This window comes from Nestor notabilis, unplaced genomic scaffold (assembly GCF_000696875.1).
Source record: "Nestor notabilis isolate BGI_N333 unplaced genomic scaffold, ASM69687v1 scaffold21889, whole genome shotgun sequence".
NCBI lineage: Eukaryota > Metazoa > Chordata > Aves > Psittaciformes > Psittacidae > Nestor > Nestor notabilis.
The window spans coordinates 1-58980 of NW_009944371.1; the positions used below are offsets into that span (position 1 = coordinate 1).

The window sequence follows — 58980 nt, forward strand, 5'->3', positions numbered from 1 at the left end:
GGCCTAAGCGGGGTGGTAGGGGGTCGCGTTCGTGGCCGCTGCACGGAGCCTGGTGAGGCGCCGGGGTGGTGCTCCCGAGTGTGCTGCTCCTGGAGGCTCTGTCGCCAGTTTGTAGTTCCCGCCCGCGGAGTGCAGCCGCAATTTGCCTGGTGGGGGAAGAAGGGTGGCGTAAAAAAATTTCGAGTCAGTGATGAGTTCCGCTAGATCAGGATGTGATGGACAAGTGCAGAACTGACAGGAACTGTGGTCCAGAGGAGCTGCCCTTAGTTTACTTCTTTTCCCCGTGTTTCTGTCGTGTGGGGTAATTTTGGTAACCTAAACTGAATAGCCTTCTTAGAAGCTTCTTATTTATTTAAGGCATTCTCTTTAACTGCTTATTTCTTACTTGCCAGCTGTGCTAGCACACCTACGCATAGGGTCCCGCTGTAAACTGAAGCGCTGAAGTCATTCTTTCTCTTGTTGTACTGCTTCTGCTGCACAGCCAGATGCACCACAGGAGCGTGAATGAGTGGGGAGAAGTAAGAGAGAAACTTTACCCCCCCCCGCACTGAGCTTATTTTTCAGTCTAGCCTCTCTAATACAGACGTCCAGACACGGTGTAAACTGGTTTCTGCGAGAGCAGCATCAAAACCTGCCAGGTTAATTTAGCGTTTTAATTATATTGTAAAATTATGTGGCACCTGTTGCCTAATTCTGCTCTTTCATTATGTTGTTTAAAATATTAATTGGCTAATGTTAAGTATATGGTTAACGTCTTCCTTTGGACATGATCTTCCTTCTCCTTTACTTTTGGGTTTTGTTTTCTGTTTTGGTTTGGGTTTGTTTTTTTTGGGGGGGGTTGGGTTTTTTTGGGGGGGGTTTTTTTTCAGATTTCCTGGGAAATCAGACTTTTCTAATAGAAAAATAGAAACTTCCAATTTTAGCTATGTCAGAATCAGCCATATTTTCTGAGCTTTAAAATTTCAGCATTTCAGGGTTCCATAATGATAACATGAGATGTATTTACTGCTTCTTTCCTTCTCTCAAGCTACTCAAGCTGTAATATTGTCTCAAAGGTATGAACAACTTCCAGCCTGTAACGTATGATGTATTTTCATGGCATAGATAGTCTGGTTGCAAAATGAACTGTTGCTGAAAGTACCTCTCCCATGCCTTGTGATGCATTCTTGGCTCTTATGTTACCCTAGTGCTGGTCTAATGTCACGAATATTTAATTTAGAGAGTTAAACCAGAAGAAAATGAACCTATTTTGAGTTTTTTGTAGTCATTGATGTGTCTCCTTGATGGAGGAAGCTAAAATTGCACGAAGTGGTAGGGCATGAGACCCTGTTTGCCTTTCTTGGTGGTATCTCTTCTGTTTGTTAGTTTGATGTTACAGCTAGTCAGATCTCTGTCCTCACTTGAGCTGAAGAATTATTCGAAAAAACATTATGAGTGGTTTTAAATTTACCATTTATTTTCCTGATCAGGTGGAAGCAATGGACGATGACTTCGCAGCTTCCTCTACACCCCCATTTCTCACTGAAAGCTTGGAGATGGCAATGGAAATGGAGAATGAGAACTCAAAGCCGCCTTGTTTTTCTTGTGCTTTTGACAACCAATCTGGAGGGAGAAGCTTTTTTGCAGAGTCTTATTTAGCAAGTGGGTCTCTTAAGAGGTATGGGTTGTTTTTTTTTTAGTTACAAATACAATACCCTTCTAAGACATTCTTTCCACTGCTGTTTGGTGCCTTTAGATGCTGACAGGGTTTCCAAATCAGTTTGTTCTTCAGCTCTTATGGTGATCATGAGATGAACGTGTTGGTATACCAAAGTGAGAAGGGCAATAGTGTTGATAACGCTGCTTTGAATAGTGTTCTACATTCTGGTGTCTAGGTTCTAGACTTCTATTCACTTCTCTCTTTTTTTTCCCACGTGATGGAAACAAACCTCCTCTGTCCACTTTCCCCAGATGCTGGTACTGTCCTTTGTAGCTTTAAGACCATCTTTCTCAAAGCATTCTACTTTTGCATGCATTCTGGATTTAAGGTTCAGAACCCAGATGAAAAGAAAGTAAGTATTTTCTGTGAGATTCTAAAATGTTACTTCGGTTTAGTTAATACCTTCTTTACTGTCTGTGATCTAGTTTAGTTTTCTGTGCCATTTGCTGATCCAGCAGGCATTGTCTTGTTTCTCCTACAAAAGCATAGTCATTCTGTCTGTCTGTCCTCCTGCCAAGCCTCATATTCTGTGTTGTTACTTTGGGTTTCTTTAACCTTAATTTCACAGCCTTTTCTATAAAGCCTTAAAGGGGATTCTGTGTTCTGCTGCAGCTCCCCCCTTCCCCACCTTTTTGTTGTTGTTGGTTTTCATTATTACTGTGTTGGGGGGGGGCGGTTGTTTTTTTTTTTGTTGTTGTTGTATTAGAGCACATTCATTCAAATTGATGCCAGGCAGAGGACTGAGAGAGCCTGTGTCTGGATGAACATACCAGTACCACGTGGATTCCACACTGACAAAAAAGCATTTCATAACAGAAATAATTCTAGTACTGAGTGAGTAGTCAGGAGCTGGTACGTAAACAGGTTTCCCAGGTCACTGCAGTCATGATAATACTGTTGTTTATTCACCTTGTCTGCTTGGATTGCAATTTGGATAAGCCTGCACATGAGGGACTCCTCTATCTTCATTATCTAGAACAGGAGTAACTGGATGTAATTGCTAAGAGCTTCAAAATAGACCAATGTTTAGGCAGTTACCAAGTGAGCTACAGGTGTTAAGGGAGATTGAGCCAATTATTCAGCAGATGCTCTTTTTGCCTTCGAGAACTGAATTGGTAATAGTGTATAGTTCAGGAAGAATATGAATTTGGTGTGTAATGTAATGAAAACCAAGTGCTTGCCCAGTACATTTTTTTTATTGTTATTATTTTTTAAAATTGAAATATTTCTTCCGTATTAGTGAATTCATCTTCAGACATGCTGAAGTACTTAAAGGTAATGGGAAAATTCTGAAATCATTTGCTTTGATGCCTTTGTTTATCTTACTATGCAGCTTGCTGTGTTTTTTTTTTTATTTTGTTTTCTGAAAGCACATTAATGAAACATTTTTATATTTACACAATTATGTTTTAACAGTCTATACAGATGTCTGAATTTCTCCACTTTGAGTAAAGTGGTAATTCTTCTTTTCTTTCTTTCCCTTCGCCAGAGCAAAAGGTAGTCATGGCCTAGTGTTAGTGTGTTATAATAAGGAAGTCACATTTTGTGCCTCTCCTCAGTTCACCTGCTTAGAAGTGTGCTTTTATTAATATGTTTCTATCAATGTGATCTGTATACATATTATTAAATGTATATAAAGGAGTAAGTGTGTGTTCTAGCATTAGTTATTAGGCATATAGTGTACACAAAGACAGATTCCAAACATAAACGCAGAGTGGAGTGTATTATCTAATGTAGCAGCCTCTTCTGTTAAGGACAAACCTGTATGTTAGGTCTCAGCCCCCTTGTAAGGATGAAGATGCTTCAAGGTGGTAGCTTGTTAATTTTTATTTGTTTCTAAAATATATTGTGCCCTGTGACTATATCATGTTTTTATGCTCTTGAAGCTAGGTGTTGCCATATTTTATGTGCTGTGTAACATATTGCTGTAAAAGGTATAATAGTCTGTCTTTTGAGAGCACTACTATTCCTTCCTATCTAAAGTATAGGTGCTGCTGATGTATTGTTAAAACATCGGTGGTATGTAAGACAGCTGTAGATGTTGTATTCTGTAGCCTTATTACTGGGGAATATATGAGTATTGTTTGCTCTGTTTTACAGGGTTTTGCTGAGGCTAGATCCTTCTCCAAATGACTATGAAGACGATGTAGTGGAATTGTTTGGCTTTCAGTGGGTTACTGAAATGGCATTAGTTGAATCCTGTGGATTTCTCTTTGGATTACTTAGGTATGATAATATTAATGTATTTTATAATTAATCCACTTTTGTAATTATAGTCACCATAAAGATGTAACAAACTCTTCAAGGTTTTGATAGTAAAATTGTAAAAGACTGTGGGCTATGTAATGCATCCAGAAAGGTTATGCTGTCTGTCTAATGCTCCGGTAAGTGATGGCTAAGACACAGACAGAATTATAGAAAGAAGTAAATTTTTCCACAGATTTTTAATCAGTGTGGTGTGTATCTTAGCCATCGCTAGATAAAAATTGGTAAATATAGTTATTACAACAGAGTGTTGTGATTAATTTAGAAGGTTCTAGCTTCAGAGTATGTGAATACACATTCCTTGAATGAGATTGTGCTACCCATATAACTGAGGTTGTCTTTTGAAGATTTTAAGTCTTTTTTTTTTTTTTTGTGTGTGTGTGTAAAGAAAAATGGAGGTTAAAAATCAAATACTGTAAATGCTAGATGCAGCACTTCCTTCAATTGTTTGGATTAGGATAGCTTCAGCAATCTCTTCAGATACAGTTACTCAGTGTTTGGCTAATTCAATGTAGATGTTTAATCTGGTCAGTGCAAATACACAGATCACTGATAATCCTCTTTGCTGCTGATAATCCTCAGCATGTACAGCACATACAGAGAGTGGATGGGAGCAGAGCTTTTATATGATTCCACAAATACATGATATATTCCATCATTCCTTTGATTGTAGTGGATTTTTCTGTCTCTTTAGGGTATGACCAAGGGCATGACATGAAACATCATTAATAGGGTCTGACTTACTGAAACACCATGGCATAGATGGCAGGAAGTATATCAAATCCAGTTTTATTTAGCTTTGCTTGTTTGATGCAAGCTTTGACTTCACTGTGATTTAAAAAAAATAAAAATCTGATAATAAAGGAGATAGGAGGATAAGTTAATTAAAAGAAGCACTGTATCTCTTTCAGCATTTAGTCTGATGTTTATTAACATAAAATCACTAGGCAGTTACAGAGCAATGTGGTTGATCTGTTGAATTAAATTGATTTATTTTTTTTCCCTGTAATATAAACTGCTCTGTAATTGTAGTAGAGATGAACATAAGGCATAATATTTTTTATTGTGGTATTTAAGTTGTTCAAGCTATACGTGTTTTAAAACCCACTGAACTGGTAGCAGTAATGGATTTCAGCTAACTCTTGGCTATGAGAGTTTGCTTGCTAAACTGTCTTTTGGTGTGACAAGTCCCTCTGCAAAGATATTCTCTCTTTCAGTTCATTTGTTCAGTCATGAAATGGAACACTTTCATTTAAAGACCAGTTGACAACTAAAAGTAGGAAAACTCCTTTTTCCATTATATAAATTCATATGTGAGAAATAAAAGTTCTTGAGGACAAGGTGGTTGAAAATAGTTCAGTTTATGAAGTACAGATGATATATATGTTTAAATACATGCTTACAGAAACCTAGTCTTTTTTTATGTGTCTGTAAATAATAAATATGGCTATTTAATATTTTAAAATATTGTAATTAATAACAATAATCGTGTTATACAGCAGAATGGCAAGTTAAAAACATGGATTGCACAATAAAAAAATTCTTACCTGTGGATTTTGTATGGAATTGATGATGTGTGAGTCAAAATTAGTAAGACCTATATAGCTATTTAAGTAGGTATTTTAAGACAATGTATCTTTCATTAATAAATATCTTTGATTAATAAACTGTCAGAATATTTATTTGCAAACCAAATGATTTAATGTTTACAGCCATGAAGATCAATCTTTGAGGAACAGATGCAAATTGAAATTAAAATTACTTATCTAACTGATATCTTTATGCTTGTCTTTCCCAGTTTGTGCTTTTATTTTATCAGCCCACTGTATTCTGTCTTTTGTTAGTTCAGTGGAGAGGTTTTTGTTGTTTTTTTGTTTGGTTTTTTGTTTGTTTTTTTTTTTTTGTGCTTGTGGCTCCTTTGTCCTCTTTCTAACCTTCAGCCTCAACAGCCCTCCTGCTTTAGACTTCCTTCCTTTCTACATGGTTGAAATACTTGAAATTCAGCTTTGATTTCAAAACAAAACAAGCAAATAAAACCCCACAACCCAACTAAATGGCTGAAAGTAATCTTGGGTAGCTGACATGATTTTATCCCAGGAAGGAAGAGCTAAAAGAGTTAATTCTAATGTGTGCCTGCCCTTTAATATGCAGGTTACAACCCAGGGCTTGGGATCCTTGTGGGAACTTTCTAGTTTTTTGGTTTGTTTTGGGGATTTTTTTTAGGTTTTGTTTTGGGATTATTTTTTTTTTTTGTGCTTGGAAATTTTTTTTTTTTCAGTAGGAACATTTGATCTGGGTTGGATCCAAGTATCTTGTTTTTGAATCCTTCAGTAGTTGCTGCTTTGACTGCATAAGAAATGAGTCAGAGAGCTTCTTCCTCAATTTATGCAGCATTTTCTCTCAAAAGTCTGTCCTACACAGTTGCGCTTTTCATGTATTCAGTTTAGTACCATGTTATCTCTGTGGAGACTATACTTGAAGACCACTTGAAAATAACTGTTGCAGAACATGGCTGAGTTACCTATATTACAGCTATTTTTAATTTTCGTTTGCAGTGTCAGCAGATTCTTTGAAAAGGCTTTCCTTCTCCTTCAAAACTCAACTGAGATTTAATTTTTCTAGAGACACTTTCCTTTTCTGTAATTTGCTGTTTTATCTTTTGTGCTCAAGTTAAGCAGCAGAGCACCCTAAGCAGGAAGCAGGAAAAGCTGCTGACAGAATTTACTAGTGTTCATTCACAGTGAACTAATTTAGTGTATATGGAGTGTATACCATGAGGGCTAACTCAGGTTTGTTCTGTGGTCAAATATGAAGTTGAGTTACATTTGTGGAAAGATCACTTATTGGCACTGGCTTTCAGGGATTTTGTATGTGGTTGGTTTTTTCCTCCCTCAATATTTAACTAGTTTTGTATTAGTTACTGTAATAAATGTTTTAAAAACAAGCAAAAATTCTATTGTCATCCCTACACACTTGGATGTGTCTGTTGCCTTCTACTAATACTCTTTCCTAAGCTACATTTCTGTAAGATTATACAGAAATATAAAGCAAGAAACACATCTTGCCTCTCTCTGTTCTATTTGGACCTTACTAGAATGTTGTTAAATAACTTTTCTTTATATAAATACGATAAACTTTTGTATTCCTTTAATTAGGCAACAGATACACGCACTGGAAGACTTAGTACAAACGAGTTCTTCTGATTTTGGTAAGTTTAACACATTTAATTTGACATTGAGATGGGTATCTGTTCCAGGGATTGAAGGATTCCGGGTGGAGAAGGAACGTAAGCCACACATATACACCCCAAACTACTAGAAAGTTTATTACAAGATCTAAAACAAATGTAAAATCCAGAGATTTCCCAAGCCAGAAAGAGAGAGAACTAAAGGCTCCCAAACAGATTAGGCACAGATTCTTACCAGCCTACACATTTGTTCAATGACCAGGAGGCCAGCTCCTAGGTGATTGAGAGCAAACAGGGTGGCAGGCACATACTTTGTGGGTGTCCCTGTGGAGGTAATGTCAACCATAAAAGGTAGTTCTTCTCTCCCTCTTCTCTCCTTTCTCTCTCTCTTCTCTTCTCTTGAACTTTCTCAAATCCCAGGCCTTTTATCCCAAAAAGTGCCAACTCATCTCAACACAGGGGGCCAGCCTGCGTCCGGAGGAGTGGCCCTGCTGGCTTCCTTTTTCCCGTGCACATTTGTCCTGATGCAGGGGGCCAGCCTGTGCCAGGAGGAGTGGCCTTGCGGACTACCCGCCATGCACACCCACTCAGGGCATTGAGATGGGTATCTGTTCCAGGGATTGAAGGATTCCGGGTGGAGAAGGAACGTAAGCCACACATATACACCCCAAACTACTAGAAAGTTTATTACAAGATCTAAAACAAATGTAAAATCCAGAGATTTCCCAAGCCAGAAAGAGAGAGAACTAAAGGCTCCCAAACAGATTAGGCACAGATTCTTACCAGCCTACACATTTGTTCAATGACCAGGAGGCCAGCTCCTAGGTGATTGAGAGCAAACAGGGTGGCAGGCACATACTTTGTGGGTGTCCCTGTGGAGGTAATGTCAACCATAAAAGGTAGTTCTTCTCTCCCTCTTCTCTCCTTTCTCTCTCTCTTCTCTTCTCTTGAACTTTCTCAAATCCCAGGCCTTTTATCCCAAAAAGTGCCAACTCATCTCAACACAGGGGGCCAGCCTGCGTCCGGAGGAGTGGCCCTGCTGGCTTCCTTTTTCCCGTGCACATTTGTCCTGATGCAGGGGGCCAGCCTGTGCCAGGAGGAGTGGCCTTGCCGACTCCCCGCCATGCACACCCACTCCGGGGAATCGGGGATGGTCCACCATGGACCAATTTTTACAGTGTTAGATCCATCTAGCACAATATCTATTTATCTTTTCATTACTGAAATATATTATTACAGATCACACTTGTGCTTTCACTCTTGGCCAAGGGCTCATAGACTGTGCCACAGAACAGCATATAACCAGCATAAACTTACAGTAAAGGTACAAATACAGGCAACCAGGTGATGTAAGGTAGTGTGAAAATAGATAGTGAAAATGTTGAGAGTCAGTTTGGAACCAGGTCTGCCTGTATAGTAGGTGCACAGGGCAATCCTGACCCTTCTGACCTCAGTGGTGAATTTTGCATTAATTTGACTTGAGCTGAGATGTCATCCCTAAGGTAGCATTTGGCAAAACTATTAACTTGTTCATAAAAATGGAAAGTTACATCAAAATTCCCAATAACTATTTCATTTACAAAGAAAGTGGGTTGGGACTTTTTTCGGTGTTTCCTTGGCTTACATTTAACAAGTTAGTAATACTTCTTTAGTTTAGAGTTAGTTACAAACTTAATTTATCTTTGCAGCAGGATTGATAAAATGGGATTGCTACAAAATGCTTTATTTCAATTAAATACTAAGGCATGAGAAGTAGTGTGTTTCTGCAGGATTATTGCAGCCTTGGGCTTATTTTAAGTTTGAAGGCTGAATTACTTAGCAAGTTGAGAAGTTCAGTAATTACTCAGAAATAAACTGAGTATGGTATCTTCTCATTGCTTCAGAGACGTTGCTAGTATTCGAATAGGAGTGAATAGTTTTACACATTATTATTATTTTGGTTTGATATTGGCATGCTCTGCCATGTAAATCATCGGTATGAATTTATCATCCAGCTTCCATCATATGCTTTTGTTGACTGTATCTTGAAAGTGTGATTTTGTTGATGTTTAATATGTAAGTGGAAATAACCTTATTTTAAAATACATTTGAACTTGGTTTTGGTAGCTGGACACCAAGAAACTGTTCTGTAGTCCTTTTCCCCTTCAGTTTAAGCATCTGCTTGGTTCTCTTGTTTGTATCATGTTCTTCCTCTTGTCACATAACCTGGTAAAATAAATGTTGGATTTTATGTTCTGTACCAGGCTTTTTTGTGACTTAGAGCAGGTCACTGGTACTTCTGTGACTCAGTTTCCCCTTTATACAAGCAAGCAGTGTGATGTTAGGTATTACTGGTATTGTAGATAAACGCGCTATTGCCACTGTTTAAGCCCCCAGTTTACCCCTCAGTAAATCTTTGTTGCGCATATATATTTATACAGGTATCGATATTGTACACTTAATTTCATTCCCTATCAGTCTTAATGAGCTTTGGAGTCTTGGTAATGAGAATAGTGTAATGTGGAAACCGTATAAAATCTTTTCTTATGCTCTGTGCTGTTTTGTCTGGTTTCGAAAATGCCTGATCTGTTCTTAATGCTCTGCTATTACTGGTTTGTTCCACTTATTTCATTGTTCAATGATTTATGAAAAGATAGACTTTCTATCTTATACATTGACTTTAGAAAAGATTTTGCAGTAAATACCGTAATATAAAATTTTGCTTAAACAGATCTTCTGAGAACTTAAGAGAAAATATTATTTTACTGCTACAAAGCAGCAATAATATCTATAAATAATTCATTTAGAACAGTGATTTGAGCCTCTAAACCTATGGTTCATTACCATGGCAGATCCTATGGCTTCTGCGGAGTTAGGTTGTATGCTGGAATGTTATGGTACTTGTACCAGTTGATTTGCTTCGGTCAGTGAGAGTTGTTTCTCGGAAGATGTTGAGATAGGCTTATGTGCACAAAACTACGCAAGTGGCATAGGTGAGCTTCAAGGTTACCTGGAGGGCATGAGGGGGAATAAAGGGGGCAGAGAGACCAAAAAAGAAAGAGAGACTCCCCAGTGGTGAGCTGGGGAGAGGAGCAAAGGCAGCTGTCTTTCCCTGGACATGCAGTCTAGTGCACCAGGTGGCAAGGAGTTTTTGCCACCCATCTCCTGTAGTGTAATACACTTTCACTGGGGCCTGCTCAAACTCTTTATTTCCTGTTCTCATTTATGATGCTCGTAACAATGATTGGCATCAGAAGTGTTTCAGGCTGACTGGTTGCTAAGCATTTGCATATATATATTATTGGGAAGTAGTTATTGGGCATTTAAATGACTCTATCTGCTTTGTTATGCACCAAGTTTCACCTTTCTCTAGTGTAATCTGAAAGCTACATGGCAAGGTGTGGGAATTATGAGTGATTCTCACACCAGTGGCAATAGCTTCCAATGAATCTGCTGTAATAATGGTGGTTGAGCTTGCACGTGCAGGATAAGGAAGATAACATCATGAGAACAGCAACTTCAGAGCTGCAATAACTAGCTGAAAGGATACAGAGCTTCAGGTGAAAGTCAGGCTACAGGACTCTGGATGGATGGCTCTTAGCATTATACCTCTTAAGGGACTGTGCAACAATGTGATGCTTCCTAGGAAGAGAAATTACAAAGCTTGTTTCCAAATAAGTCCACCTGCTTAAGTCCCCAAAGAGAAAAGGGTGCTGAGAAGCTGTTTCACACGTATCTTTTCTGAAGGTGTCTTGGAAGCGGACAGGCAGCAGGGTAGTAGGGCTGAATGATTTCTTCAGCCACCTACTGCTTGCCTCTGCCTCCTTTCCCGAGGGACTGGATGCCTTCTATTCTCTGTCTATCTGGATATGCACCTGAGATGACAAGATGAAGTATGGATCCCTCTGACGAGATGACATTGAGAAGTGGGTGTTTGCTACCAGCTGCCTCCCAAGTTGTCCTCAGTAAAGGGTGGCTTTCCAGTGGTTTGGTTTGCTTAATGTGGAGAATGCATATGTTATGTGAGTCATAGTATGTGCACATCTGCTTTAAGCTATTGATCTCTTTTACTTCAGGTCAGGCTGCAAACTTGCACTCTGAAGCAGAGAGCATCAGGCATCAATGTACTGAGTTTTTGAATTATGTGAAAGTTTTCGTCTTCAGGTGAGGTTTACACACTATTTACTAACTTATGTACTGAACTTGGTGTAGCTGCTGCTTATCCGTTTTCTGATTGTATGTCTGTGTATGTGTGTTCAGGTATCTGGAACCCCCTAAAGAGGAAAATGATGGAATGCTCCATCCATATGAAGAACTAGAAGCACAGTTACCATCAACACTGGTGGAAGAGCTTCATGCTTTGACTACGCACATTGGTCACCTTTGTGAACTCCCTAGTAGTGTCTTGGCAGCATTTACTATACAACATCAGGCAAAGGTTAATGTCTTTTATAATTTAAAATTATTTTTTGTGTAACAGTACATACTCAATTTGGTAAATTTTGGCTGAATAAGATTTCATGTTTCTTCAGGTTGAAATTGAAGTTACACTTTATATTGCATGTTGAAAAAATTCCTCTGGCTTGTCCTTACTAATGGTTAAAATTTCTGAGTTTCCCAGGAGGAAGGGCACTTTTTGAAAACTACATTCTGAGATCTTGACTCAAAATAGGAAAAGATCAGGTATATAAAGAAGAAAAGTGCAGACATGGAAGTAGGCACTGCAACATTAAACACTAATGAAGTATACATTATAAAGATTTGTGCATATGTATAATAAGTAATGCTTTCATATCTTTTAGAAAGAAAAAAGGGGCTTCAGTCTTAGGTTATATAAACTAATATCTGGAGGGGAATGATCTACTTAGAACCAACATTTTGAATGTACCTGTTTGTTTAGCTTGTCAGTAGGGCCACTGTTGAACTGATGAAGAAAACAGTAATTTCAAGTAAACTGTAAGGAAGAGAATATTGAAATTTAGAATTCAGCATTTCGTGTGCTACCTAATACTTTTCTGAAAAGGAAAGGATGACTAAGGGTGCTTTAATCTGTCAAGCTTGTATCAAGACATTGTGTTTAAATTATAGTTTAGATCAGATTCAAGACTTCACAAATATCCTCTACAGATAGAATTAGTTGTCATGAAGGTTTTGTGATTTTGTTTGTTTGTTTTGGTGGTGGGTTTTTGGTTTGTTTTTGTTGGGTTTTTTTTTTCCATTAACTGAATGGCATATTTGTATGTTACAGTGAATTTGATCATAGATATCGATAATGTTCACTGAAGGCATAATGTATGCCCATCTTCATGTGTCTTACTGCAGTATCCAGAATTTGCTAAAGAAATGTGAAAAATAAATAAATGCATGTATTTATAATCACAGGTTTTTCCTCCATCGTGGCATTTACTACACCTCTACTTGGATATTTATTGGCTACTACTGGAAATTCTTCATGTACTAGATGAAAAAATGATGAGTAAGTATGCAGATTTTTTTTTCTTGAACTACTTCTTGTACATACAACTTACCTAGAATTCTCATCTTAATTTGTCCAGAATCATTTACTACTTCTGGTAGTTTTTAAGCATGGCTATATTTTATGGGGTACACTTAAATACAATGAGGGCAGGTTCTTTGTGAATCTTTATGTACCTCAAATTAAATGAAATATTATTAGGAATTTGTTCTTAACCAAGATTACGAAGTTTGTTCTCAACTGATGCTTACAATATACTCAATATTTAATAGCAGTACATTTTTGACATCACATAAAAAAATGCCTTTGCCACGGTCCAGAATGCATAACAGTGAACAACAGTTTGATGAAAACAATGTAGGAAAAGTGTCCAAGGATGGACCAGAACAAAGAATCTCAGAAGAGAGAATTTGTATTAACTATATGAGACTCTAAGGAAATACTGAGCAAAAGAAGAATGTTGCCTTAGTCAGAGAAGCTTGTAAAAATACAGCAAGAAAAAGAGCCAAGGCGATTCCTTGTTCTTTTTTCTTTCTTTTTTCCTTTTTTTTTTTCTTTTTCTATAAAGGCTTTAAAAGACCAAAAAATTGATTGATAAGAGTAAGCTGTTCATAGAAGCTAGATAAAAAAGGTCATAGAATGCAATACAACTGAAGAACCCAACTTCAAAGTAGTTCAGTTTGGTGAAGAATTGCTAAAATACAGAAGAGAACTTGGCTTGGTGAAAAATGCCCATGTTAGCAATATAAATCACAAAAATGTACTTTCTTTTATAATTATTGTGTCACCAGAAACAGTCCCCCTTCGCCTTATTATAAATTATCAACATAAGTTCCATATGGGAATTGCAGCAGTTGGAGTAATGTTGAGGTCTAGAAAGAATGCACTGTATGTTTAGCTCAGGTAACTGGTACTGGATCTGAACTCTTGGATTAGCTTTTGCCTGCTTTGAGTGCTGTCACAACACAGCCTTGCTCAGATTAAAGTATCTTCTCTGTTTATGCATGTCTGTGCTAATGGATGATGTGTGGGTTGGCTGTTGTTCTATAATTCTAAGTTTCTTTTATGATCTGCTGTGGGATAACTTGGTTTTTTTTTTAGGAGGGCCTTTTGGAGAAGGGATAGGAAAACTGTTGGAGGCATTCTGTTGTTCAGAATTCTATATTGATTTCTAGATAAAGTTCTGAGTAATAATGCAGTAATCTCATCTTGTTGTGTAAAGTATACTGAGTAGAAACTTCACGCTACTAAGACCTATGGCAGAATAGTGGGTTCAGGGCTTCATTCACTCTGCATTTCCAAGAATAAAATACAGGCTTGTTCTACATCTTCTGTTCCACTGATGTGAAAGGAGTTGCACTGTTGAAAAGCTTGTGGGATAAGATCTTGCAGCCTTTTAACTTTACCATTTTATCTGTGATAATGTCTACAAATGCTCAAGTTGGAATATGTTCATGCCAGCTTTTTACATCAACACATCCATAGGAAAGTGTTAGACCTCTCCAGAATTGTTTGTCATCAACTTGCATATCTGCAAAACATGTCATGATTTCAGAACATGCGCACTGGCATGTGAGAAGGAGGAACTTGCAGATAAATAAATCTTTATTCCACTGCAAAAACTGTGCCAATAAAAGGCTGTGAAGTGCCAAACTATTTTACTGTCAACCAGAATAATACCAGACTTCAGTGTAATAACGAAGGGACTAGACTGAATTTAGGTTGGAGGAACTTTCCCAAATGAGTTTGTAAATTACAGTTACATGCAGCTCAACAAACCAATTCTAAAATATATAGAATAGAAAAAAAAATAATCCTTTCTTTCCTGTATTCATACAGCCACACCCCGGACTAAATAGGTCTAATTTTCTTTTGTGTTTTAGGACAAGTTGTATATGCTAACAATTTCATAAATCTAACGGGAGAGAATTTAACCAGTGTCAGTTTATTTGAAACACACTGTGGAAATCTCATATCTGATCTAATAAGCTTGTCCATCAACAAGTATATAAAGGTAAATTTTTTTGTTTATATAGGACACGGGCAGTTAGGTGTTTGTATTAAGAACAATATGAATTAGATACTGCACCAATGCATAGGAAACTTCTTGCTGCTAGCTTTTAAATGTTATGTATGGCTTTATATCTCAATGTTTTAAAGAGTGTTATTTGTTAGGAGCTCAAATTGTGTTATATTTATTCATGACCATCTGGCAGTTGAATGAGAGAGTAATATTGAAATGCACTGTGTACAGAGCAGAAGTGAGTGCCACATTTCCTGAGTTCAGTGTTCCAGGTTCAATGCCAAACATGGCACAGTCTAAAAGGTTTAGAGCTATAGATGTAAAAAAAAAAAAAAAAATTTTTTTTCAAACTCTCTCGACAGGAACAGAAAGAGAATAACTATAATCCTGGCAGTAAGCTAACTGGACACTTACAGAATGTCATATTACAGTTTATTGTTGCACTGCTCCTATTTCTGCAACCTTGTCTTTCTGATACAGTGCTTTTACATTTGTCAAGGGAAAACTTGTCCTTCTCTTTTTTTTTTTCATTCTTTCTATAGCTGCAGTGTTTTTCTCACTTGTTTTGAGCACTCCAAAGCTAGAAAGTCATAATAGCTCTATATAGCAGCGAGCAAAAGAGCTGCGTAATCCTCTTTGTATCATTATGAAAACAGCTTTAGATGGGCACAGGACTGAACTTTGAGAGTAAGTAGCAGTGACCACTGTATAATTTATGTTTTTCTAGTACAAAGACATGGAAAACGGAATCCCCCTTCTTTCATATTACTATTTGGGGGTGGTGCAGGAATAGCTGTGTTAGCTTTTGATCACTGTTCTTTTAAACTATCTGTAGAGAACTGTTACCTTTTATTTAAATCAGTTTTGATCTATTAAATTATTAGATAATGCTGCAGCCTTTTCCCCTATCAAAAGGTAAATAGATGAGAGTAATTTTTTAAAAAGAAGATTCAAATAGCATCTTTTGACCATTATGTTTGATGGTAGACTTTGAAATGTCAGATGTTAAAATGGCAGATTCATCCTACTTCCAGAGAGACACGTTACAGAGAGAGATTGTTTTGCCACCGCTTTTACTTCAGCTCTCCCTGGGTTTAGGCCAAGGTAGTTCTGTTTGAGATTAATTTCTGAAGTAGAGCTTGTGCTTGAGCTAGATAACATCTCTTCAGCTGGTGCCTCCTTTAGTAAGCATTCATTGTTAATGAAATAATGTCTCAAAATTTTTGAGAATACAACTGGTACCCATAATAGATGATACTGTCAGCTCATCACTAAAACATGTTATTAAGCTTTTGGCTGAGAATATTTAGAAGTGCAGTTCTTAACATATGTGGGTATCCTTGAAAGGAGGGACATAAACGCTAATCCTCCAGACTCATATTATCAGATCTGTTTCTTGGGCAGCTCTGTATCAAGATGCATTACTTGGATCATGTACTGGGGCCGTTGTGCTCTGAGATATGTTTGACATAGAAATACATATTCTTGCATATCTGCTTTTCGTTTTCAGCAGCCATATCTCTGGCATCAGACCTCTATTATCCCAACAGTACCACAAATTGAAGTTACAACCATTCTTACCAAAATACTGAACTTGGGGCATTGCAAAAGGGAATTGGGAATCCAGACTATCTCAGAAGAAGACAATGTCTCAGTGATCCTTAATCTAGCCAGTATCTGTATGGTGTCTTGCTTTGATACTACTAGCCAATCTCTATCCTGGATGGATACTGTGTATCTCCTGCAGAAGAGGTCCTGCTGTCTTGTAGAGAAACACAGTAGTAGACGCAAGTATTAGATAAAGAAAACTAGTTGCTGCAACAACTGCTACTCCAGTAGCCTGAAACTCTCACTTGCGAGTAGTCTATGTACCTAATATTTCCATAAAACGCTCCAGTGTTACAGTGCATCTGTAATAAGTAGACGTCTTTCTGAGGAATCTGTTTTGCTCTTTGGTGATGAGTCATAACCAAAGTATTTTTGAGGCGCTTTAGTTTTGGAAAGTTAGTAGTTAAATAATGAATTTTTCAGTAGACTTTAGTGGTCACACTGATGTTTATTCTCAAGATAATATTTACATAAGATTAATTCAGATTTTTGAGAGATTCTCACAACTCTTTAACTAAAAACATGAGGAGGTGTAGGCACATGAAAAACTCTTAAAAGCTTATGTGGAATGTGAATAATTATTTTAAATATTTCAGTCTTCACTTCATGATGTTCTTAAATCAATTGACAGGGTCCATCCTGGCAATTTCATAGGGTAAGAAGGGTTCTTTACAGAGAGGGGAAAACGAGTTATATGTCACTTATAAATACACTTAATATTTATGATTGTTTGATATTTAAACCTGATTTGGAGCTGTATGAAAACAGTAGTTGTGGATGATAAATAAAAAGTCTGTATACTTATAGAATATTATACAGATTTGAAACTATTGTTGATATGCTTGTTTTTCTCATTGTGAGAGTGTAGTTTTTAGTCATTTACTTGCACTTTAATGTCTCTTTCACACACTACTGCTGTCACTGGCATTGTGTATTTTGATATAGTTTTTAATTTGCACCATTAGGTTTCCAAATTCAGAAATTTTTGTAAGTAACTGTGATTTGAGAACAGCTGTGCATGAATGGATCAGGAAGAGCATGAAGATGTAAAAATGCAGGATTCACCTCATCGGATCTGGGTGTCTAGGAGTCAGTTGTCTAAACTAGTCACCCTAGGTTCTTCTTCTTGTCAGGGAAGGATAGGAACAGTTCTTTCTCCTGCAGTGAATTAGATGAATTGGGCCCTCTAGGTGCCTATTCCCCTCTATTTGCTTTAGAAGGGTATAGGCTGATTATTCAGACTTGGACTACTCATTCTTTAGGGATAAACTGCGTATGAGCTGCTTTCTCTTGTCTCTTTTTTTTTTTTTTTCTTTTCTACATTTCTGCCATTGTGTCCCTGCTGAAGGTAAAATGTGCTTAATTATGCTGTTTAAGCAAAGCTTTTCTCACTGTTTTTGCCACCTCTGAGTACAATTCAGTGGATTCATAGGTCTGAAGGCAGCGCAAGTAAAGTTTTGTGTGTACTATGATTATTTCAAATACAGTGCTGGTAGGTCTTAAAAACATTAAAGCATACAGAGAACTTTTATGTATTTAGCAATTCCTTTTGCTGTTTTGCTTATTTTGTTTCACAATTCAGGGAATGTAAAACTGAAGGATGAATCACAAGACGACTGCTTTGCATTTGAAATGCATCAGCCTGAGTGAATTTTGTTAAATATGGAATAGTAATCAAATAACGTACACGACTTGAAATATGCTGTTTTCTGCATATTAAAAGAATGCCTTGCAGTAAATTTACCGAAAAGCAGATTCTGTGAAATGTTGTGGGAACATTAACATCCTCATGCCAACAAAAACATATTCTACTAGCATTACGCCTAGTCATTAAGGATTTTTCAGTTAAAAATAACAACAATAATAGCTATTAAATCATTTGAAATCTTTCTTATCTTCCGAGAACATCAAGAAAATCTAATCAATTATTTTCTCTTTTCCCTACTGTCAGACAATGAATCAGTATTTTTTGCAATTCCTTTTCATTTAGGTCTCAGAATTCCATTTTCATTCGATTAAATAATTTTTGAAAGTGGCTTAGAAGAATCTAAGAAATAGCACACCTGTAACTTATGTAGCATTAGGAAACAGTCTTTGTTGTATGAGATACTGTTTGGATGTTAATGAAATAATGCACCTTCCAGTATGTAATTGTAGCTATGTTATGTAACTGCAGAAAACCCCAACCAACCAAAATATTTGTACATAAAATGCAATTTAAAAAACAACACTTCTCTGAATAATTGTATTGCATGTTCTCTTTCAGGTGAGACCTTCTGAGGCTCTTATTAGTCACCATTATCCATGTACCTGCATTAAAGAATTATGGGTTCTACTTATTCAGCTGCTGGACCATAGAAATAAAGGGTCTCACACAGAGGTAGTGGATGAATACTGTTACATATGCATGCCATATGTAACATTATACATGTTACATATGTGGTACAGTTATCAAATGTTCCCAGATTGCCATGAATGCACAAGTTCACATATCTGATGATGGAACTGAACTTTGTGTTTGCTTTAGGAGGAGTGCTTGCTAACTATGATGCTTTAGGTTGCCATGTTAAATGTGCGTCAAGTCCTGATTCTAGGTTTGCAGTTATGATGTAGGGTACTGATAGTGTGCTCCTTGTAGTACGGAAAGTAAAGCAAAGGAACAGACTCTGAAAGCAGTATGGTAGAACAAAAGAAAAGAAACCATTTTTCCCCATTAAAAAAAAATATATTTTCAATTTCTATGTTATGTCATGCAATGATTCATCTCTAGGCATTAGAAACATGGGTACAGTCAGACCAATGATACATATAGGCCATGTTTCAGTCTTTGATACCCATACCTTAACTGCTTAGACAAGAACAACCTGGGATTTGTTTTTTGATCTTGTAGTTGCTGACTTCTGTTAATACCCTTTATACTTTTATTGAAAGAGCCAGTCACTACCTCTTCTCCTTCCTTTCACCAATATGACTTTGGATGAATTCCCCCCCTTCCCCCCCGATATCTCCTACTTTCTGCCTTTTGTAGGCTGAAAAGTCTTACTGTATTCAGTCATTCTTTGTACAAACACCATTCTCTACCTGTGGTCATCTTTGTCACCCTTCTCTGAACCTTTTTCCATACTACTACATCCTATCTCAAATGGCAGGCTACCAGGATTGCATGTAGTATTCCAAGTTAGGTGGCCATATGATTTTATACATTGTATAATGATGTTTTCTATTTTGTTCTTTTCTAATATTTTCTAGTATTTTGATTTTTCCTTCCTGACTGCTGGTTAGAGTTGGTCTGATGTTTCTCTGAATGAATATTAAAAAGTGTCAAAATCCTTTGAAACTTTTCTGAAATAATCTTTACAAAAACCAAACCTGCCTTCTGTGCAATAGGTACTGTTCACTTAGTATAGAATGAAGTACTTCACAGAGTGCTTGTACTGATAGCTGTTGGCTCATCAATGACAACAAATGTAAAAGGTGGACAGCACAAGTGAAACTTTGTTAGTGTTAGCACATTGAAGCATAAATTGAGATCAGGACCCAGCTAAGGTGGGTGAAATATAGGTGCAAAGAAGTCCTGAAGAATTTCTGTATAATTAGGGATGATAGGTGCAGGCTGTAAGAAGCAGTATGTGGTATAGACAGGGATCTGAGCCAAAGAGAATTAATCAGTTTGTCAGTGCTAGAAGGAGACTTGGAATGAAACAGGGAATTTGAACCTCAATTTGCTGTCTTTCAGACTGATTCTCTACTATCTGCTTCTGTATTTCTCTTGGTTAGGTTAGTCTGGCACTAAAAGTTTTTCAAATATCTGTTATGAAAAGTCTTCATTAATGAACTCTAATTTCTGTCATCTAAGTAGTGGTGCATCATTCCATCTGCACATCAGCATTCCAAAAGCTTGTAATTTTGTCTGTGAAGTATCACACCATCTTCATGTGACCAAAGCTTATCTTTTCATGTTGCTTTCTACTGGCATTTGAGAGAGGACATTCAAGAGTAGCTCCAGGTTTTCTCTAGGAATACTGAACACTGTTTTTCATTATTTTCTTTAAATGACTGTCATCTTGCTTGTTCTCTGTAAAAGCAAATTAATCGATAGGACAGTCCTGTAGACAAAATTATTACCATAGGTTTTGTTATTCAACACAGTTTAAATTTACTTTTGCATTTTCCACAGTGTTTCTGGAGCTTGGTGAACAAAACTCTAAAGAATATCTTTGAAAGGCCAAGTAGTTCTGAAAGGATGTCTGGTTTTGAAACAGTTCAGTGTAAAGACCCACTGAGTTTTAGCTGGTGGATTATTAGTCATCTGGCCTCACTCTACCAGTTTGACCGTAATGGAAACCTAGATGAAAAGGTAGGTATGCTTTTTTCCCTAAATACCTGAAAGTTGTTATAATTTATTTAGTTTTCTAACTTTGATTATGTTTGTTGATAGAAAAAAATTCATGTTGTAATACAGGAATTTTCACACGCCTTAAAAAAAGTCTTTTGAAGTTGGTGGTGTTAAGGTCTGCTTTGTACAAGTCAGTAAATATTCCAAGAGCCCCCGATATATTCATGTTATGTACCAGATATTCAGTATTAAGAAAACTTGAAATATCCCAGCTAGTTAGCAGCACATATACTTAATGGTGTAGCATATGTTTTAAAACTGCCTGCCTGCAGAATAAATGCTTAACTGGTTTTGTGTTGTTTTGGAACTGACCACATTAGATTATACCCCATGAAGTATAAACCTCAAACATCAACTGTGTAATTGTAATTGTTAATATTACTTTTTTTTTTTTTTTTCTTAAAACTGATAGCTCTGCTCTGGATAAACTCTGGTCCAATAGCATTCCCTTTGCATCACAGCAATGGCATGATGATGCGTATATATATTTGTGTATATAGGTTAATTTTCTGCGTTGGTACCAATAGACACTGTCTAGTAACTGTTGAATTCAAGCTTCAGTTTAGGAAGTTCTGGAAGTAAGTTGCAAGATACTTGGTTTTAGAAGATGGCCTTATATATTCCAACTAGATGGAGCAGGCTAGTCCTAGTCCCTGATTAATCTGTTCTTGTCTGTGAATCTGTAAGTGACTTGACGTCACCATGAATTCTCTTAAGGGGCCTAGATGAGACCTGCACATCACATTCCTATACCTATAAGATGTATGAGGGCCACGCTTGCTACTGATGCATTAAATTCCTTCATGGACCTAACTATAGTTTTCTGCAGTTCTGTGGTCCTGTAAACCTTTACCTTTCTTTCAGTCTCTTACTCTGAGATTTATTCTTCCTAGTTTTAAGTTTGATTCATTGGGAAGGAAATAGGCACTTAGTGAGGTAATTCATCCATTTTGAGAGATGTGAAAGCTGTCAACTTTTCTTAACTGACTATAGAGGGAGCTGACTAAAAGCCAGAGAGATAGCTGCAGACCCAGAAATGTACTGTTTTGGTTTGTTGGGATTTTTTTTCTCATAGTGGTTTTGGCACTAGGGAGAATTAGGTCATGCCATCTTCTGTCATCTGTCCTTCTGTGCTTTTATCTGTGGCCTCACTAGTGTTTGGGTTTTTTTGTTTGTTTGGGGTTTTGGGTTTTTGTTTTTGGGGGTTTGGGTTTCGGGGTGGTTTGGTTTTTTTTGTTTTTGTTTCTCCCTTCCCCCCCATTTCAGCTGGATTGCTTGTATTCCCTAGTTTGCCAGGCACCAGCTATATATTGCTGCTTCCATGAATTTGGCTTAATTGCAGTTTCTTGTAAGGTGTCTTTTGTTATTTGCAATTTAATATTTTTAATTTAAAGCCGGAAAGGTCATACCCTTTTTCTGTTAAGATCTTTACCATGCTGGGGAGGGACTCTTCGTTAGGGACTGTAGTGGTAGGACAAGGGGTAATGGCTTTAAACTTAAACAGGGGAAGTTTAGATTAGATATAAGGAAGAAAGTTCTTCACAGTGAGGGTGGTGAGGCACTGGAATAGGTTGCCCGAGGAAGTTGTGAATGCTCCAACCCTGGCGGTGTTCAAGGCCAGATTGGACAGAGCCTTGGGCGACATAGTTTAGTGTGTGGTGTCCCTGCTCATGGCATGGGGGTTGGAACTAGATGATCATAAGGTCCTTTCCAACCCTGACTATTCTATGATTCTGTGATTTCCTAAACTGACAGGACAACATTGGAACACTTTTGTAAACTGCAGATCTGTGAAAAGGTAAGAGTCTGATCACATCAGTTGATCAATTTGTTTTGATAACTTAAAATCCTCCCCGTCATCTTTGGATCTTTAAAAGAGAAAGAATGAAAAATGCTGAACAACTGTGAATACTTTTAATCATAGGTAAAATTAGACTTTATTAGACAGTTAAGGATTACTTTGACTTATTTTTATCTTGCAAATTCCCTGATTTGTCAAAAAACTAAAATAGACAGAAGGTGTAACTCAGTGCTTGAATACTAAGTTGTAAAACTCACGACCATTCTGGGTGACTAGAGGACTTGATGAGTGTGGGATACTTATGATTCTGCTGCTTGCGGGTTGACAGATCATTTAGGATCCCATGGCAGGCTGCTTATTACCATGTGATTCAGTGTTTTCTGGTAATACCATGGCAAAATGAAGCAACTTCTTACATATTCATATAGTGGAAAATTGCAGGCCACATCTGACTGTTACTCTGAAGGTTGTCCCAAGCCTCCTTTGCTTTTGCCCCATTACTATGGTAGTGAGAGAGGACCACAGTCCATAGTGTGTTTCAGAGGAACTTTAGAAAGATAGAATTACTGCACTCCCTGCTTATAGAGGAACTTAAATGGAAAGAAAGGTTATTCCCAGGTTGAATATAGAAACCAGAGTGAAGCAGATATTTATCCTGGGTTTCTTATATTTATGCCCTAATGGAAATGCAGTGATACTGTTTACTTTGATCATAGGAATTTTTTCCTGTCTCTCATACTGATACATGCTATGTATTTAGCCTCATGAGAGATTATTTTTTGCCCCAGGCACTATATTATTTAAATAAGCTAAACAGATGTAAAATGGAAAGAAAGAATTCCTATTGTTCTTATTTTAAAGTAGGAATCTTGAGAAACAGTGACAGGAAGTGTCTTGCCCAAGATTAAATAATAACTTTTCTTTAGAGCCCACCTGGGAAAAGATAATTTCCAAGTCTCAATTTGTAAATCATGAGACCATGCTGTGCATGCTCCTCTTGATGATTCCAGTAGTCTTTATGTTCAACATGTTAGCAGTGCTTTGCATGAGTCTGAGAGTGGTTGTGAATCTGTCCAGGGATCCCTGTTCTCTTCAGTGCCATGGGTGCTTACAAAAAATTCTATCAGTAATAACAGTGCCTTTTCACACACCACAAGAATATTATCTGTCACAGATAGTTGATCATAAGCATTTCTTTAGGTGTTCTCCCTCCCTCAAATTACAGCCTCAAACATTCTTTGAACATTTTAAGATAAAATAGTCTGTGATTATAAATTTGTGAAGTCAGTGGAATTACATCAGGGCTTAGCGTAGTCCTGTTTTGTTGGTTAAACATCTGATGTGATAGCTTCGTGACACATGCTTTCTTTTAATTAACTGTGATCAGAGGTGGGAGGGTGATGTGTCATAATGATGGTTATTCATGTGCTCTGTAGCAAAAATTGCCTCTAAGCCTATGTCATCTGTGGAAGATTTTCAATTTTTTAATGTGGTCTGCATGGCCTTGAGGTTATTATGAAAGCTTTTAAAATTCTAAATAGGTTTCAGACTTGCTCCTTTTTATTTCTTCCCCTTTAGCTCATATAACGTAATTTCAAATATGCAATGATTCATATATACTGAATATATATTTCATACGCATGAAACCATTTTTCTTAAAACTGGAAAATTTTGGCCAGGTTTCTTCGAGACTCTGTTCTAAGGGATGTACAGTACATGTCTCTTTCCATAACCCCTCACTCAGGTCTCACTTCACTCTTCTGAAAAGGAGGATTTGTACATTTGAAAACCAAATGGGACCTGATGAGAAAATTTGCTACCTCTGAACATTGCAGGGGTCAATTTCAATATACTGGGGGCTAGGAAAGTATAGGCAAAATTACCTGGGGCTAGGAATTCTTGCCTTGCATACAATGATGTGAAATGACTACATGGCAAGATATGCAAACATGGACTTCCAACTGAGAAGCCTAGTATGGCTCTTCCAGGTAGTCAGCTGTTAGTCCTTGAAAAAGTTCCTTCCTGGAAACCCAGAGGGTCTCAGCTCAAGTTTTTGATTTTAGCAGCACTTTTATGCACTGTAAGGTCTCTAGGTTTAGTTGGTTTCAGGACACACTGGAGGAGGAAGGAGGTTGTTAATAAACCAGCAGGTTTGGAGTAAGAGATGTAGATTCTATGTATTCTCTGACAAGAATGGATTGTACACCATTGCCATGCCATATTGACAGTGTAGCAGGGAATACTGTTAGGATGTAAATCTAGTGGGATTTGAATGACACAAGTCTGTTAAAATATCAAAGATGATTGAGGCTAATAAAAAAAAAAAAAAAAAGAGTGCAGCAGGTGCTTGGTGTCATTCTTTCCTGAGTTCAGGTTGAACTTGGGTGCACTCATGTAATTAATTCCTGCTGGTGCCAAGAGTTTGCCCTAGATTACTCCAGGATCTTGTAAAGTGATCTGCATACTGCACATGAGCTGGAACTTTGGCAATAAACATCTTTTGTATAAATCGTGTGTCCTTGGACTATGTGAATGCTAAAAAAAATGTTCTGAGCAAGCTGATCCAGACATTCAGAGGTCTCATAGCCCTTTAGCGTGATCTATTCATCTCTGATAAATCTGGCTTTTGAGCAGTTGATTAGATTTACTTACAGTCTGCAGTATGACCATGACAGCGTATAGGTGTGTCCTGGGTTTGGCTATAGCAGTCATTTTTTTCTCCTTCTTAGTAGCTGGTGCAGTGCTGTGGTTTTGACTTTTAGCCTGGGAGCAATGCTGATAACACCGATGTTTTTAGTTGTTGCTAAGTAATGTTTACTCCAATCAAGGACTTCCAGTCTCATGCTCTGTCAGTGACAAGGGGCACAAGCAGCCGGGAGGAAGCAGACAGGACACCTGACCCAAACTGGCCAAAGGGGTATTCCATACCACAGCATGTCATGCCCAGTATAGAAACTGGGGGGAGTTACCTGGAAGGCCCAGATCACTGCTCGGGTCGGGCTGGGTATCGGTTGGCGGGTGGTGAGCAATTGTATGTTCTTCCCTTGTTATTTCCCTTATCATTATTATTATTGGTGGTAGCAGTAGTGGTTTGTATTATACCTTAGTTACTGGACTGCTCTAATCTCAACCTGTGGGAGTTGCATTCTTTTGATTCTCCTCCCCATCCCTCCAGGAGCAGGTGGAGAAACCAGGTGGGGAGTGACCGAGCGGCTGTGTGGTTCTGAGTTACCTGCTGGGTTTAAACCACAGCAAGGTGTTCACATAACGTCAAGCTCTAAAATACAGTAGACAAAAATCTGATGGAAGTACTAGCTAGAATTGTCTGGGAATGCTGACTCTGGACTTCCTGGCTTTTACTCATTATTGAAGTGTAGCCTTTACTCCTTGGCTACTTCTTGATGCAGTGGCCTCTCCTGACAGGATGCTAGCTCTGGTTTCATAATACAAAGGCTTTGGCATCAGTCACGGCTTAAGAAGTCCTGTTTGCCACCCTAGGCATGATAAGCCCTCTACTGTTCTGGCACAATTATTTGTGTCCCTATTCTATGACGTAGGTCAGGCTCTCCTCCCTTTTTCATTCTTTCTCTGCTAAAGCTCTGGCTTGGTTCACTGATCTGGTTCACGCTGTGTCCCACAAACAGAAGTGCTAGAACAACTGAGAAGTGGCAGGCTACAGCTGTGAGGGCAGGAAGAGCAGCTGGCAGGATGAGGAGGAAACAGTGGAGACTCCTTAATTGATACAGCTCAAGTTCCCGAATCGTGAAATCACAGGTTTAGTGTAATTTTCTGTAGATTTGTCCATTCATTTTTGTTCCATGAATGGTCCACAGACTGCACTTGCTTCCATCAGCAATCTCTCAGAACTCTTGTTGTGCAAAAATGTAAAGCCACCAATAGTCAAATTATCTCACGTAAATGTTAGTGCATCTTTTTAAAGAGTTCATCTTTAAAATTCTCTTGGTATTCTCAAGTTTTGTGTGGAATTGTCACGAAGTCACAGCATTAAGTAGTGCAATCAATAGCAGAGGAGGATAGGGCATGATGGTGTTGCTGCTGGAAAGTAGTTATATTTCAATTACCAAAGCATAATATGCTCTTTTTGCAAACTCTATACATTTAGAGCATAGATATTTCAGAATAATTTATAAGGCTTAACAGTTGTGATAATGGAGGGAATGTGTATAAGGCAGGACAATGATGAAAGAACTGTATTCACACATTCAGTTATCTACACAAGCTACATGCATAGCTGGGTATAAAAGGTTTTGGGTTTGGGTTTTTTTCTTTTTTTTTTTTTTTTTTTTTTGGACCTCTTAGAATTGTAAGTATATTGGCTTGGTTGCCTTTTATATTTTTCCCTGGCAAATAGTCTTAGTTGCAAAATCTTCTACCCTTTTCTTTCCTACTTTGCCTAAATATATTTTTTTCCCTTCCTTTTTAATATACTTTGCCATGCAACTCTCTCTTACTTCAATAGGTTGGTCTAGTTGATTCAAATGGATAGATCTCTGTCTTCCCAAGGTGAAGAATATGAATTATGGGCCATATTTGACCTATCCTGTATTTTCTTTATAAGGCCATTACTATATGTCTAACTTCTTACTGAACTGGCTAAAAGAATTCTTAGTGTTTGGCCTAGGGAAATATGAGTTAGAAGTGGTTTTTTTCATTGAAAAGGGAAAAACAAGAAAAGGTGAGATTGTACCTCTTCCTCCTTCTTACCCCTTATATCTTCCTTTTTACAGAATGTTAAAGAAAGAAATTGTAAGACATACTGCTCATACAAATAAAAAATGCCTGAATGTTTTGCTTCTTTACTTGAAGTGAAGGTTGGGATTGCAAATGAGTCACTTAAAGCAGTTTAAATTGTGAACTCTTTATTTTTTTTTGCTCTTCATTTGGTTTTGAGGCCTAATTTTTAGAATAGATATCAATTACGTTCATAAAACAGAAAAGTTATTTTCAGTGACATCTGCAGTAAGTGGTCATGAAATGAAATATTTCTGGAAATCTCTCACCTCCCTATCTTCATGTTATTGTATAATGATTCCTGTGAGGAATACAAATGCTATTTCTTGCTGATAATCATTATTTTTCAGAAACAGAAGGAATCCAACTGGAAATTTGTGGAAGAACTCCTTAAAAAATCCACTGATGCTCAAGTAAGTGTGTAAAGGAAGAAATAATGAACAAGAAAGGTGTCAGGAATGCTTCCAGGAAAAGACAGTGCATGAAACAAAGTCTACCTGATAAGAATATTTTGGGAATTCTAGTGTTTTTATCAAGGTAAATTAGCGTCCTTGATGTAGCTGAACTATGGCAGCCTACAGTTCCCTCCTTGTTAGCAGTTACACTTGCTTTAAAGTGGTTGTGCTTGATGCTAAATTGTCAGATAAAGGAAGAAGATAATTATCCTGGAAGGGTAGGTATATGACTACTCAGACAAGATGTATTCAGAATAAGAACTGGATGCTTAGAAAATGTAAACCAGATACCGAATGTGAGGATATCAAGTTGAGGAGACATGATGAAGGAGATAGTCAGTTGCATTGAAAATTCAGCTATATCCTCATCACAGCAGGAAGGTGACTTGCCTTGCTGTGCAATTTGTCTTACAGGCTTGAATCAAACTCTTACTGATAAGGTTCTAGTTTCTGAGCACTCATTTCATACCTTATCATTTTTCTTTCTGCAGAACTGTTAATGCAGTGCTTCATGGCCCAGAGGTCAGAATTGACCTCCTTTTAAAATGCTTTTAAATATGCTGTTCATCATGCTTTTAAATATGTTACTTTGCAGCTCTGTACATTTGTTCTGAAGTTGCATGGTACAAATTGCAAATGTTGTATCAGCAACACCTATAAAAATAATTTCTTTAATTTTTGTATGCTTAAGAGGAGAATAAACATCTTTCTCAGATGAAATAAAAAAAATCTGCAAAGTTCTGTCATTGAAAGCAGAGGAGGAAACAGTTCTGTCTTTTTATTATTACTGCCTTGCTCATGCAATAGCAACAACTGTGCTTAAAGCTGGAGTATGGAACAATACTTGTTACAACTACAGTTTTTACAAAAAGATATTTTGTAGTCATTTCAATAGTTGAAACAGACTATCAAAAAGCTGAAAAATCGTGCTGTACATAAAGTCACATTTGTTTATGTAGCCTTTCAGCTTAAAAGGTTACCTCTTTGAATGATTTCACAGTATGCAACTGAATACACACTGTGCATATACATTAAAACTACAGTGATGACATCACTGGATGTTTACTATTTGAGAGAGAAACTGCAGAGATTTAGGTAAGAGGCATAAGCTACTAAGTAGCTTATTAGCCATCTTCCTGTGTTGCATCTTCTGTATGTCACCAACCTCAGAAACAGTAAGAAGACACTTGTAGTTAATGTTCTTCAAAATATTTGTCTTTTCTAGTGAATGTTTGTTGGTTTGGTTTTGTTTTTTTTTTGTGGGTAAAGATTACTCTGAAGTTGAGTATATGTAAAAGATACAGTGGTTGGATGCTTCTGTTAAACAAGTATTGAATTTTAGACAGTTTAGCAAGGCAGCTAGATGGCCAAGTTCAGAAGATTGAGTCAGTCAATCTTCAGATGAGTCAATCATGAGACAGTAATATGAGGCAAATACCTGTTTTAATTTCCAAAGACAGTTGCTGTTGGAGTTAAAACAAGCCCTCATTTGCTGAGGATATGTTTGCATCTCTTACCAGTTTTTTTTTAGAAGCCATCTATTTATTTTCCTTGCTTGTAGGAAATGCTCCTTGAAGAGCATTAGTCCCTATATGTACATGCACAAGTGCATGTAGATACTTCTGTTAAAAAATGCATTCTGTTTCCTGTCTCTGCACACCAGCTGTCTTAGCCATGTCTAGGAAGATTTTCTTTTACTGGTAGACAATGTCCATCTCCTCTGCTGATCTGTCAACTTCATGGGGCCACTCTTACCTTTTATCTTATCCTTTTGTACCTGTGAGTGAGTATGTTTGAGACCAGAAAATGTAGGAATGAGAAGCACAATGGGATATCAAGAAATCAATAATGAAATGGAAGATAGAGAAGCAGGAAAAAGCAAAAGGGATAATAGTGCTCTTTTGAATGAAAAACAGGAAGGTATTGATGATACTACCTACTAACACTTGGCTTGTTTGTTAGTAAAACCTACCTGAGCCATCCTTTTCAGCATATACTCTCTGTTATCTATACTATGCACAGTGATAACTGTGCAAAATAAGTTAGAAGAAATGATAGTGCCGAGTCACTCATTTGCGAGAGGTCAGGAACTGGTAGTTAAAGTATATATGGGAGCTTAAAACCTGGTCATGTTTAGTACATACTATGTCCATCATCCTTGTAAGGCACTTGTGCTTGTTGCTCCGTATTTTTGAAAGCTTGTACACTATCCATGTTCAGGAAAATAAGAATATGGAAAGGATAGGGAGGAAATGGGGATGAAATCAAGTATGCATAGTTTTATGTGTTTAAAAGCATCTGAAAAAGGTGCAGATCATACATTTGTAATATAAATTGGTAATCTCCTACCAATAACTGTTAGTTTCTCTCCATGTAAGCTTCAGTCTCCATGCTGTGAAAGATGTTAGGCATTGTTGCAGACCTGGGTTTTGAGGGTAAGGCAGCATTGTAACAATGAAAAGAATGATAATGCTGAATCAGCAGAAGCTGGAGTTAGCTTTAACGTTCTTAGGTCAACTAAGTACTGGGATGACTAACGAGTGTTAAATCTGCAGCATTTTGGTAGTTTCAGTAAAGCTGTTTAGTGATCCTTACCAGTTTGAGCCACCTTCATCCAGTATATGCCTAAATCTGTGGGCAATAAAGACTTCCTGAGGAAGGTGTCCCATGTCCAGGTGAAGGTGACAGAGGGGTGCTGCAGTTCCCTGTCTTCAGGTAGGAACTTTATAAGGTTATAGTCAGCCTGGTTCTGAGCAAGGATAAGATGTGAAGATGCTGTTCAGGTTAGGGGACTAATGGGGATGTGAAGCAAAAATATTCTATTTGTGAGCTGTAAATAAAGATGGGAACAATAATGGATACCTGGGCAAATGCAGAGTACTGCTTCCTTGGATACAAACAGTTGATAGAGTAGTGAGTTTCTCAGACAGACACTGCTCTCTCTTTTTATAATTCTTGATGGATAGAGTTGAAGACAATTGCTTGTTTGAAAGATCTCCCATCTGTATCACTAAAAAAGGGCATTTCTGGGGAAACTAGTTACATGAGGTATTCCCTACCTCTGTTGTAATTCGGATTTCTGTTTCTGGGCTAATGACAAATGTATGCCTGGTTTACAATGCTATTTGTACTACAAAATGAAAATTATACTAGGAATATTAACAGCTGTATTTGTATACAAGGCAACATCAAACTGACTAAATTCATGGGTTGTCAGTGTAAGAATTCATGTTTACAAAGTTGTTTTGTGAGAATCAAAAGCTTTTTTGTTTGTAAGAACTAATAGCAGTCTGTCTTATTAGCCTTCTCTCATTTTAGAAAATAAATGCTTTGTGTTGTTTCATTTCTGCCTCAATTTTGTTATACCTTCACTATATTTTTTTTCTTTAATTCTACTCTAAAAGAGATACAGAAGTATTTGTTGGAGTTCTAGGAAACCAATTTTGTTACTACAGTAGGAGGTCATAAGAGAAAAATGTTGTGTTTAGATAGTACTATCATTTTGATGGTATCTGGTGTTCCTCCCCTCTGCGATAAATTAAAAGCTGACTACCTCAAGAGTTCTGATAGTATATCCAGCAGTGCAAGAGACCATTTTAAGCAAAAGAGCAATGAGAGAATCTATTAATCCCAGGGATATTTGAAGTCTGGAGAACTCTTTCATACTAAATTTGAGATAAAGCCTTCAGTACTATCTCTGTTTTGGAAACTTCTGAAACTATTGTTGGTTAGATAAACAATTGAAGCTGCTCACAATACCATGTTTATTGTTGAATGAATTAAACTGAAGCAGTCATTGTTGAATTAGATCCTAAACATAACCCTATGCACAAATTACAGCTTTAAGACTAAGCATTCCTTTCTAAAGGGTGTATGTTTTGGTTTGTTTTTTTTGTTTTCTGGGTTTGGTGGTTTTTTTTACATCTTTCATAACTAGGTAGCTCTCTAGAGAAATAGACATGTTCAGCTGCAATTTTTTGTTTTATGTCATAACTCTTATTCATTAAAAAATAGCTGTTGAAAATGGCTGCAGTTTTGACTTTTGGGTTTTTTTGTATAATGTTATTTTGGGAAGACTACCAATGATTTAATAGTTACAGTTATGTTGAAGATCACCTTTCTTTTGTAGGCATTTTTATTATATTTGCACTCTTATTCTGTATGTCTTTTTAAAAGTCTCTCTTGAAGAGTTTCTTTTCTATTTCACTGGGTTTTGTATGTAAATGTAATGCCTTGAATATATGATTTTTCTACAACAACTGAAAATGCCATTTCAGTTTTCAAGTTGTAGAAATATACCACTTTAGAAGCTATATACCACTTTAGAAGCTATATGCCCTACATTAATTGTTCATGAGAAGAGAAGGCAGGCATGTTTAGAAGTTATTGTAGATGATTGGTGTAATTGTTTACAGAGTTCTGATAAAGTGTAGCAAATAATGTTTTCCAAGTGAATGTATAGCCAGGTAGAGATAAGTTAATAACTCCTTTGTGTAGCATGTGTAGCACCGAAAAAAAGAAAAAAAACCATCTCAAAGCTGTAAAAAGTAGCATTTTGGGTAAGAGCCAAGTCCTGCTTTTCCAGTGACAGGTACTTAATGATAGACTATTTAAAACAACAGCAACAAACAAACAACCCCCGAACAAACAAACAAGAAGACCCAACAGAACCCAATGATACCTAATGGTACCTTTTCCCATCACCTTGCATCCGTGATTTTTTTTTTATTATTATTACTATTTTTTGATTTAACTTCAGCATTTTCTGAGCTGGGTGAGCTTGGAACATAATTCAGGACCCAGCACTGTACTGAAGGGGAAAACTTTCCAATATTTATCTGAGGCATGGTTTCCTTCATTCCTCTTCCTGGGGCTATGAGTTTGAGTCATAAAACTCATCCTGTATATTTATTTTTTTTTTAATTAATCCTTTTATTCCTCTAGCTTATTTTATGCTGTTAAAAATTCCAGGCCTATGTAGTGTTTAGATGTATTTGAAAGCTAGAAGTAGGTCACAGGTTTCTCTTGTCATGGAGCAAGGTTGCTACTATCCTGGAGATTTTAGACTTACATGTGTAAAAGTCTTAAGACAACTACACACAAGCTGGTCCACTAAACCACTTTTATAGCCAGTGGAGACAATAAAGCCCTTCCAGAGCTTATCATCCCATATTTATCCCAACGTCTAAAACAGGCTAATTAAACATGTAATTTCAGGCTACGGCTGGAGCTTCTAATATCCTAGCTCCCATGCAAGTCCACATTTACTGACGTCAGAAGCTGTATGAGATGAATCCCACTCTCAGTATCCCACAATTACAACCTGAACACCTTCACTGTGTTCAAATTGTTTGAAATTTCCTGTTTTCTTTCCTATGAGCCTTCTTCCTTTTGTGTGCAAACCTCCCTCCTCCCCCTCCCCCCCCCCGCCCCCAAGTGTTTCAGAGACTTACATGCCCTTGATTTAGAGTTGTCTGGGTTGTTAGCAGTATAGCCATGTTGCAGGGGGTTGAGAAGAGACATGATTCAGAAAGAACAGATCCTCCTGTTTGGAACATTTACTGTAAAGAGAAACATGAGCTCTCAGACAGTTGCACTTTTCTCTCTGTATCAATGCCAAATGAGCTTTCTTTTGGACTTGCATGACAGAAGGGCGTGTTAGCTGACTCATCATTCAGTATAGCTAATGCCCCCATATACTGTTTTTCAAGATTCTGTACCATGCAGTCATGTTTCAAGTTACACTCACACTATTGAGTTGGCTGTTGTCTTAATGTGGCTACAACCCTGTGGATGCCTGAAGTGTTGTGTGGTGACCTATTATACTGGCGGGATTGCAGGATGCAATTGTCAGCTTTTATCTTCTAGTTCATTGCTTGTATTAGCAGATGCATTTACTCAACGTTATAGAATTAAAAATTTTTATATTAAGAAATTATTCTTAATAGTCTGGTAGTATTGGGTTTATGTGTAGACAAGGTGATGCCCCCCACCTACATTAAACTTCTTATTCCCTTTTCAAGACTGGTGTGTTAGAGGAACACTTACGAATGCATCTTCAGTGCTGTTTAATTTTGTGTAGCTTCTGGGACTTGAACCTCTCTATTGTCACCATACTCTGGGATTATTACAGCAAGAACCTGGTAAGTAGATGAATATATAAAAATGCGTAGAACTGCATGTAGACAGTCCTCAATCTCTAGCAATTCTGATATTCCTCTAGCCAAGCTTGATTGCTGTACTTTTGTTAAACTGACTAGTCAATAGAAGTATCCCTAGATTTGCTATATTTATTTAAGACATCATGTTTAAGTATACGTTACGGTCCATTACATTATGTCATAATAGAATTAATTACCGTATATTTTTGACTCTAATTTTTCATCAGGACTACTGATTTTAAGATCTTGTAAAGGCATTTTGCACATAGTTACAATGCATTTTTATTTTTTTGAGTTGTGTGAAGGACTGCATCTTTTTTTCCTTTGGAATATTAGCATTTATTATTGCTTATAATCTTTCCTGTTTTATTTATTCTTTTAGAACAGTTGCTTTACTGTTCCTTGGCTTGGTCTGAAGGGTCTGGCAAGTATTAGTAAAACTTCTTTGTTAATGCTCGAGTTGGCGAAAAGCTGGTGTTGTGAACAGCAGGTCCCCACCCTGTACAAGTCCAGCAACAGTTACTTCATTTTTCTCTGCATTTTGGCACAGATGACGAAGGAAGCAGAGAACAGTGGAGTGCATCCTTGGAAACAAATTAAAGGACGGTATGGCCCCTATTTAGTTTGTCTTGTGTTGTAAGAGGTCTGGTCAGTCAGACTGCATGGCCCTTGCAGCCACACACCAAAGCAAGTGGGAGTACTGTGCTCAGGAGAAAGTAAAGGGAATAAGGGAGAGATCCAAGATGATTCATAATCTGAAGAAAGCAGTTGTTCCCTGAAGCTTCTGGTGCCAGCTGAGGCTGTAACAGGGTCCAAGAGCTGGGTCCAAGAATCACCTTGGCATCCATAGCCTGTGATAATTTACTTTGTCCTGCAGGCCAGAAATTTGGTGCACTGGCAACCTATGCAGTGGTACAGCCCTATTGCCAGACAGGTAATGTAATTAAAGCACAGAAATTCTGTTTGAGCTGCATGTAAGCCATGTGTTGTCCAAGAATATGCAGACTGGTTCTTGCTAGGCCTGCAGTTTCCTGTGTCATGGTTTCCAAAATTTCTCATGAAACTCTTTTTGTGACGGTTTTGGTTTTTTACTTAATTTTGAAACGTACTAATTAAAAGGTATACTCAGTCATAATATAAAAAAAAAAAAAAAAACCAAAAAAACCATAAAATATATATGGCCTAAATCAAAATCCTGATGTTATTTAGACTTACTGAATGCTTAAAACTTTTATCATAATAATGAGATTGTACTGATAATTAAAAGTGCGCTTTATTTTTGTTTTTCCATTGGATATAGAAGACCTAGAAATGGTTTTGTTTGGGGGGGTTTTGTTTTGATTTTTAAAAATATTCTGTTAAGCATTAATGAAATCAATCAAAATTTTATTAAGTATTTTTTGTATGCAAGTAACAAATATAGAAAAGATGCACATGTGAATGCATATTTGCTTACAAAGTTATTTGGTATGTTTCTTCCGAGAAAGAAGGTTTATCTTAGCTACCATAAAGGGAAAATATATCTAATATTTATGTACACTTCACAAGTTGCTACAGTCAGTAAAGTTTGGGTTTAAAAATTGTTACAACTACATACAAAGAAACATGTTGTTGGATGTAATTAGTAATTTTAATTACCCTGTTCTGTTTTTACTGAAAGCAAATTATACTTACGTTTTTGTGCTATTATAGCTTGTTACTTTCCCTAATTTAAGAGGGGGAATAATAATAGACAACACACACTGTTTCGGTCTGCTCAACCAGTATTTATCATCTCTACCTTGAATAAATCAATTACACAAGTAGCAAAATTTAACAGCCTACAGCTATGATTTTGGAATGAACTCTGTTTTCAGCAGCTAACCAAGCATTAATTGATGCATGAAGAATGTAATGCCTGTCAGTAATAATTTAGTATTAAACAAGATTAATTGGATTTGCTGTAATTTTTGGTGGCTAGATTTGATAACCTCAGCACCACTTCCAACTATTTTTCCAGGTAACAGAATAGGAAAACAGCATTTATGGATGTTTACCTACTGTATGTGGAACTTACTTTGAATTAAAGGTGAAGGATATACCCAAGGTTTTAAAGACAGAAATCAAAAAGTTAAGCAAGCCATTTTCATCTTAATCCTCTTTGCAGGAATGGTGACATTTATTTAAAAGTCTGTATCTGAGCAAAAGTCATAGAAAAGAGATCTGTGTAAAAGCTTTCTGCTTCTTGTCAACCACTTTAAAGTTGCAAAGTAGCAGTGCTTCTCGCTGTCAACTATGCATGACTTGAGCACTGTCATATGAGCAATACAGCTTAAAGATTCTTAACAACTTCCTGCTGGAGAGTGGATTCTCTCCCAAGCACCTCAGTTTCCCTGTTTTCTTCCAAACTTGTAGTACACACTCCATACAGTGGAAGTGCAGTATGGGTCAGTAAAAGAAATAAGGGAGTTTTTTAGGGAAGAAGTTGAGGTACAGGAATTGTTTGCAGTTGCAAGGTGATACCACTTGGCAGCTTCATTTCTTAGCAGCCCTAATGGGCTAAATTTCATTGATGTGAAGGCGTGGTGTGGAGGATACCCATCACAGACAAGGTAGAGAGAATCTGCTTGTAACTTTGTTCGGAATTTTGTACTTTTTATAAGGGAGAAGGGTTAGGCTGTACCTGGAGTTGAAAACTTAGTGGTTATTGAAGAGGATAACTGTAAACTAAAAGAATGGAAATAAAATTTTAGTCTATCAAGCAGATGGAAAATTGCATACTTTAAGAAGAAATGTTTTCCTTCCTGGTTTTTGTTGGTTTGTTTTTTTAATGTAGAATTTATTCCAAGTTCCATCGGAGAAGAATGCAGGAGCTGACAGAAGTGGGGCTGCAGAACTTTTTTAACCTGTTCCTCATGCTGGCAATTGTTGTGGAGACAGAAGATATAGTGAGTCGAGTGTTGGATCTTTTGGATTTCCTAACTCCATCCTCCCTCACCGTGTCTCAAAGAGCTCTTATCTGGAGAGGTCATTTTGCTTTCATTTTGATTTATGTTGAGAAGAACATGGACATTAGTGTTCTAGCTGAGAAACTCTCAAATGCTTTCCGTGAGAAGGCAAAGGAGTTCTTAGTAACCAAAAATGACTACATACAGAAACAAAATCTCTGGACTGTACTTTCTACCTATGTTGATGGTGTCCAAGAAGTGTTTGAGACCAGCTGCTACTTGAGCCTTTCTGAGGAAAAGTTGCTAAATGATGGCTTTACTATGCTGCTGCCTGCTTGTCGAGGAGCTGAACTGAGTATGGTCCTAAATTTTCTTCAGGTTGTTCTAGCCAGACTTCGGTAAGTTATTTAGTTAAATTGTGGATATAGACTGGTGTGTTGATTTTTGTCTTTAGCTTAAACTGTAGTTCATATTAACTTTTTACTGAAATAGAGTAAAAGGAAAGCGAAATCTCTGAAGGGCTATGAATGATATGCTAAATTTCCAAATCCACCAGTACCTCACTGTATGTAGAATCTTAAAAATGTTTCCTTACTAGAACGCTAGGCTTGACATCCCTGATATTTTGTTATGAATTAGTGGCTTTCTAGAAAATCATCCTGTTGCTATTATTTCAGACAATACCATCTTTCTTTCGGCACAAGAAATTTCAAAATTATTACCTGTATTAAATTACTTAAATTAGATGGGTTTGGTGTGGGTTGTTTTGTTTAGTTTTTTTTATTATTATTATTCTTATTCACTGAATTTATTCTATTTTTCAGTCTTTTTTTCACCAAGGTTGCAATCAAATACAACAGCTGTGGAAATTTAAATACTTGTCTGGGGTTTGATAGGAAATAAGGAAATCATATTTTACCACTTTCAAGCAGTTTTGCTTTGATGTACTTGTTCAGTTTTCAACATCCACAGTGCCCTTCAATAAGCATATTTTTGTCTACTGATGCCTTTGAGAAGTAGTCCTCCAGTTTGAAGCCCAAACTGCTTTTTTTTTTTTTTAAAAAAAAAAAAGAAGGTATTACGAGGCAGCTATTGATCTTCCATTACTTCAAATGTGCTAGACTGAAATATGTGGAAAGAGCTGTGAAAGAGTGCATAATAGGAATAGTGAGGCCTGTATGCAAGATCTCTCTTTAACTAGGTTCTTTGTTATTGTCTAGTAGTTTGACTGCAGCTGTCAATAACTTATAGACCCCAAGACAACTGTTTTTCTGGCAGTCTTTTGAAAAAAGATGAAGGATGAAACTAAGTTTAGTTGATTTGTTATTTAGTATTTCAGTTCAACTGTGTGTATTTACCGGAATAAATTGGAGACTTCAAAAATACTTTGACATTTTCTCCATTAGCTAACACACAGCATTTGTTGTGTTGTTTTTAAAGATGAATTGGGGAAAAATTTGAGACTGGTGATAAAGTTCCCTATTTCATAACTTGACAGTATTTTGAAACTTTACAGAGCTGGGGGGGTTAAATGGTCCTCTTGTAACATAGGAAGGAGGGCATAGAAGTTCATTGCAGACTTCTCAGGTCATCACATACAAGGAAGGTACAGGACAGTATTTGTACCTTTTCTTACAAAAAGCAGGTCTGTTGAAATATTTGAATTACCAACACACTCAAATTCTAATTGGTATGAGAGAGATTATTGGAGTCTTGTATTTAACAGGCTTTATTTCAGCTTCTGATTTATACATTTGATTACTGTTGCCTGCCTATTTATCCCATCTACAGAGAAGCTTAATTCCTTAGTGTTTATAAAATGCTTTGATCTTCAGGTTGCATGAAACAGGAAAATGTTACTGGTTCTCTGTTCCACTTTGACGAACTCACTGAAAATAAGCCTCTGTTGCCATACAAGTAGAACTGAAACCACTTTCTTGGTTGAGAAGATTTGGATGACTTTGTGCCAACCAGATGTTGAACTATTATTGGTTTACCCAGACTGATTAGGCCTGGTCTGTCTGGAAACTTGGAAAAGGATGAAATGGTTCAATGCCACTCTCTTGTGTTTTGAAAATCCAGGCAGCTATAAGATAGTAGGCCTCTCATAAATGTAATTTTTCTGTACACTGCACTCTTTCTAATTTTATAACTGTGTGACAGGGAATTTACAGGTAGGAAGGAAGTCAGATCACTGATTAAAGACAGAAGCGTCTCCCTCTAGGCTGTTAGGAAATAATAACTGCATGTGCCACTTTCTGCTAACCCCAGATGATGGCTCACAGGAGCATTCTTTATTGCTGATTAAGTAGCATTATGAAAATACTGACTTGGTTACGTTAACTAAATGCCTCAGTATTTAAAGCTTAAAATGTCAGATAGTTTTAGCAGTCCCCTGTAACATATCTTGTTGGATTGCTAAAATCGCATTCCAGGTTTCCCAGTTGCTTTTATTTGAGGATACAGTAAAAATGGCAATCTTTCATTTGCAGACCGAGGTGTAGCCAAAAGCTCTTCTTTAATTATAGCTATTCATGCTGCTATGGTTAAGGGTCTGTCAGCATTTCCATTATCAACCTTTATTTTCAAGGGTTTGTAACATAGCAGTGGAAACTTGCTCTGGGCTAAAACTTGGCATACAAGGTTTTGAAAGGGCACTTGTTTTCTTCCTGTCTTTTTTCTTAAAAGGCATCTGAAAAGAAGCCCCCACCTTCACCATTTTTACACTACTGTGTTTTAAAATAACCCTTTCCAGGGTTTTCTTGTATTTTTCTTGTCTGCTAGAAAACTACTGGTAGCTTTTGATTGTTCTATTTACCTATGCTTAGACTGTTTTAAATAAGCTTTTTAACCAAATTTTTTTTTTTTTAAATCATTATGACATTTTGGTGTCATATTTTTAAATAGAACTATGACTTGGCAGGAGGACTTATTTTTATTAGATTTTGATATGTGGCAAGTTTTGGAAACAAGATGCTACTTGCTGGCACTTCCAAGTATTTGATCCTCATAGTGAGATCCAGTATGAAGTGTAAAATTGTATTTTAATACAGTCTCCTGTTTGAAAATGTATAAAATAAACGGTAAACAATAAAGAAACTCCCCACACAAAAAATGCAGGGCACTTCTTTCCTATGTTTACTTGGAGCATTCAGCTTTACTTGGAGCATCAGTTTTTCCTTTCTTTATTTCTGGTTTAAGCAGTGTTTAGAATGCTGGGGTTTTTGGTTTTTTGGTTTTTTTTTTTTTGTTTCTTTGGTTTTGTTTGGTTTTTTTGTTTGTTTTTCTTTTTTTGTTTGTTTGGGGGTTTTTTTTCCGCCTTCTTCTTTAATGAAAGGTAAATGCAGGATGCTTGCCCATATGTGCTTTCATTTGTTCCAGATCTCTGGCACTAGTCATCTGAATGCCTTATGATAACCTCAGTTAATAAAAATACAGGCATTTAATGGGTTTGACAGAACTCACTGTAAAAATGGACACAGACTCAAAGAAATCTGTTGAGTGCCTGGAAACAGCAGGTTCTAGCATTGCAATATGTTATTCTTTAAAGAAGTGCTTGAAACATGTTCAAATGTCTTTTATTGTAATCTGGTATCGCTCTGACACGAGCTTTCTCTTATTGATGTCATCCTGGCATTTGGGTTTTGTAGTATTAGCACTTAGTTACAGGATTATAAAATGCTAGTACTTGCCCAGGTGCAAAATCATTGCTGTGCTCCAAATATTTTTGCCTAGTTTCAGGGAGACTTGCCACAGATTCCCATAAGAGGAATGAGAAATACCACAGACATAACAACATAATAAATGGTAATAATATTTTGAAAACAATTCTGGCATATTTGTGCCCATTTGTACTGTTCTGCCAGTGTTGAAGGACATGGAAAGTTATTGAAAATTTCAGTAAAATTCATAAGCTCTATGGGATTCGGATCTTCAAAGTTGAATAGGTAAAACCAACATGTGTGTTGATTGTGTGTCCTCTGCTCTGAGAGTATGACTATACAAAGGAATTAAATGAGATAATAGTGTTAACTGGAGCTGTGTACCTAATACTTTACCTTTAGAAAGCTCCTGTATATGTCTAGCATAGGTTCAGGTTTGCAAAAATACTCACTTCTACTTCTCACTGTTTTCTTGAATTGGTAGGTGGCCATGTGAAAGCCATGTGAATAATTGATTAAAATAATTTTCATATTGGTGTTTCAGATGTAATAAGAGAGCATCTGCCTTAGAAGGAAGGCAAGAGATCTGGTGACAGGAATGGAAGGAATGCATATGAGGAACAGCTAAGGGCTTTGGGCTTGTCTAGTTTGGAGAAAAGGAGGCTGAGGGCTATCCTCATTGCTCTCTACAGCTTCCTGAGGAGGGGAGTTGGAGACGGAGGTCATGAGCTCTTCTCCATGGTATGCAGTGACAGGATGTGTGGGGATGGTTCAGAGCTGTGTCTGGGAAGATTTAAACTAGGCATTAGGAAGCATTTTTTTACCAAGGGAGTGGTCAAACACTGGAACAGGATTCCTAGAGAGGTGGTTGATGCCCTAAACCTGTTGGTGTTTAAGAGGCATTTGGACATTGCCTTTAACAGCGTGCTCTAACTTGGTCAGCCCTGAATTGGTCAGGCAGATGGGCTCAATGGTTGTTGTAAATCCCTTCCAATTGAAAAATTCTGTTCTATTCTAGAATCACTATAAGAGCAAACTGAAGCAACAAAAGCTGTCAGAGGACTTTCTGATTGTTGAGCCCAAACAAAGCCAGTCTTGGTAGATGCCCAAAGCTAAAGAAACTCAAGTCTAGTATTCGTACATCAATCATGAAGATACACAGCTCTGTCCCCTGTGCTACAGAGTGAAACACTTTTCTGTGTTTCATCCATTGTACCAAAAATTAATCCACATAAGCTTTCTGTAGCCTACCTGACAGCAGTACAAGGCTTACTGTTGTGAAAGAGTAAATCCACCAAAAAAGGGAGTAAAATCATATCCAGGTGTACTGAGAACCTGCTGCTTGGGACCCTGCAGTTGTTTAGAGAAATATGTGCTCCCTGAAGGACATAAAGCACAGATTTGTTTTCTGATGGAAGTGTCACACATTTGAAACTATTTTCCCCAAATTAACTTTCCTCTTAGTTTTCCTTCTTTTATTCTTCACATGAGGTGTGAGAATGGCTTTTCACATGGAATATATTTTTTTTTTGTTGTGGATGTTAAACAAAAATACTTTTCCCAATAAAAACATAATGTACAAGTAGCCTTCTAATCTCTTAATTTTGATTGTTTCTTCGTTACCTTACAAGATATATATTTCTTCTCTCTTTAGGATATCTCTTGTCAGATTTAAGGCTTATTTAAAATGAACAGAAAGCTGAAGCAATTTTCTTTATTCCATTTCAGTCTCCTAAGGCCTATTTCCCCCTGGTGAGCTCATAGCAACAGGGGGGTTTAAGGGAATTCAGCTTTCTGCAAATTAATGTCTCACATCATGAAAATTCAGGACCTTTTTTTTTTTTTTCCCCTATATCTTGAAAAAGTAATACAGTGAGTGCGAGTATTATTTCTTGCCAGCGGGTGGAAGATGAATGATTTTGTCACAGTTTTACTGCTTGATGAGCAGTGTCCTGAGGGTCAGGCTTAAGTCTGTGTCACTATGCTGCTCATTACTCTTGAGCTAAATAAGGGCTGATTGGATCTAAATTGCCTAGCACATGGGCCGCAGATGAGCTCAGTGAGTAGGGGATGACCTGCTATTCAGGCTGGGAGTAACCCCGGTGTGCAAATGCTGCATTAGAACACCGTGGGAGAATGAGAGGCTACCGACCGCTGCCAGCAAAAGAAATCGAAATGTAAAAACTCTTTGATGCTGCAGTGTTAGAATTTGAAATGTAGGAAGTGACAGGTTGATGGTACTTATCAGCTTTGGCTGGATTAGAGAACAGTGTCATCTTGCTTATATAATGACACAAGAATGAAGCTAGCTCCCAACTACTTTGCGGTGCAGAGCTGCTGCTGTCAGAGTCAATGCTGCCTCCTACTGACAGTCTGTGCAGAAGGATGTAGGCAGTGGATGGATAGCTGGCTCAGGACAACGTTCTCAGGCTCTCTAGCATACCAAAGTGCACTGTGTGCCTCTGCCTGTCTGTTGCCATATGTTTCTGGTCTATTCTCTTAGCAGAGAATCGCTAAGATGGATAAAAGAATAAGTGCATATTCTGGGACAAGAGTAAGTCATTGTCATCTTTAAGAATGGTTAGATGAGTCATCTATATACATATATGTCTGCTTTGCACAAAATATTTCCCTTTGTACTCTTCTCTCCATTGCTAGCCCCTATGAAAGGAGGTCATCTCTGAAGAGTAGAATTAATTTGTGCCTGTGTGTTTTAAAGAAAGTTGACCTTTAAAGAGGAGGAAGAAATCTGACTGAACTCAAAGGAGAATCCTTAACGCTAACTGAACACGTGAATATACTTGTCTTAATGGAGGAGAATGAAAAGCAAGGAAAGCACCTGCCAGGTGCTGAGTATAACAGCAGTAGTAGTTCGTGCAGTTCTGAAAGACTCAGTTCAATGGTTCAGCGGACCAAGCTTTTGGGTTTTGTTCCCCCCACCTCCATCACTGGTGCTTTGGAATCTGGATAATAGCTACTATGAGGATAAATAACCACTTGCTTACTTTTTTCCAAATTTATTTTTTAGATTCTGTTACTGACAACTGTAATTTACCGGTGCCATCTTCTCTTACTACTAACTTGTGGGACTACCTCATTAGAAGTAGTTTGGTGCTTTCATGAAAGCAGTGGCTAAATGAAGGGATGAATCTAAATACGTTCTGTGTTTTCAGTTGACTGTTTTCAGTTTGTTTGATTCTTCTTCCCCTGGGATGCTTTTGCTCATAATGAAATTTCTTCTGGGACGTAAACCAACTTCCAGGTTGCTTGTTCTGGGTATTGTAACAAAAAATGAAGAGAAAACAGCAGCCTTACAAGTACAAACAGTTTTTGTGTAAAATGGTGTGATTTCTCTCTCTGTGGGAATGAGAGACAAAATTTTCATAAAGGATGTAATTAGTGTGAGGCTTCTTGTATAACCTTTGTGTTACCAGCGTTCAGTGGTTACACTGAAAGTAAGGAACTGTTTAGCACAACTAGTTATAGGAGATGAAACAGTTATGGAGTTTGAGTTTGTGAGCGGGCAAAAACTAAAGAGTGTTTCTCTGTGTTCAAGTGGAAAACAGAACCAGAATTTGAATTACTTTGATACTTTGAAAAACAAAACAAAGATATCGTCAGCAAGAAAAAATGTGTACTGAAATAGCTACTTTTTTTATTTCTCCCTTTCTGTTTTGGAGAAAGAAGTTGAACCTGTTTCATGCTTCTGTATCCAACTAGTTCTCGGAATTTCTGGGGTGGGAGCATGAAGGTGACTAGTACTGCGTGTGCAGCACAGTGGCTCTGCTGGAGAGGGTGCTGGGTTTTCAGTGATTTTGTATTTGAGTCTTGAAATCTCTCTAGAAAACTACTTTGGAAATGCTTTTTAAGACATTATCTAAGGAAAGCTAGTTGATACAAGGCACATAGCTGAGTGTTGTAGTGTTTTATTCGGCTTGGAGCAAGTCCAAGTGTCATTAATTGCCAGTGTCTAAATGCTTCAGCTTTCTTTCTAGTGGCACTAAACCAGGGACAGTGAAAATGTGCCTAATATGAAATGACCCTAAAATAGTAGGCCCCGTATCCTCCCTAAAAACAAAATGGGAAGAGTAGAGCATACTCTGAAATGTGTACATTGTGCATCATCTTGTGTTCTTATGGGGGTCCCTTCTTGATATTACTGGGAGGAGCAAGTAGATAAAGGTAAACACAGTTTGTGGTTTACTTTGTTCTCTGATAAGCTGAAGGTATCACCTATTCTCTCTTTCTCACTAGAAGTCCCTGTTTATCTCTAATCAGGGTTAATTAAAGCCTTAGGGCAATGCTGAGACCCTGCCAAAGGCCAGAAGGTACAGGCATAATCAAGGCAGCAGTCCCTCACTGTAGGGAACAGAGAGGTAACCATGGGCTTGTTGCAGGCTCTGATAATACAGCTGTGCTAATTCTTCCTAAAAATGCGGGAGTGAACTTTTTTCTGGGTTTTGGGTTTTTTTTTTGTGGGTTTTTGTTTGGATTTTTTTTTTTTGTTTACAAATAGTTCTGTTCATTTATTCATTTCTGGCTGTTATCAAAAAGTGGTATGAAGTTTCTGGTTTAATGTGTGTGCTTGCAAATCCATGTTAAGAAACAGAAACCTTCTGGTTCTCTATATGGTAATGCAGGGACTACACAGGCAGCCACGGCAGCCATTATGCACGCAGCAGGAGCATTTGCTGCAGCCAGGGATGTGTATCATCTTTTATTGAGGGGCAGGAGAAGGGAGGAACAGGCAAGTACATATGTGCTTGCCAGGACAATGAGGTTTTCTTTTACTGCTTACTGCAGTCGTGTTTTCCTTACAAAAAGTCAAGTGTGAGAATAAAAGTACATATTTTCATTGGCATTCTTTGTTTTCCTGGATAGGAATATATTGATTAGCTATTGGTGATGTGCATTCAAAAATACTTCAGTGTTCCAGGTATTTGTTTAAAATATTTTAAAGCTGCTAAAGATTTGCTCCTAGGGAATCCCTCTGATTCACACTACCCCTATGTATTCAAAGGTGTTCTACAGCAGCTTGATCTGGGAAAGAAATGCTCTGTGTGTACTTGTTCAGTGTGTTGCATTTACGTGGAGTTTTGTATTAGGTGCAAAGATGACATCAGAAAGTAAAGTATTGTGATCATCTCTTACATAATAATTAACTATAGCACAACCATGATTATCCATATGTCATAGGGAGAGTGATTATATTCAGGCAATTAAGGGATTTTACAATGTAATTATTAGACACTGGGGAGACGTGACCCTGTTTAGGGTAACAGGGAGCTATGGTTAATTGATGTTAGGATAATCAAACTTATACTGTTTCATTATTCTGGGACCCTAGGCTTTGCAGGAAAATGTGTGCATGTGCTTAGAAAAAAGAAGTCCTAAGCATATGAAAATATAAGCCTAAAAGTGAATCTTGAGGTTATGCTTGCTGTACTGAATTACTCCTATGATTATGAAGTGTTGAGAAAGCATTTATATTGTCTGTAAATCATACCCATTTTACATCACAGTGAAAATTTAATACATCTTGATTCTGAGTATTTTGTAAAGGTACCTGTTTTCCTAAGACATCAAAAAGGACCAGTTTTTTCCAAGTCAAACTCAAAATTGAAGGTGTTTTTTCCTGCAGCCAAGAGATTTTTGTTGTTTTCTCTCTCAAAGAAAACCTTCGATATGTGTACGGTCTGAGCATTGTGACAGAAAATACAATCGATGCAGTCCCCCTACAGCTTCATTGTCTTCTCCTAGTTTAGAACATGAGACGAGGAAATGGCCTCAAGTTGCATCAGGGGAGGTTAGATTGGGTATTAGGAAAAATTTCTTTACTAAAAAGGTTGTCAAGCACTGGAACAGGCTGCCCAGGGAAGTGATGGAGTCGCCATCCTTGGAGGTATTTAAAAGGCATGTAGATGTGGCACTTAGCAACATGTTTCAGTGGTGCACTTGGCAGTGCTAGGTTAATGATTGGGTCAATAATCTTAAAGATCTTTTCCAACCTAAACTATTCTATGAGGACGTAAAATACTATTTCATTTTATTAGAATTCATTATGAAGGGGTTTACACTGCGCTACTGTAGTACTGAACCTCTGGAATTTGTAGCAACCTGCCTTCTGGAAGATGTGCAGATTGAGTATAGTACTGCTACGGCCTCTTACTGAAAGTTTCTCTCTCCTCCTTGTCGTCATCTTCTCCTTCTCCCCTCCCTTCCCCACCCCCGCTTCCTTGAAACAGAGTAATTTCTGAAAACTCTTCAGCAATCCTATCTCCATGTAAATTAATACTGTAAATTGTGCTACTAGTGAGGGTGGAGGGAGCAGTTAGAGTGGGTGGGGGGAGCGAAGAATTAAAATCATTCCAATAAATGGTTTAATTTATGCCTCAGCAGTTAAGCATGCTCCTGGTTAACAGAAATACCCTTCAGCTACACAGGATTTGGGAGGGTTGGAGGGCACTCATTTGCACATAAATAGCCATTAACTGATAAATTCCCAGAGGTCTCCTGTTGCATGCTAGTGGTTCTGACCTACTTAGCTAGCTTAAATTTGTTTTACAGAATTATTATAATTCCATCCTTGGTACTTAAACTTTGTGATTAATGCATGCCTCACAATACAATTAAAGTATAATTACACAGTTTTACAGTTTGCTATCATAGTGTTATTATTATTAAAAAGAGCTGGATTTTGCAAATATTAGAAGAATTAGGGTTCTGATACCCATCACTTTGCTCTTAAGTGATTATGTTAAATGGGACCCCTTTATGTCTGAAGAATGAAGTGGAGAGAGGGGAATCATTAACTAACACATCAGATGGTTTCAAAGTGATTGAGGAAGAGATGTGTGGTTGAGTTTTTACGCATCTGTAGAAGATAGGTGCAAATACCTTTTGTTCATCATTGCCAGCTGCCTGTGACATGCTTTAGCACATCTGTGATTTAGTGCTTAAAAAAAGTTTCATACTAAACATCTAATCTCTGTAATCTGCTAAAAATCATTTGCATGTGTTAAACATCTGATCTTATTATACTTCATTGAAGCTTTTCATTACAGGGACAGATTTTTTTGTATCTTAGTATAAACAATAATGGCCAGATAACAGAGGTCCAGTAGATCTGCGTAGTGTAGGTTAGGATGTGTGTGCAAAGATCATACAGATCTTTCTCTTGCACTCTGTAAACTCGGAGCACTGCTCTGTGAGGAATGCTTCATCTTTTCCATTTGTGTGCATGAAGGTATTGCATACTTATACTGGTTGCGAATAACAGTAAGTCATAAATAGTGCTATTTTTACCTTGTGTTACCTGACCTCCCCTATTTTTATGGCCAGATTTAGTTCTGTGACTCCTGTTCATTCTTCAAGGAGTGATCCAGGGATTGCTAATGTTATTTGACCCAAAAATCACTGCTGTACTGCATAATTCTTGTTACATCCTTTTTCTTTTTTTTCTTTTTCCTATACAGCTGCACCAGAAAACTTAGGTCTTTAACAATTAATACAATTAGCAAATCAAAGGACTTAAAAATATTTTATAATAGTATTTCCCTGCTCCAGTGTAACTTACAAATCTAATTTTACTTTCTTTATCTGTGAATATGTGTTACTGCATGCTTCACTGGTGGGAAATGGAGTGATTGACACATTCGCTGAACTACACTTTCTGTTCTTCTAGGGCTCTTAAGGTTACACTGTAATTTATTTTTTTTTTAGCTATAATTGCACAATGGAAACTCCAAGTGGTGTACGGAAATCGAGTGTTGCACCTTGAAATCTTATTTGGTACAGTGTCTTGGATTTCATTTTTGCTTAGTTTAGTAAGACCTGTTGCGTTTGTGGTTTTCTGGTTTTATTTAGTTGTGCTGTTCATTTTTTTGACAATGAAAATATTTCTTCTTTTTAATTCGAGAGAACACAAGGAGTAAAAAGCAAATAGAAATCTTTTTCTTAGCATGTCTCCTTTCACATCTGTAATTTTAGTCTGTATTTATACTACAACAGTGATATAATCTCTGCTTTTGCTAGTATCATTTGATGTCGTTGAGCTCAGAAAGCATTGGTCATTATTACTGATGCATGGAAGCATGTGAGCAGGTAGCCAGTAATTATGCTTGGAAGGATTTACTATATTTCAAGGCTTCCTACTTGAATATTCGTGAATTGGTTTTATTTCCAGTTTTTAAAAAAATACTACATTGAAGTGATTTAAATCATTTTCATGTATCACAGCAAAAAATGCAGAGGCACATTACCAGAAAGAAACGGTCAGCAATAAGAGCTGTTCTGCAAACTTGGCTTGCAACAACTACCACACTATGTGGAGAAAACAGTTATCCTGTAATAATAAGACTAACGAATTCAGAAATCCATTGATTGAACTGGCTCTGGGTAGATTATGTGCAGGCTTGCTTCAAGGAGAGGAATTTATGAAATGTTTGCTGCATCCAGCAAGCACTGCTGCTATAATACAGCTGCCTCCTCAGTGGTTTGCTTTGATCCTGTGGAATGAAAGGACAGGAGGATCAGCTCAGGTCTAAATGAGATTACAGCTGGTTCGGCAGCTTATCTGGTCTAATGCCAACTAGTGTGGCTTTGCACGTCCTAAGGGGTTTACAACAGAAACTGTTTATTGAGTATCATCGGTTTACTCAACACAAGCAGGCTAATCCTTCCCAGCCTCAGCATGTTGTAGGATTGTGTATGAGCCAAACCAAAAGCTGGTGTAGCCAGGGCCTCCAGAGCCCTTTGTCTCGCTTCATATTGATTTTTTTTTTTTTACCTGTGTTAAAGACAGTAAAAAATAAAACCAATAACCAGCCCTATTGTGAGCAAAAGGTTAATCTGACCTAAAAATCTTACAAAAGCATCTTTTAACCCTAGAAGGGATGGTAGCCTTTCGCTGACTTTTCACTTAAGGGATTTTCTAGTTTAAGGTTTTGAAGAGCAAAACAGGAAAACCACGACAAACATTTAACTCTGCGTGTCTTGCAAGATCTCTGAATTCTTCCAGCAGCTGCACAGAGAACTTTAAGCAGTTACTTCTGACATTATTAACAAGGTGTCATCTATCTGTGGTAGGTGATGCTGTGTAGCAAGGACATGACTTACTAAACATAGGCAGAGTGCTAGGTGTCCCAGAGAAGCAGGAGCTGGCGGGTGTCCCTTCAAGGCTCATGCTGGTTTTTCACTGTTATGTTTTTTGTGTAAAAACATCAGGAAATGCCTTTATCAGCTGATTTCTTTAAAAAGCCACAATTCTCAGTGATACATCTTAAGGAATTAAAAGAAGTACCAAACAGGCCCATAGAAGCAGAATGTGTTAAAAAATTCTGTGTGTCAAATTGTTAAACAGCATCCCTTTCTGTTTTGATATGAAATACAATGGAATATTAGATATAATATTTATTGAGCATGTTTCCTGTCTGAGGTGAGTCTTTTTTGGAAGACATTGCAGCATGTGTCAGGCTATTATAAATCAAATATTTTTTATAGCATAGAGAAAGAATAGATTAAGCTGTAGGAAGCCTTGCAGAGTAGTAGCAGTATATTTACACTGAAAAGAAATACAGTACGATATTGAATCTGCATTGTTGGCATTATGTAGGAATTGATTAGATTCGTGTACTTGTATACTGCGCATATTATTGGGAGTAATTAAATCAGTTCTGCCTTGATGCAGAGAGAAGAGAGAATTTGGTGACGGACCGATCTGTCATCGACTGCATGTGGCAGACTTAACCTGGGAACTGTTTTGAAGGCTGTTGAATACTATCTAAAAGAAAAGATGGCACAAGTTGAGGAATTATGAATGGCTGTTTTCTGTTTACTTCACCTAATTGGAATGAATGTCTGTTTTAACCAATATGTAAGCAAAGAGGTTACCATGGATACCATGGAGGCCTTATAAGTCGTGTGCGGGGAAATTGCTAAAAATTATGTTTAAGGTAAATGTGAACTTTACTAATACTTCAGCCTAATGGCCAAAATGTGTACAAGTTTAAAATATAGTATTTATCAAATCACTTGCATTTTATCAAGTCTAGTCTTAAAGCAATAGGCTGCTCTCATGTAACATTACACTTTTAGCACATTTGAAGATAAAAGCTATTGTTCATGATTGCTTAAATCTCTTTGTTCAATCATCTGAACAGTGCAAATCAAAGCATTTTGTCAGACTGTGAGGAGTTTCGCTGGATAATGCTTCCCACGCACGCAGGTCACCAAATAAATTATCTGCATGATTTTACAGCATAGCTGGTGCTGGAAGTTAAATGGGTGCCCAGTGGTAGAACTCGTAAAACATTTTCCTGTTAACACAACCAGGCAGAATTGACATTGTTGATGGTAGCTTTGATCTAATAAACTATCAGTTCTAACAGTGATTTTTACTGTGTTTCAGAAGGGATGATGATAAAAGTTTAGCAAGCCTACCGTTCTTCCCGGATGACAGAAAATTAGCTCTACTGTCTGTATCACCAATGTTGAAAACAATGTTAGTAGGGGATATTTTGTACCCAAAGTAATCTCCTTCAGTAAAAAGAGGTATTACACAAACAGCATCCTTTAACACAACAGATACTCCATAAAGAACAAAATTGATTTTTCAGGAAGGAAATAAAATACTTTGTTTCAGAATTTGAAAACAGTGTAGTTCATTGTCTTGAGCACAAGTCTGCCTGACTTTCAAAATCTGTTTTCTTTCTTGGAGAGAAAGATTTTCCTAAACCACTTACAGTATATGACTCCCAGCAGGTTGCTAGAGAGTATCCATATGTGTATAGTTTTTTATTTCCTGCAAAGGCAGCTAGAGGAACTGGAGCAATTTCATTTTTAGAAAGAAAACTTTATTTGAACTACAGATCCTCTCTCTGATACAATCTTGTTTTAAATTAAGACAAAGACAAAAATCTTGAAGTACTTTCTCAGGCTTTCTACCTGATAAATAAGAATGGCATGATAATGACAAAGTGTTACATGTGTAATGGTAAGGTCTGTTACTGGAAATTATATTTGGAGTGTCTGAAGGAGGTGATTGTGGGGTTTAATACTTCTAGTTTGGTTTTTTTCAGTATTTAAGGTTTGTATTTTTGCTATATAATTTGTTCCTTTGCATCCCCCCTTGTGTAGTTATCCTTGGAGTCCATTTCGCATCTCCTGATCAGATCAGGAAATTTCAACTGAGATTATACCAACTCTACATTGAATTTCTGCAGCCAGAATGCCTATGTTACCAGTTTCTCTCTGTCTTCTTGGTACTTGTGTTTGGGTAAGAACATATTCAATGTGAGAAACTACATTTCTAAAGCTAGATAAAAGAAACACATTTGAGAGATGCAGTGAAGTTGACCTCAGTGGATTTGTTCCAAGCAATTTGCCAAACTTTGATTTTTTTTCATAGTATGGCTAAGAAGGATTTAAATGTTTTTTATGTCGCCATAAATTTACCATCACATCTTTAATTGTAAACTTATCCAAAGCAATCTGTACGCTTCTGATCTGTTTGAATTCAAACACTGTGAGCTTATGCAGTGATCCACTTTAGTACAGTATGTGGGTGTCTGTTCTCCAGTGTGGGGAGTCCTGGGCTCTCAATTGTAAGAAATCATCTGTTTAAGGTCAATCTGTTAAGCTTTTAAATTTTTTTAAGGTATACATTTTAAAAAGTGTAAACAGTAGCTTATAGAAGATAATAACCTGTCTCATTATAATAGTACTCCGTCAACTGGTGTTACCCTGATCTGAGAGTCCCACAGAAGAGCTAAAAGCAGGAGTTTGGAAATGATCGTACTTAAAAACAGGTTTCAGTACTGGCCTATGAGAACTAGTTGATTGGCCTTTCAGTCACACTGTATAGCTGTCATTTCTCATGGGATTTTTTTGTGAGGAAGATAGTAAGGAATTGGTAAAAAAAATCTTAGCTTGTAAGAAGTCAGAAAATCTGTTGTAATAGCTATTGTGTAGCTACAGACAGGTACACTTCATTGCCCTGCTGGTACTCCAGAAGAATGCGTTTCAAGTAAATAATGTTGTATAAGTGAGCAGCATATGGGGTTCCCAGTACAAAAAAAAAAACATTAAATACTAACTTAAGTCCAGCAGAGGACCACCAAGATAATTAGGGGCCTGGAGCCAATGCCCTATGAGAGGAGACAGAGAAAACTCAGTTTGTTCATCCTTCAGTAAAGGCTAGGATGGGAGATGGAGGGAGGCATTTTACTGGTTTTTACAACTATCTAATGAGGGGGTTATAGGTAAGATCTGACATCAGACCTATCACAGACGTGTGTAGAGGTAGTAAGCGATGTACTGAGATTGTGATGAAGGAAGCTTTTATTAGACATAAGGGTAAAATTTTTGTGGGATAGTCAAATGTTGGAACAAGTTTCTAAGGTTGTAGAATTTCCCTCTTCAGGGTTATTCAAGATAGGCATTACTTTGAGCATTCATTTTTTTGATGCATTTCTACTTTATTTCAATTTCTCAGATACACTGGCATTCTTATTCTTACCATAAATTATATTCATGTACGAGTCATCATGATGCAGAAGGTTTCCATATGCCTTCATCAGAGATTTGAGCCAGCAATGTGCTGGTTCAAATCTGTGATGGTATCCTGTGCTGCAGTAATCAGAGCCAGCAGGTGGAGAGAGGTGATACTTCTGTTTATCACTGGTGAGGCCACATCTGGAGTACTGTGTTTAATTCTGGGCTGCCCAGTACAAGAGAGACATGGACGTACTGGGGAGATTCCAGGGAAGGACTACATGATTATGGGACTGAAATCTCTTCTTTGAGGAAAGGTTGAGTGAGGTGGGACTGTTTAACCTGGAGCAGAGAAAGCTCAGGGGGATCTTACTAGTGTATAGAGCTGTCTGAAGGGAGGGTGCAAAGAGGACAGAGCCAGGATCTTTCCAGCGCTCCCCAGTGATCATGGGCCAGAGACAATAGGCACAAACTGAAATGCAGGAAGGTCCCTCTGAACAGGGACCTGGGGGTGTGGCCAATCACTGGTACAGGTTCCTCAGAGAAGTTGTGGAGTCTCCTTCCTTGGGAGATATTCAAAAGCCATGTGGACATGGTCCAGAATTACCAACTCTAGGTGTCCTTGCTTGAGCAATCCAGACAAGATGACCTCGAGAGGTCCCTTCCAACCTCAATCATTCTGCGATTCTCTGATTTCTTAGTAAGAATGGAGAACATGGGATTTGTACTCAACAGTATGTATTCAAGGCAGGACTGTTGCATATAATACCAGGATATTGTTTCATGTGTGCCATCTTTTTAGAACTTTGCAAGCAAAGAGCTCACATAGAAGGCCTTAGAAGGGGTTGGGGGGACCTTTCTTTCGAATATTTTGAAGACGGGTGGACTTCAACAGAGAGCAAATGATGCTAAGTCAGCTTATTTGCTATGACCCTCAAGTCTCTGTTTGTAAGTCTGTCCTGCACTGACGGCAAGCAGGAAGAGCTGTCATGAAAGGTTGATAACAATGACCTTGTGTACCAGCAGTGATTTGCTGTTTCCAGCTAAATACATAGCAACTAATACTGTATATTCCCTGTATGACAGATATTAGTATTTCTGTTCCTAATGAGCTATAAACTTGAACAAAGATCATCTGAAGTGATCTAGACTTCCTGTTCTTTCAAATATACTTTGTGAGCCGAATTTAGTCTTTATATGAAATTTAGTTTTTATACGAAACATTACCTCCATTTAAAACAAACAAATAAACAAAACTCTCAGGCAAAAAAAAAAAGGTGAAGCACCTCATGGTCTGGGCTGATCACAAAGCCTCCAGTGACTCCTGCAGCCCCCCGCCATCGATGGTGGACAAGTGTGTTTTGTGTTTTTCTTTTAAACTCTCATCATGTGAGATGGTGTGCCTGCAGTGCAATAGAGGTTGAGGCATGTTTACTGATCTGAAGTTTAGCATATGGTAGAGAAATTTATTGGGGAAATTTGTCTTATTTTGATCTAAAATAGTTGTGACAGTGTGTTATAAAGATTGTTATTCAAAATAAGGCTTTTAAGAATTGAAATGAAGCTATTTTAAGTTCTGTGAAGTAGTAATGATTTACAAATGTTAGACATGGTTTAGGTGGGGTTTTTGTACGTATGTGAACTAAGAAAGGAGAATAAAACAACTTAGGATAGTATTGATTTCAGTGCAGCTTGTCCATTTTTTTTCTTCATTTTTGACTATTTGTTCTTTCAGAGGATTAAAAATTCCAAATCTGACCTATGCTGGAACTTTGCTTAGGCAAACTAAAGGTCTTTTTATCTGTTTGCTTTTTCTCTGTTGTTTCTTTGAAAAAATTGAGCACTGACTTACCTGTTCAAAGCAACAAGATGACTCGTAATGCTTTCAATGGTGCAGAATCTAGCAAAGCACTTGTCTGAGATCTGTGAATGGCTGAGCCCTGCTGCTGCTGAAATGAGTTACCTGGATTTATTCCCCTGGGACTTGAGATTTTTTGACAGCAGAGGGTCACTGTGTGTATTTTGTGTGTTCCAGTTTATACATTGGGTTAAAGACACAGAGAAAATGGCAATCTTAGCATATGCATGCATAGTATAGGGGAGAAGCTAACTGGCTGAACACCAGTGAAGGTAACGAAGGAAAATTGTAGTTGGGCTCAAATCAGCTGTCTTTTTTTCCCAAGACTATTCTACAAGCTGAAATGTGAACTAGTTGCACTGAATTAATGCAGGTTGTGTTGTCTTTGCTGCTCTTGCAACCCTATCTTAGTTAAATGTGCTTAGGAAAAGACAACAGCTCTCTGGCACAGATTTGCTAGGGTGGCTGAAGCAGATGTAATATTCCCTCTCAGAAGACCTAGCCCATGCAGGCTAGAGCTGTGTTGCTTGCATTTAAATTATGGTCATAACAACTTGTCTTTTCGGTGATGTAGTTAAACCCTTTGAGAAGGGTTAAGGAGAAAGTGCTAACTAATATTCTGCAGCTCTGAATGTTTGGCTTTTTTGTACCTTTGTGTTTTAGGGTTGTGTGTCAGTTCCTGTTAATATCTTTACTTTGTCTTTGAGCATAGTAGAGATGCTGGGGATTTCTTGTTCTCCCTGTATGTTTTAAAAGTATTACTGAGCACACACAACATGCTGTCACAGTGAACACAGGGTTCTCTATTACTGTGCTTAGCTATCGAGAGGATTATATTAAACTCGGTAACCTTGCTGAAGCCCCTTTGTACATTGCTGCTATATTGATAATCTTCACATGATTCAACTGCAGTTAAAAACCTTTTATTCACAGCATTAACACTTTCTATCCCAGTGAAGTTTAGAATCTTTGATATCAGGACATGAGCTCTTTGATGTGCAGATAACTAACTTTTTTAATTTTATTTTATTTTTGTGGTCCTGCAGTTGTTGCCTTGGAGAGTTCTTCACTTGGGCATATGTAGGGAATACTCATCAAGCCTAAACCACTCAAAATAGGGTAAACCAATTTATAGATGAATGAATTAGTGGTTAACTAAGGAACCATTATGCTGCTTGCTTACAAAATAGTGAATGCTTTAGGAAAACATTTGTGTTGTAAAAGAAATTCACAGTAATGTTTTAGAGTAATTAAGAAAAACATTTCCTAGTGTTACATCTAAAAATAAAGAAACAGTATTACCTACGACTCAGTAGATTTGAGGAGCAATATAAGATTGCGTTGGCATTTTGTATTGGTGATCATAGTTTAGTCACAGAATGGTTTGCATTAGAAGGGACCTTAAAGATCATCCAGTTCCAATCCCTTTGCCACAGGCAGGAACACCTTCCATTAGACCAGGTTGCTCAAAGCACCATCCAGCGTGGCCTTGAACACTGCCAGAGATTGACGAATGCAGATCTATTAATGAACAGCTTTCCTCTAGAATTTAGACTTAAATGCATAGAAAATAATTGGAACTTACTACCCCATGCTCAGATTCGCACATTGTAGAATCACAGTTCTGGTGACGCTTATTTTACCTCTCTTTAAAGTAAATGGAATCCAGCCAGTAAAAAAAGAATTTCAAGCTTTATTTTCTTTTCTTTGTCCATGATTTTATTTTATGTTAGTTCTTTTCTAAATACTTGTTGTTTCTTGAAATTTTATAAAAAGTGTTGCTGGTAGACTGCTGGCTTATTTCTCCATATATTCAAGACCTTCATCAAGCATCCAGTGGAAAATTCAAGTGTTTATATGACAGCTTTCACTTGCATCTCCTCACTATGGCATCTCTGTGGCCTGGATCATCACAAATCTCACTGTATCCACAGTCATCTGGAGGGGTCAGATGGACAGAAGAGGCTGATGATAACACATTCCAGGTCTCTCTTCTGCCATATAGTGCATGGGGAAAGGGTCGCTGCAGGAAGAATGTGATGAAAGAAGAGGTATAATACAGAAAGGAGAGCTGCCTGTGCTTGGGGGTCACTTCGTGTGGTTTTGGTATTGTTTTTTGGTGGGGTCTTTTTTTCTTTCTCAGTTGAACTTTTCAGCAGTTACTGTCTGTCCACTTTCCTTTTTGAAGAATTTCCACTTTTCTTTCTGCAACTCCATGAGTTTTAAAATAGCCTTTTATCTCTGCCAAGTCTGTTGGTGGTATTGTGGGAACTTTTCTGCTCTCCAGTAAAGGGTGGAATGCTCAGGCTAGTACTGCTTTGGCCTTTGTGCAGCTTCTGCCTTCCCATTGAAAGAAGTAAAGGAGTATAATATGAATTACACCTAGATTTTGAGACGTCTTTGTCACGTCTGAGTGTTCCTTCCTTCTAAAAGTCCAGAAAGTGAGCTCCCAAAGAATGAATATATTTAAAGTTTCAAGGGATGGCCATATTCAGAGATGCTGCAGCTTGACAAACTATCAGCTCTTACTTTGAACACTTATTTGAAAACTTTGAAGTGGATTAGGTCATGGTTACTTCTGCCAATTTTAGTTATTTCTTGATTGGGGAAATAGATTAAGCAATGAGAGGTAGCTCTGCTGATTATATATCTTAAAATAATACATTAATGTTTCCATATTGCTGTGGAAAAGACAACTGTCTGAAATCCAAGACTTTCAGTTTGCTTTTTTTTCTGTGCTACATGATGTTTGTAGTGTTACACTTAAATCTAAAGAATTTACTCAAGGACATAGATCTACCAAATTCCTCTGTATTTGTTTCAGACAAAGAGCCACATATCTTGAATCATATTTCTCTAAACTAGCTGCCAAGCTATGCATCATAGCATCTGTTGTTTAAAAAGAAGTATGTTAGGAATATTGGCTTAAAATTTGAATAGTGTATGTTTTCCATTTTTGGTTTTTTTTGGGGTCAGTTGCAGTAGCTATGCTTTGGGTCTTTTGTGAGGTTTTTTTTAATATAAACTTAAATTTGGAAAACTTGATAAAGAGTGCTGGTTTTGATTTACTTTTTGTTTTAAATGTAATCAAATGCTTTTAATTATGCAGTTGATGGACCTGCTTGTAAAAGATACATAAACCAACAAAAAACCCAAACAGAAAATAGTAAAAATATAATTGCATGTGAGATTATTAAAAATTTGTAAGAGCAGGATTCCCTATCTGTGGATAGTATAATTATTTGATTACTGACAACTTGCATCATCTGTACTAATGCACTTTCAGGTAACATGAGAAAATATTGCTGTTGCTTTACTTATGTTATACCATTGTAAGGGGTCTGTCACATTTTCCCTACTCTTTCCTATGTTTTTAGTGAATATCCCAAGTAATGTCTAAGAAATGAAACTTGGCTTTAGTCTTCAAATCAGTAAAAGGAAATAAAGTAGTTGTTTAAAGTGGTTAACGGTTCTTAAAATATTTGTATCTTTAAAGAGCTTTATGTAATTACCTGAATAGGTTTAGTAAAGAGTAAGGATCATTTAGTTTAAGGTATTTTCTGTTGATATTATTTACCTTGGGAAGGTGACCCTGAGCTAAATTGCAATGTGTGATTCGAATGCCCATGGGCTGCCCTTTATTGGTTTGATTGGGGGAGATTATCTGGATTTCTAATATACTTTAATTACTCCGCTTATATAAATTGTCGCATTAAGAAGCTTCTTAACTGTTGAGTCTGTTCTGTCAATGATCTACTAACAATAGGAATATACTAGGCTCTTCCACTGAGATTTGAAGATTTATGCCATCAATGCAAGAATTGGAATGCCTCTGTTTAAACCCGCTGTATCTTCAATAGGAAAGAGCATGTCATCTGCTTCTATTCAGGCAGCAACTGATGTATGGTAAATTGAAAGGATCTGTAGCCTTTTTAATTTTGTTAATACGCATTTTTTTCAATTAAGGGAACATAATGCAAAATACGTTTTAGGATGTTTAAGAGTGATGTTTTCCTGATGTGTGTGTGGAAAAAAAACCCCAACAAAACAGAAAACAGTATGATTAAGATTTCTGGGTGGAGAAAGGTGGACTATCTTTTAGCAGTGATTAGCTAAGGTTTTACAGAGAAGCTGTGGTAATTGAAATGGTGCCCTAATGTCTGTGTGATGTCTTTTGCAGCCTAAGGTAGATGCAATGGTATTTTTATTTATATCTCTCCATATATATATATATATATA

The 58980-nt window shown here is 37.3% G+C and overlaps 1 protein-coding gene across 1 annotated transcript; it reads left to right on the top strand.

Moving 5' to 3' along the window:
• Positions 1-1475: 1475 nt before the first annotated feature.
• Positions 1476-37131, top strand: LOC104411864 (protein MMS22-like). Its single transcript, XM_010022399.1, has 13 exons — positions 1476-1657; positions 3800-3925; positions 7120-7172; positions 11207-11294; positions 11391-11568; positions 12513-12606; positions 14490-14620; positions 18504-18617; positions 20415-20594; positions 27537-27599; positions 33665-33784; positions 34185-34408; positions 36618-37131. Exons 1-13 carry the CDS (start codon positions 1479-1481, stop codon positions 37129-37131), a joined length of 2064 nt encoding a protein of 687 aa, XP_010020701.1. The 5' UTR covers positions 1476-1478.
• The last annotated feature ends 21849 nt before the right edge of the window (positions 37132-58980 follow it).

What these genes read in the sequence shown, in the direction of transcription:
- LOC104411864 (XM_010022399.1), top strand. Translation starts at nt 1,479, where the DNA reads ATGGACGATGACTTCGCAGCTTCCTCTACACCCCCATTTCTCACTGAA. An exon ending in GCAAGTGGGTCTCTTAAGAG is followed by an intron (nt 1,658 to 3,799) that starts GTATGGGTTGTT and finishes TCTGTTTTACAG; the next exon opens with GGTTTTGCTGAGGCTAGATC. An exon ending in ACTAGATGAAAAAATGATGA is followed by an intron (nt 12,607 to 14,489) that starts GTAAGTATGCAG and finishes TTTGTGTTTTAG; the next exon opens with GACAAGTTGTATATGCTAAC.